We start from the raw sequence: 72,089 nt of genomic DNA, 5'->3' as shown, positions 1-72,089 counted from the left end.
CCCCCCTCAGGCTCTCTCTCTCTGCACCCCCATGCCAACCCCTCCCCCAGTCTCTCTCTCTCCCACCCCCCAATCTCCCTCTCTTCCCCCCCCTCCCAGGCACTCTCTCTCTCCCACCCCCCCAATTTCTCTCTCTTCCCCCTGGTCTCTCCCCCTCCAACCCGTCTCTCTCCACCCCAGTATCTCTCTCTCTCTCTCTCTCTCTACCCCATTCTCTCTCTCTCTCTCTCTCCCCCAGTCTCTCTCTATCCCCCCAGTCTCTCTCTCCCCCCAGTCTCTCTCTCTCTCTCCTCCCCCCCCAGTCACTCTCCATCCAGTCTCTCTCCCTTCCCCCCCCAGTCTCTCTCTCTCCCCTCCCACCCCCCCACACTCCCCATCCAGTCTCTCTCTCTCTTTCTCTCCCTCCACAGTCTCCCCCCCCCACGCCAGTCTCTTTCTCTCTCTCTCTCTCTTCCCCCTCCCCCCGTCTCCCCCCCCCACCCCCCCCCCCTCAGGCTCTCTCTCTCTCTCTCTCTCCCCCAGTCTCTCTCTATCCTCCCAGTCTCTCTTCCCCCAGTGTCTCTCTCCCCCTAGTCTCTCTCTCTCTCCTCCCGCCCAGTCCCTCTCTCCCTCCAGTCTCTCTCTCTCTCCACCCCCCCCAATCATTCCCCATCCAGTCTCTCTCTCTCTTCCCCCCACCCCCAGTCTCTCTCTCTCCTCCCCGCCCCCCAGTCACTCCCCATCCAGACTCTATTTCTCTCTCTCTTCCCCCTCCCCCCGTCTCTCTTCCCACCATCCCCTCAGGCTCTCTCTCTCTTTCTCTCTATCTCCCCCAGGCTCTCTCTCACTCTCCCTTCCACACCCCTCTCGGCCCCCTCAGCCTCGAGTTGACTATAGGCTGAATATAATCATGACAGTAATATTCTATTATTTTTTAATATCCAGTTAGGGAATGCAGGTAAAACCCAAAATGCTACTGTGGTAAAAATATATCAAAGCTAATATAAGGTCTTATGTACACAATTGACAGGCATAAAAAGGCCAACTGGTCCATCAAGCCTACCCCAGACCTCATGACGGTTGCTGCATCGTGACGAGACACTTCCTACCTCTCTTCTCCTCTGCAGCCATGTAATCTCCCAGGACCTTATCCAAGATCCTGTGTCAGTGTGGCCAGTTCCTGAAGCATGGGCAGCTGACTTCAAACTAAAAGCTAAGCCAAGAGGGCCCATTCACAACAGTTGCTGAAAGTCTGCTTTCATGGTTCTGAAAAAGAATGCGTAGGATTTGTTGAAATACAGAGCATATTACACCTGTATACAATAAGCCAGTTTCAATACTTGTAATTACTCAGTCTGCAACTCCATTATTAACTATTAATTGACTGTCCTTGACTTTTTTAATTAATTAAAACAGTTTTTCATCAGGCACAATGGGGCTTAAATTCAACATTGGTGTGCCTGTTTTATGGGTGTAAAACAGGTACAATGATAACCAATTTCACAGTGAGGCCCAACTCCACGTGCATTTTTGCCACTGACAACTTGGTCAGCGCCTCTTTTCAGGTGGCCCTGGTGGCTGCCTAAATTGAGCAAACGTCTCATTTCAATATTGAAATCAGGCTCCTGCGCCCATTTCCGTCCCGGATTCCTAAAGTCGGCTCGACCAATCAGTGCTTGCGCTGCACAAGCTCCAATTACTATCTCGAGGTCCTGAGCAGCCTAACCAGTGCTTCTTCAAGTGCTCAGAAAAAAGACCTCACTATTTGAGAAATTTAATTTTCTGTGGAGTTGGATGGATTAAGAATGCTTCTCTCACCTCCACAAAATGAATGTGAGCTGTTGCCCCCCTCCCCCACCACGCTCACCCCACCCCCGAACCTCCCGAACATCTCCTGCACCACCCCCCCGTCCACAGTGACTTGTGGACTTTGCTGCCAGCCAAAATGACATAGTATTTACAGCACAGAAACATTGGGCCCAATAGGTCTATGCTGGTGTTTATGCTGCACACCTTATTTCATCTAATCCCTTTTTACGCTCTGACCGGCAAGCTGTGTCGGGAAGCCCAACTGGTGCACACAGCTCGCTGGAATTAAGATGATCAGGACAAATTTGCCCTGTGACCTCTTTGTTCTGGGTGCCATAACTGCACAATGCCAGAATGGTACCCGGTTTCAACCCCCATGGTTATTTAGTGTGGTAAAATTAAGGAGATCGATTGATTAAAGAACAAGAGCATGTTCCTGATTCACCATGTACAGTATAACTAGCCATTCATTATTGCTGCTGCTTAATATACTTTCTAGATTTTGATGGTTTATTAAATAAAAGCTATTTTTGAGTATTCCATACAGTCCTGGTTCTGATACAGTCAGTGTCCTTGATCAGGCCAACATCCCCAGCATCGAAGCACTGACCACACTCGACCAGCTCCGTTGGGCAGGCCACATCGTCTGCATGCCCGACACGAGACTCCCAAAGCAAGCGCTCTATTCGGAACTCTTACAAGGCAAGCGAGCCCCAGGTGGGCAAAGGAAACGTTTCAAGGACACTCTCAAAGCCTTCTTGATAAAATGCAACATCCCCACTGGCACCTGGGCAAAGGCCGCCCGTCCTAAGTGGAGGAAGAGCATCTGGGAGGGCGCTGAGCACTTCGAGTCTCCTCGCCGAGAGCATGCAGAAATCAAGCGAAGGCAGCGGAAGGAGTGTGCGGCAAACCAGTCCCACCCACCCTTTCCCTCAACCACTGTCTGCCCCACCTGTGACAGAGATTGTAATTCCTGTACTGGACTGTACAGCCACCTGAGAACTCACTTTTAGAGTGGAAGCAAGTCTTCCTCGATTTCGAGGGACTGCCTATGATGATGATGGTGGTGGTGGTTCTGACCATTGTAATCCTTTGCTGGGAAGAAAGGGTGCAGTTGCTAACTTGTAAATAAACAACAGACATATTTCTGGACGCTTCTTGATTTCTGAATTGCATTTCAAAGTTTACTACCTTTCTTTGAAAAATTAGCAACTTAGCGTTTCCCAGTTCACAGCGTGCTAGCAGATTGTGACTAATTCCGAGAAACTGCAAGTCACATCAGGCCTATGGGTGCCCCACTGAGTTGCACATGTTGAGTGCTTAGGGCCTGAATAATGTCCTTGTGTTGTGTGGAGCTAAGTGCTTTTATATTAAGTGAGACACAAGCAAGTCCAGTCAGCTGCAAGCCAAAGGTAAAGACATCGGGATTTGCTAAGACTGGCTGCCAGGAAGCATCGTTTTCAGCATGAGACTATCACTTGGGGAGCCCCGCAGTGCTCGCACAATATGAACACATCATTAACATGCTGCAAGTTATAATGACACAGCAACCAGGAAAGATCTTTCTTGACAATAAGAACATAAGAACATAAGAATTAGGAACAGGAGTAGGCCATCTAGCCCCTCGAGCCTGCTCCGCCATTCAACAAGATCATGGATGATCTGGCCGTGGACTCAGCTCCACTTACCCGCCCGCTCCCCGTAACCCTTAATTCCCTTATTGGTTAAAAATCTATCTATCTGTGACTTGAATACATTCAATGAGCTAGCCTCAGCTGCTTCCTTGGGCAGAGAATTCCACAGATTCACAACCCTCTGGGAGAAGAAATTCCTTCTCAACTCGGTTTTAAATGGGCTCCCCCATATTTTGAGGCTGTGCCCCCTAGTTCTAGTCTCCCCGACCAGTGGAAACAACCTATCTGCCTCTATCTTGTCGATCCCTTTCATTATTTTAAATGTTTCTATAAGATCACCCCTCATCCTTCTGAACTCCAACGAGTAAAGACCCAGTCTACTCAATCTATCATCATAAGGTAACCCCCTCATCTCCGCAATCAGCCTAGTGAATCGTCTCTGTACCCCCTCCAAAGTTAGTATATCTTTCCTTAAGTAAGGTGACCAAAACTGCACGCAGTTCTCCAGGTGCGGCCTCACCAATACCCTATACAGTTGCAGAAGGACCTCCCTGCTTTTGTACTCCATCCCTCTTGCATTGAAGGCCAACATTGCATTCATCTTCCTGATTACCTGTTGCACCTGCAAACTAACTTTTTTTTGGGGATTCATGCACAAGGACTCAAAAGAGTTTCATTTTTCTCTCAAAAGAGTTTCATGCACAAGGACCGCGCGGAGGGGTTTCCTGTACGGGCTGCTCCTGCACACCCTCAACTTTGCCATCCTCGCCGGCCGTCCGGACACGCCATGGCGTACCATCTTGCCGTCCGGAGGAGGCGGGGGACCCCGATGGAGGGCACTCTACGCAGGGGTCCTCCCACTATTCATCGGGGACTTGGCCTGGAGGGTGGTGCACGGAGCAGTGCCGTGCAACAAAATTTTAAGCCGGTTCACGGACTCCCAGGCCGCCTGCAATTTCTGCGGTCTGGAAGAGTCCGTTTTTTATGGAATGCACAAGGTTGCAGCCCCTGTTTTATTATTTGAAGGGGCTGCTCCTGAAATTCTGGCTGCACTTCAGTCCCACTCTCCTGATCTTTGGGCACCCTGTGCGGAGGGGAGCGGGTAGGTCCGAAGGCCTCCTCGTAGGACTGCTCCTGGGCACGGCCAAGGGTGCCATCAGCCGGTCCAGGCAGCGGGCGGTCGAGGGGGTCGTTCAACCTGACTGCCTGCCTCTCTTCCGCTCTTACATCCGGTCCAGGGTGTCCTTGGAGATGGAGCACGCGGTGTCTACCGGTACGCTCGCGGCCTTCCGCGAGAGGTGGGCACCGGAGGGACTGGAGTGCATCATCACGCCCGGCAACCAAATTTTAATTTGATTTTACGTTTTTAAGTTTAATTTGTTTTAATTGCCGGTGCTTTTAGTGTCCCCCTTCCATTTTATAGGGGGCACTGGGGAAAATTGTGATTTTAGTGCCCAAAAAAAAAAACAAAAAAAGAAAAACACAAAAAAAAAAAAATGGGGGGAAAAAAAAAGGGCCTTGTAAATGTCTGGAGTGTCACCCAGGTCGGGTGGCACCGTTTAATGTTTTATGTTTTTGCAGGTGAACTCCAAAAAGAGTTTCATGCACAAGGACCCCAGGTCCCTCTGCACAGCAGCATGTTGTAATTTCTCCCCATTCAAATAATATTCCCTTTTACTGTTTTTTTTCCCCAAGGTGGATGACCTCACACTTTCCAACATTGTATTCCATCTACCAAACCTTAGCCCATTCGCTTAACCTATCTAAATCTCTTTGCAGCCTCTCTGTGTTCTCTACACAACCCGCTTTCCCATTAATCTTTGTGTCATCTGCAAATTGTGTTACACTACACTCTGTCCCCTCTTCTAGAATGGAAAGGAGCATCGTCACTAGTTTTTTCTACCACCGCAACTTTTTGAACAGCAAAACTAATAATTGTCATGTGTCCCAAGATGTAGGGGGATATTGGGCTGCATTTTCTGACATGGTACCATATGATTTCAGGTAGTTTTGGGGCAGGAAGGTGCGCAAAATGGGATGGGCTTGCATAACATTGCATCTCAGCTTATCGGAGGTCTGATAATGATTTTTGTCGGGAGGTGATGGTGGTGACAGGATGTGCCTACCCAAATATGGGCAGACATATTAAAATTCAATGCCAATGATTATTGACGTCAAGCGTTGGATTTCTTGATGTTTATGTCTGTTCCACCAAACAATGAGGTATATCCAGGGTTGCTAGGCATCAGCTGATTGGCGGAAGTCAATCTTTAAGATGCTTTGATTTTGTTGTTTCACTGCCGATCGCAGTACGTTTTGTTCTTGTCTTTCCGGACAACTTCTGCTTCGATGTCCACATTTCTGCCTTCTGTTTGAGTTTTTCTTCATATCTACTGATATACTTGCCGAACAAAATCAATCAATCTCAGTCTTGCAAATCCAACGTCCACAGCTTTTGGGGGGGAAGAGAGTTCTAAATTTCCACTACACTTTGGGTGAAAAAGTAATGTCTGATTTCACCCCTAACTGCCCTAACTCAGATTTTAAGATTATATATGGCTAAAAATTTGGGTGCGCCCCATTTGGGCGAGTCGAGGTGCGAGACTTTGCGCCAGGGCAGAAGTCCTGCCTCTCACGAGAAATTGGGGTTACCGCCCCCTAAAGGAAGTGGAGTGCTAAATCATTTCCTTTCTGGGGTGGTAGCGGGTGTGGGGGGGAGACGCCGCGGGAGCGAGTTGCACTGCTCAGTAGCGCTACACAACTGGGCTGCGTAGCACTGTCGCATCGGAGGGTCTTTTCCCTGAGTTAAAGGGAAGGGCTCAAGTTGCATAGTTTGGGCCACCAGAGAGCGCGGGTGTCATGCCAACAGCCCGAACAGTGGGCATTTTTTTACCACCAGCTGCACACCTCCCCTTTAACTTTTTCCCCGCTAGCGGCCGGCCGCCTGTTACGCATCCCCTGAAGCTGTCGCTGCCATTGTCTGCCACAGCTTCAGGGGCGATACCCAATTTAGCGTCCGGGGCGCTAATGGGGCACTGCGCATGGTAATGACGTCAGCATCGCTGGGCGCAGCAGAGCGGGGCATTACGTGTTAACACCGCCACTAAACTCCCGCCAAATTTAGCAGAAATCGTTAGAGGCGCCATGTCCAGTCGCAAAGTCGTTTGCGCCCCATTAACGCCCCCCAGGGCGCTAACGGGTGCCACAAAATGACCCCAATTTCTCCCCCTGTGTCTCCTTGTTCTGGATTCCTCCACCAGAGGAAATAGTTTCTCTGCATCTATCCTATCGAATCCCTTCACCATTTTAAACACTTTGATTAGATTACCCTTCAACCTTCTAAACTCAAGGGGGATTATAAGTCAAGTTTACAAACTAAGCTAAGTTTTATTCTGAGGATTTATCGTGTAAAGCCCTTTTCTGGTGTCAATGTGCCAAGGTTGTCTGTGATAATTTGAAACCAGAATATATACCCTGCAGCAATATGACCACACATCGTAAATTTGAAAGAACTGTAAGGTTGTGTAAGTGCTTTGCATGGGGCAGATCAAAGTGTAATAGAATGTGAAAATCACATGTCATAGCATAGTTTAACTTAACCCCCACTGTCCATTCCCATAACATGCATATTTGTAATAAAGCAAACAGTGGTTTACTGCAACTTAATATATATCTCAACAGTGTCTATTATCAGCATAATTCCATTTATCCCTCATTTTAGTTTTTTTAAGGTTTCCCTGTTCCACATGCCATTGCCCAGTAAAAGAGTGGAGGGCATGAATCAAGCTCCAAAGCCACTGCCAATGTGTAAGCAACAACGATCATCACAATACAACTCAGCCTCAGAATTCACTGCTCTCCCTGTGGCGAGGTACCGAGGGGTTGATTTTAACCCAGAGCGGATCGGGGGTGGGGTGAGCCCAAGTGCTCCAGTCTGTAGCCAGGCTTGAACATCCAGAGGTCGCAAGTCACGAGCTCCTCACGGGTCCCCTTAATGAGCAACAACAGCCTTCTGTCAGCTTTGCTGAATCTATTGGGGGAACACCTCTTTGGAGTAGTAGAGTTAGTAAACATTACTTTGAAGAAAGGATCTTTGCATGGACACTTGGTTGAGAAATAAATTCAAGGCAATTACTGTGTTTGGTATTAAATTAATCACCGTTATCATATCTTAGGGCTGCAGTGACTTTTCATAGCAGCTTCTCGGTCTACACTGTCAGCATGACATACATATCAAAGTTGGTTGAATGTTCTTCAATTCCTCAGGACAGCTTGCCTGGTGAAGTGTAGCCTCCTGATTCAGTGCTTCTCAGTCATCTCCAAGAAAATGACTCTTAGCCTATAGACCCTGTGATCTGGGTAAGGCCTTCCATGATCAGCACTCCTCACCAACAGTCCTCTCTAACAGGCCCACCTGCTGCTGCCTCTGGTTCTTGAGGCTGCTGAGCCTCTTTGTTCAACAGTTCTTCCATCCAAAGCAATAAAGCACAAATGACACCCATGATAAGCCGTGAAAGCCTAATCAGGGTGAATAAGGCCCCAAAACCCAGAAACAGGCAATATCCAAGATCAAAAATCCCTTGAAAATCCCACTCGGCACAACAGCACACAGATCCCAGCTGAGTGCTCCTTTAAATAGTGCTTCCAGTTAGTTAGTGCTTGAAGCCAATCTCATGGGGCTTCAGTCACACCCACTTAAAATGGCATCAGGGCCCTAAATACATCATGGGCCACTTAAATTAAGTTAGAAGTTAAAAAGGAAGGCTAGCGCCATTATGGGAATGGTGCGGTAAGTCAATTTTATGATTTGAGTTAGTGCCCTCCCGCAGCCCACTGACCTGTTCCAACCAATGGGGACGGCTGGGTTAAAATGTCCTCCTTAATCTCTGCTTTTTAGAATGATCCAACTGAAATCAGAAATGGGAATTATGACGGTCAGCCCGTTCACCATCACTGCAACATTCTGCACCATTGAGCTACCAGATTTTCGCCATAATTTTCATGTCAATGGTCAGTCATTGGATGAGCTCAAAAGAAATGATTGGTATTATCTGGACAGGATTTATGTCAATGGCACATACCTACTGAATCTGGATGACTATCCACTGTGCCTATGCAAGCTGAAGCACTGATAACGGCTGACAACAAAGATTCAATTTTTAGTCATGTTCGATGCAAGGTCACAGGAAAGTAACAGTTGTGAACTGTCTATAACCCCATAATTTCTGAAGGAGCTTTGTACTTTTGTTACTCTTTTTTCCAGTTTATTCAGATCGAGTTTTAAATGAAATTAATTTATTCTCTTTCTAACATTTTCCTGATGTGGTGGCAATACTGTGAAAATCAGTAACTGTGTTAATACTGCACAATTGAATTAGAGAAATTACAACATAGTAATTAAGAAAATGGAGGATGCATACCAGGGACCTCTTGGCTTATCAAAGAACTGACAATGTTGCAAGTGAGTTGTGATGTCTCCGGCATGTTTTTCTGTTTATAAACAAAAAGAAGTGAAAATGATAGCTTTACAGTGTTACAAAAACTGAATAAGTAATGAAAGTCATATGTGTTTGCTGTGGATGAATGTGACGAAGGATGCAGTCATTCCTGATGGATGAGCATATTGTGTAGTGTTACTGGGCCATACAGATTGATCCCTGGGATGAGAGGGTTGTCCTATGAGGAGAGATTGAGTAGATTGCGCCTACACTCTCTGGAGTTTAGAAGAATGAGAGGTAATCTTATTAAAACATATAAGAGTCTGAGGGGGATTGACAGGGTAAATGCTAAGAGGTTGTTTCTCCTGGCTGGAGAGTCTGGAGCTTAGTCTCAGGATGAGGGGTCGGCCATTTAAGACAGAGATGAGGAGGAATTTCTTCACTCAGAGGGTTGTGAATCTTTGGAATTCTCTGCCCCAAAGGGTTGTGGCTGCTGAGTCTCTGAGTATATTCAAGGCTCTGATAGATTTTTGGACTCTAGAGGAATCAAGGGATATGGAGATTGGATGGGAAAATGGAGTTGACCTTATTAAATGGCGGAGCAGGCTCGAAATGCTTAATGCTTATGTTCTTATGAAGCTGCCAGGTTCAGTATCTTACCTATACCAATAGGGACACCATCATTTCCTTCGACAGTTTTGGAAAGAGAAAAACAGTCTTGGCTTCTGCCCCTTAATGCTGATCATTGATCCCTGTTGTATCTGAGCTCTGTGAACATGGGGTTGAGATCTAGTGTTATGCCCATTACCCAATAGCCCATCATAGCTCACTATCCAGCCTCACACAAACAAATAATGGGCACTTTGAAGATGACTAGTATTTGTGAATCTGGTTTGCAGCAAGGAGTCAATATCCAAAGCAGAGTAGGGGAGGGGTGAAAATTTAAAGGGGTAATAAATATTTTATGTAGTGACTGGCATTGTAGTCACATTGTGATAGTAATCTGTGTAAATTATTTTTAAACTTCATTGTTGAAATTGCTTGTCCTCGAGATGATGGTTATCTCTGATGTGCTGTGAACTGCAGATGGTATTGATGGGTAATTTGGAAACAAAAACATGAATGTTTTGAATGTTTTTCAAAGCAAATTCTTTTTGGGAAAATGACATGTTGGTCCCAAAATTACTGGGGGTCCAGTCAGCCAGCATGATTGGTTTGGAGCAGAACCGTCATTTGCTGTTTCCTGGGGAATGAGCTCGTTTGCATGGCCAAGAGGGGCACATCTTGCCTGCAAGGCCATATCAATGATGCCACCACAAACTGCCAACCAGAGTGTTGGAGTGGTGCCTTGCTCTGTTGATGGTGGAGAGGAGTTCTGGTGACGACCTGAGCAAAATTGCCTCTTCCCATCTTCTGCTCCCAATGCAGCAAACGGGCCTTAAGTTCAATTCCTTGGCCCCAGATTAGGGATTAAGGATTCACACTAGCTCTCACTGGGCTTATGCTCAGCTGAGGCCTACAGGGAGCAGAAAGGGCAGATTTCCTGGGGTAACTCAGGTACTACCCTAAACATTAAGGTAGTACTTGAGTTACCCTAGGAAATCTGCCCTTTGATATGGGGGGGGGGGGGGGGCAGGGGTGTGGTGGTTGGGAGCGGGGAGGCAAACAGATGATCTGCCTACAGCTCCCCCTACTGGAATATATAGAGCTGGTACAGTTCAGGCGGGATCCTGACATAATTGGGTTTCAATCCAAATTCCTGCTCCCTGGATGGAAAAACAGCTTTCTAACCTTTCGTGCTGCAGAAATTTTGGTGCCCTTGAATTTTAAAAAAATATATCTTTTTAGATTTTTAAGTGGAAAGCTCTTTGCATAAAGGTTTTCTATTATTTTGGGGTTCAGCCTCATACTCGGCATGACTTTATGAATAATCCAACTATTGCTGATTATTTATTTTTCTTTAAAAGCACTCGGAATTAACCTGGAAACAGGAGCTAATACAAAAGCAAAATACTGTGGAGGCTGGAATCTGAAATAAAAACAGAAATATATATATTTTTAAATCAATGGTAAACCTGGTGAAAACGAGTTTTTTTAACAGGTAAAATTATGCAATTTGTTGTGTAACTGTAGAATCATCTAGTTTGTTCCACAGTTGAGTAATTTCCAGCCAATAGGGCAATGCTCTCAATATGAAAATGCACAACTATTTAGTGGCTAGAACCATGAGCCAAGATTTTGTAATTATTTTTGCTCAATCAGAAAATGGGATGGGGAGATATGTTGGTCTGTATCTTGGAGCACAGGAACAGAAACAAGCCATTCTTCCCCTTGAGCCTGTTCTGCCATTCACTTAGATCGTGGCTGATCTGTACCTCAATTTTGAATTTCCTCCATCTTCTGCGGTAATTTCCAATGGCTGCCGGAAGCAGCCACCCAGTTTTGGACACTTCCATGCAGATGCAGTAGAAATAATGGCTGCCTCATTTTCCATAATTTCCACCTCATTTGTGTCTTCCCTCTTCTTGCCCAAATTAATCTGGTTTCTGGGATTATTGGAGAAGGCAGCAGAGCAATTAAAGAGCCCAGTAGCAGAAGTTTATAGTTAATTTCTGGCTTGTTTTTTTTAGATTTAATTTGGGTTTTTTCTCTGTCCAAGTAATTTGCCATCTGCTTTTGCGCTATTTGCTGTGGAACGCTGGTTCCCTCTCACTAATTCAAACAGGGCAAAGTGGAAATAGAGGAGTAATGGATGGATCCCCAAGCTGCTCAGGCTTACACTGGAGGTGCACAGCACCCATGTCAAAATACAAACACAGGCACACTTACCTTGTCCAAGGCCAAATGCCTTTGAAGGCTTCACTTTACAAAGGAGACCGTGACATGGGTGTTCCTATTGAACTATAGCCCACATCCTCCCAAGCACCTCATAGCCAGTGGTCATCAAATTAATCTTTATGCAAAAGGGTCAAACCAGCTTGGCACTGGGGCTATTACTAACAGTAGCCAATCAGCTGCTTTAGCAGAATCCCACCAGATCTGTGACATTGGCCTATCCTATTGAATAACTATTGGCCCGTTTCAAATAACTCTGCAAATCACATAGTATATGTTCATTTGAATGAGGCTTAACTTCTCCCTCAAATTTTCGAGACCAAACTCCACAACAATGTGAGTGGACATATTCAAATTGAAGGGTAATGATAGGATGTCGTCATATGGCATATTTCCCATTATTAGCACCATAGTAACGCTGGATGCAAGAGATACCAGTATGATGCTATGGCTGGCAAGAAGGGATTTAAAATTTAATAAGTTCCTCCAAAGGAATGTAATCAGTCACAGGGAAGCCACAAAACTTTCAATTTTGCAAGTTATGGTCTCTCCTCTTCATCTGCCCCAGAGGCAGCCTTGCCCACCAATGCAGCAGGTGCCAAGGCCCACTACAGTGATGGTTTTTCTCTCTCCTTCCCTTGAGGTGTTCTCTCCAATGCAGGAAGGTAGAATTCCCATTACACACCTGCTCACATGAATATGCTGGCCCCAGGAAAATGGCGGGGGTAACCTTCGGGCATTGGGACAGATGAAGGTTCTACTCCAACCCAGCTCTGGTGGGATTCTATCAAAGCAGAAAATGTCACTTCAGATCCTGTGACTAAATCAGAGGAATTGTTATATTGCTAAGACTAGACAAAATGCTTTCGTTTGCCACACAGTCCTATCTTATTTTCTTGTGCAAATCTTGTTAAATGTGATACAATTGTATTGTTAGGCCCTCTGTCTCCATGGGCATGTTTCTCCACTTGTTCCATTCAGGAGCCTGATTCAGAGTCAATTGCTGGCATATTTGTAGGTTTGTATGCTGAACACAAATGAATAGTTAAACATCATTACCACTTCAGGAAGAAGCTAAGTCAATGAATGATTGCTTACTAATCGTTTAAGATAATGCCCAAGATATGTAATGGGGGACCATCTGATTACAATAGATGTTATGGTGTTGTAATTAATCTTAAAAGTAGCTCATTCAAGACATAATTGCAACTTGCTTTTATTCTGACTACACATTCTCTGCTTTCAGTATAAAATGACTCTTGGAAGCTAAGCATTTTTCAAGCTATAATGAGGTGCACATTGTGGCAAATGTTTCATAATATGCCAAGAAAGGAAATAAGAAACATCAGCATTTAATGTGTAGGGGCCTTATAACAGTGCTGACATTGTTATTAGCTTTCGAATGAGAATCGGGTAGTAACTAATAAAAATGTAATGAACAATACTGTTTTTCAGTACTTAAACATAAACTGCTGTCATCACAGTTAATATTTGTGAAGGGTGACTGTTTTCTTGAACAACTGCAGGTGGAACACTGGAAATAGATGCCCACAGAAAGCAAGCCAAGCAGCACTCTGTACTGTAGCATTAAACAAGTATGGAGAATGGGACAGAAAATCCTCAGCCCCACTGTGCCAGCAAAAGAGCATTGAATACCCGTGATCTCTGCTCCTGACCCAGCCCCAATGAGTATTAGGATCAGGAGAGATCACCTCATTAACATCGCGGCGAATACCCATGCTGCTATAGGCATATCGAGGGTGAATTAGGCTCAATTATTCCCTTTTGCAAGGCAAATTAGCAGATTTATTCTCGTATCAAGTATAGTTTGCTCCCACACCAAAAAAATGATGAGTTCGCAGGTGTTTCAATGAAGGACCTGACATTCCGGGTCGCTAACTATCTATCGAAGGGTGGAAGATGCCTATGCGTGGATTTTTTAACGTGTGGTGGCCGTTACATACCAGCCACCACATGGGCTTAACAGAGGGAGGTTTTGTTTCAGTGGCAAGGGTTAACCAAGACGACTGGAGACCAGCTCTGCTGCACGGACCTAGTGCGCACACATATCGCAGTGTGGGCTGGCCCGTGCTGCCCCTGGGCCCTCGCCTCTTCTGGGCCCCAAACTCACGCCTCCCCTGGGCCCCGATCACGTTGCTCTGCAATCTCTCGCCGCTCCTTCGCCCGGACCTTGCCGCTCCTCTGCTGCTTGCCGCCTCTCCTGCTGTACCTGCCCACGCTCCAATCAGCGACCTTGATTTTGGTGATGTCCAATCAAGTCACCCTTCTCCAAGTCGTCGCCCTCCTGCATAAGCTCGCGCTGCTCCCATAAGTGGCCTCCATGCTGCTCCCGGGCAGTCGCATCTCCGCTCCTTTTATGGCCCCGATCTGTGGCTGGTAGTTTCTCGCAGGTTGGGGCCTCCATGCTGTTCCCGGAATGCCGCACCTCTGCTCCACTCCGCCTAGTTTGGTCCCACTGTCACTGTTCCAATGGGAGAGAAAATTAGACGAAAATGTCATCTTTCAATTATTGCTAGACAGTCGATAATGTATTGAGTGAAAATTGATCGACAGAAGATGCTGCTCCTATAACACAGTTAAATTGCACTTGATTTGGTTGTGTTAAATGAAATTCTAAGATAGTGTTGTATATTTTCATGTTAATAAAGGTTACTATCAATAATTTCACTGATTATATCAGACTAAGGCTACACTTACTGGAGGGAACAATAACTTCCAAAAGATCATCAGTTATTTAATAGAATCATAGAAATTACAATACAGAGCGAGCAACAAGCCATCACACCTGTGCTGAAGCAAAATCTTTAACTGGGCTAGCTATTCTAATGCCATTGCCTTTCCCTTTTCCGTATACTTTTATATTTAAATACCTATCAAGTTTCATTTAAAATTATGTTATTTTCTGAATGCATGCTTCTGGAGGGAACCTCACCTATCTGGAGGGCACCTCACCTATCTGGAGGGAGCCTCACCTATCTGGAGGAAGCCTCACTATCGGGAGGGAACCTCACCTATCGGGAGCATATATGAAATCAAATGCACACTCCCCTTCATTTTCTGTCCCTTAATTTAATTTATTTTATTGTATTTATTTGTGTTAGTGCCTTTATTGTATTTATTTGTGTTAGTGCCATCCCATTTCCTAATGGCCTTGTGGTAATGGGCAAGAGTAAAAGCTGCATTGTGCAGCATGACTGCTTTTAACAAATAATGCGTGAAACTGTGACAATTTACTATTCTCAATTTGCAGAGTTTAATATGCACACAAGTTGTGTTCCCCCTTAAAGTTAAATTCATTGCTATGATACTTTTTTCTACCCAGGTTGGACGCTCTATACAAATCCAAATTATTCAACAATTCCTCGGATACAAATAACATACTGAAGCTTGAATTTTACTTTTATTTTAATCTTTGACATTTTTTGTGAATAATGCAGATTAAGGCTAATCTCCAAAAGCAGTCACTGCTGCACTGATGTGATACTCCTTTTCTCACAATAGCTAAAATTATGGCATCTAAATGATATTGCTAATTTGGTGCAAAATACGGACAACTTGGGCTCCAAGCTCAAAGCCCATTGACAACTACATTGAGATCAAGCTGCCAGTTTAAACAACAATAATGTAAATTAAACATTTACATTTGCTACACAATGTCTTTATATTTTCAAATTAAATTAACATTACTTGAGATGAAAGAACATTGCACACAAACGATAAAAATTTTTACCTGAAGTATATCCAGTGTACCTATAGCAATGTAAAGAACTCATCAAAGCAGTCATTTGCTATACTGATAACGGTGCTGTTGAAAATACAAATTGCTCAGTTGAATCATTGTATTAACTTACACAGATTAGACATAAATACATTAAATAATATCAGATATTTTATAGATGTGTTATTCAGGAATCAGATGGGCTACAAGAGTGGAGTAAGTCACAAAAGCACAACATATTCTGGGTAATCCAGCTTGCTAAGATTGGTGTTGCCTATGAGTTTGAGATTTGTGTGATATGTATTCAGAACATTTACATTGCAACATACTAATACTGATCACAACATTTATACATCTGACAAATATCCTGTATTTTATTGTTGATTTTACTAATGTCACACAGTTTTTTTGACTACCAGTCAAGCGCTTATTTGAAGTTCCGCGATACAATTGCAATTTACTGATTTCACTCATCTTACAGCTTCTTACTAACTGCCTGTCTCAACCTGTGATTTCTCATCATTGCTAATAATTGATTTCACTCATCTGTGGATCTTGGAACCAGCAGGATGAATTGCTTATATTAACAGGAATCCGGGGAATTAAAATTGATTAGTGAATGTTTGAAAGAGAAGCTGAAGGACTAGAGTCACCCCGTCAGTAAGAAACTGCAAGATAAAGCCAATCTGCATATGGCTGTTACTGGAAAAAATTGTACAACAGGAACATGATTCTAAGTAACAAATAGCAGAAATTTGATCAGTGAATCACTGTTCAGGAAAAGCTGGAAGATGAGCAGAGCCAATGTGGTATGATTAGAAGGAAAGTATATCGCATCAAATCAGCAGTGTGAAATAACAGGATGAGAATGAGTAGCCTGAAATTGCTTGCAAGAATCAGGCAGAATGACAGACTGCAGGGTGAAGCTGATGTGTGAATCTAGCAGGAAGTGACAACAGGAACAGAAATATACTCCTGCTTAATTAGACAAGACACACGTAAAAAAGGGTCACCAAGAAGTACAGTAATGGTTTTGGAATAAGGAGATATACTTCTTACAAAAATGTAATTAATAACCAGATGGCACTGTTGTGTATCTGTAAAGCATGCACTTCCATGTTCCGCCACCAGGGAGCTCTTCCCCTGAAGTCCCAAGAGATCCCAGCATCCCTTGGGAGCACTGTATATAAGCCGGCCCCAAAGGCCTGTTCTTCACTCTGGAGTGTCTTATTAAAGACTGAGGTCACTGTTACTTTAACCTCCCTGTGTGCAGCCTCATCTGTGTTAGGAATACAATAACTGGTGACGAGAATACGAATCCACGCAAAGATGCAGCAAACTGTGGGCATCCTGGAGAAGTTCTCGGAGGGTGAGGACTGGGAAGCCTATGTCGAACGGCTAGACCAGTACTTTGTAGCCAACGAGCTGGACGGAGAAGGAAGTGCTGCAAAAAGGAGAGCGGTCCTCCTCACAGTCTCCGACCTACAGCCTCATGAAGAATCTTCTGGCTCCGGTGAAACCCACAGATAAGTCGTATGAGGAGCTGTGTTCGGGAGCATCTTAAGCCCATGGAGAGCATGCTGATGGCGAGGTATTGGTTCTACATGTGCCAGCGATCTGAAGGTCAGGAAGTGGCGAGCTACGTCGCCAAGCTAAGGTGACTTGCAGGACAATTCGAGTTTGATGGCTACCTGGAGCAAATGCTCAGAGACTTTTTTGTACTAGGCATTGGCCACGAGACTAGCCTACGAAAACTTTTGCCTGTAGAGACACCGACCCTCAGTAAGGCCATTGCGATAGCACAGGCGTTTATGTCCACCAGTGATAACACCAAACAAATCTCTCAGCACACAAGTGCTAGCAATGTTCATAAAGTAACTGGAACTGTGTTTGTGAGCAGAAATGTGCAGGGCAGAACCCACGAGTCTGCAACTGCCAGCAGGCCTCAGGTGACCCAGATGACTCAGAGTCCCCAACAAAGGATGAATGCAAGTTAATTCACACGTTGTTGGAGTTGTGGAGGCTTTTATTCAGCCTATTCATGCCGCTTTAAAGGGTATGTTTGCAAGAGCTGTGGAACAATGGGACACCTCCAACGACCTTGCAAACGAGCTGCAAGCTCTGCAAAACCTGTGAACCACCACGTGGCAGAGGAAGATCGGTCCATGGTGGATCAAAGCAATTTCGAACCTCAGAGAGAGGAGGCAGATGCTGAAGTACATGGGATGCACACATTTTCGACGAAATGTCCACCTATAATGCTAAACGTAAAATTGAATGGCTTACCTGTAGCCATGGAACTGGACACTGGCACTAGCCAATCCATCATGAGTAAAAAGATGTTTGAGACACGGTGGTGCAACAAGGCATCCAGATCAGCCCTGAGCCCCATTCACATGAAACTGAGAACGTAAACCAAAGAACTTATCACTGTCTTGGGCAGCGCCATGGTCAAGGTCACCTACGAGGGCACGGTGCACAAACTGCCACTCTGCATTGTCCCGGGCGATGGCCCCACACTGCATGGAAGGAGCTGGCTGGGCAAAATCCGCTGGAACTGGGATGACATCTGAGTGCTATCACATGTCGATAAGGCCTCATGTACCCTGGTTCTGAACAAATTTCCTTCCCTTTTTGAGCCAGGCATTGGAAACTTATCCGGGGCGAAGGTGCGGATCCACTTGGTCCCAGAGGCACGATCCATTCACCACAAGGCATGAGCAGTACCTCACATGATGAGGGAGAGAGTGGAAATCGAGCTGGACAGGCAGCAACAAGAGGGTATCATCTCCCCGCTGGAAATCAGCGAGTGGGCCAGCCCGATTGTTCCAGTACTCAAAAGTGATGGCACGGTTAGGATTTGCGGCGATTATAAAGTAACTATTCGTCGTTTCTCGCTACAGGACCAATACCCGCTACCTAAGGCAGATGACCTATTTGCAACACTGGCAAGAGGCAAGACGTTCACCAAGCTTGACCTGACTTCGGCCTACATATTGTAGGAGCTGGAGGAGTCTTCAAAGGGTCTCACCTGTATCAACACACACAAGGGACTGTTCATCTACAACAGATGCCCGTTTCGAATTCAGTCGGCTGCAGCGATCTTCCAGAGAAAAATGGAGAGTCTACGCAAGTCAGTACCACACATGGTGGTCTTTCAGGACGACATATTGGTCACGGGTCGGGACACCGCCGAGCACCTACAAAACCTGGAGGAGGTCCTCCAGCAACTGGATCACATAGGGCTGTGGCTGAAGAGGTTGAAATGCGTCTTCATGGTAACAGAAATGGAGTTTTTAGCAAGAAAGATCGCGGCGGATGGCATTTGGCCGACAGACGCCAAGACAGAGGCTATCAGGAAAGCGCCCAGGCCACAGAACGTCACGGTGCTGCGGTCATTCCTGGGACTCCTCAACTATTATGGTGACTTCCTACCGGGGTTAAGCACCCTCTTACTGCCTCTACATGTGTTATTGCGCAAAGGTGAAAACTGGGTATGGGGAAAAAAAACAAGCAATTGCTTTTGAGAAAGCCAGAAACATTTTATGTTCCAACAAGCTGCTTGTATTGTGTGACCCGTGTAAAAGACTTGTGCTAGCATGTGACGCGTTGTCATACAGAGTCGGGTGTGTATTACAACAAGCTAACGTTGCGGGGAAGTTGCAACCTGTCGCCTATGCTTCCAGGAGCTTGTCTAAGGCCGAGAGGGCCTACAGCATGATTGAGAAAGAGGCATTAGCTTGTGTGTTCGGGGTAAATAAAATGCATCAGTACATGTTTGGCCACAAATTTGAGCTGGAAACCAATCACAAGCCCCTCACTTCCCTGTTCGCTGAAAACAAGGAGATAAATACTAATGCCTCAGCCCGCATACAAAGGTGTGCACTCGCGCTATCAGTGTATAACTATACCATCTGCCACAGGCCAGGCACCGAGAACTGTGCGGATGCTTTCAGTCGGCTACCATTGCCCACCATGGGGGTGGAAATGGCGCAGCCTACAAACTTGTTGATGGTGGCGCAGTCCGCAGACTTGTTGATGGTCATGGAAGCGTTTGTAAATGATAAATCACCTGTCACGGCCCGCCAGATTAGGACTTGGACCAGCCAAGATCCTCTGCTGTCCCTAGTAAAAAACTGTGTACTGCATGGGAGCTGGGCCAGCATCCCCGTTGAAGTGCAAGAGCCAATCAAGCTGTTCCAGCGGCGAAAGGACGAGCTGTCCATTCAGGCAGACTGCCTCTTGTGGGGTCACCGCTTAGTGCTACCCAAAAAAGGGCAGGGAGACGTTCATCTCGGATCTCCACAGCACACACCCGGGTATAGTAATGATGAAAGTGATAGCCAGATCCCACGTGTGGTGGCCCGGTATTGACTCTGACTTAGAGTCCTGTGTATGGCAATGCAGTGTATGTGCTCAGTTGAGCAACGTGCCCAGAGAGGCACCACTAAGTTTGTGGTCCTGGCCCTCCAGACCATGGTCGAGGATCCATGTCGACTATGAGGGCCTGTTACTCGTAAAATGTTCCTGGTGGTGGTGGATGCTTTTTCAAAATGGATTGAATGTGTAATAATGTCGGGAAGCACCGCCACCGCCACCATTGAAAGCTCGAGGGCCATGTTTGCCACCCACAGCCTGCCTGACATACTGGTCAGTGACAACGGGCCATGTTTCACCTGTGCCGAATTTAAAGAATTCATGACTTGCAATGGGATCAAACATGTCACTTTGGCCCCGTTTAAACCAGCCTCCAATGGGCAGGCAGAGCGGGCAGTACAAACCATCAAACAGAGCCTTAAACGAGTCACAGAAGGCTCACTCCAAACCCGCCTGTCCCGAGTATTGCTCAGCTAACGCATGAGACCCCACTCGCTCACAGGGGTGCCCCCGGCTGAGCTACTCATGAAAAGGACACTTAAAACCAGACTCTCGCTGGTTCACCCCAACTTGCATGATCAGGTAGAGAGCAGGCGGCAGCAACAAAATGTAAACGATGATCGCGTCACTGTGTCACGGGACATTGATCTGCATGACCCTGTGTATGTGTTAAACTATGGACATGGTCTCAAGTGGATCGCGGGCAGGGTAATAGCTAAAGAAGGGAATACGGTGTTTGTAGTCAAACTAGACAATGGACAAATTTGCAGAAAGCACCTGGACCAAACGGGGCTGCGGTTCACAGACTGCCCTGAATAACACACAGCAGACACCACCTTTTTCGAGCCCACAACACACACCCAAAGGCTCAACGACACCACGTCGGACCAGGAAATCAAACCCACCACGCCCAACAGCCCAGCAAGGCCAGGCTCACCTAGCAGCCCTGCAGGGCCAACAACATGCCTGCCCAGCAAGGGCACAGCCAACACACCAGAACAGACATTTGAATCGAGGCGGTCCACCAGGGAAAGAAAGGCTCCCGACCGCCTCACCTTATAATTAGTTTTCACTTTGACTTTGGGGAGGGGGGGGTGGGTGGGAGTGATGTTGTGTATCTGTAAAGCATGCACTCCCATGTTCCGCCACCATGGAGCTCATCCCCTGATGTCCCAAGGGATTCCAGCATCCCTTGGGAGCACTGTATATAAGCCGGCCCCTAAGGCCTGTTCCTCACTTTGGAGTGTCTTAATAAAGACTGAGGTCACTCTTACTTTAACCTCCCTGGGCGCAGCCTCATCTCTGTTAGGAACACAATAGGTACAAGAAATAAAAAATATATATTTATATATAATACAATATAATACAATATAATACAATATGACGTCTTTTCGCACTTCACAACCATGAAATATTTATGAAGTGTAGTCACTGTTATAATGTAGAGAAATGCAGCAGCCAATTTGTTCACAGCAAGGTCGAACAAACAACAATGTGATAAATGACGAGGTAATCTGCATTAGTGTGATGTTAGTTGAGGGATAAAGGCTGGCTATATCAAAGGGGTTAGAAACACCAGCCTGGAAATTCCTGGGGACCTATTCCACCACTGTAAGTGCAACAGAGTGGAACTTATGCCGTCAAAATTGGAGAAGCCATCAGAAATTCTGTGGTCAGCTAATAAGGGCAGAACTTCTGTAATTAAAGACCTTTTGTTGTTTGTTCCTAGGATGTGGGCATCGCTGGCAAGGCCAGCGTTTATTGCCCATCCCTAACTGCTCTTGAGAGCTGCCTTATTGACCCGCTGCAGTCCTTGTTTTTTTTTTTTTTTTTTTTAAATTCATGTCCAATCGTTATCCAATCGTTACAATTCTTTGTCAAACGCCAGAGGTCACCCTGCACCAGTCAAGGATCACTCTGCGCCAATGCTCTTAGCCAAAAGGCCTAGAGCCACTGCACCGTTCCTGGAAGTACTGCAATACCAGGTTCGTGCCATGGAGGTGGATGGGTCAGGTCCCCCACACACCTCCGTGGAGGTGGATGGGTCACCAATCCCACCCACCTCCTGTTTACAAAAATGTAAGCATATACCTTCCTGACCAGGGAGAAACCACCCGGAAGTCATGGTGGCTGGTCAGGTTAGTTATGCAGATCTTAGCCAAAAGGCCGAGTCCTTGTTGTGACGGTACTCCCACAGTGCTGTTAGGGTGGGAGTTCCCGGATTTTGACCAGCGATGATGACGGAATGACAATACGTTTCCAAGTTAGGATGGTGTGTGACTTGGAGGGGAACGTGGAGGTGGTGGTGTTTCCCATGGAGTTAAAGGGCTGAGCCGATTCTGAGAAGAGGGACCGACATAGTAGCTAAAGAAGGATAAAGGTGAGCTTCTTGTTGGAGTACCAAGAAATAGGCATCACATGTAACGGCATAGGACATGTGGAAGGAGATGGAATTAGCTGTGAGTCCATAATTCCAGGGACTCCCTTGCAGTGGTGAAAATAGTTTAATGACTTCATAGGTCAGCAAAGTGTTTTTAGATGAATAACAGTGGAGTCAACTAAATCACAGAGATGCATAATGGTATTCCATAATCATAATTGTCAAGGATTACCCCTTAAGGTATCACGTGGCACCTTCTAAAAATAGTTCGATGTATTCTTGTATCTCTTCGCCACTGCTTTGCTTGTAACACATCCACATAGTAACTGACAAAGATAGAATTATGCTCAAGCACATCAAAGTTAACAGTATTGTTTTTCCCTCAGAGATTGCAAGCCACAAGATAGTGGAGAACTTTGCTGAAGAACATGACTTCGCAGTCCCTTCTTCCTCTGGCAGCTACTAATCCACCTTGTCATTCACCATCTCCCTTGAACACAACAGCTCAGAGACACCCACTTGAGGGGATACAGATAGTGTATACAAGGAATTGAGATGTGACGAGACACAAAGCACAATCAAGCCAAAGGTTTCAGACGCGGAAGAGGGGCCTGATGTAATTGAGCAAAAGCAGAAAATCAGACGGTAGAGCAAATAGATGATGATCTCAAGAATTTTACCACAAAGAGAATGATGCTAGCAAAACATCAGACACATATGGAGGTTCTGAGTGGCCTCTCCCAAGATGTGAGTGACAAATGGCTGGGATAGTGGTGGAGTGCTGTGTGCCAATATCTGAGAGGGGGTCAACTCATTGCAGGACAGCCTGGAGAAAGTGGCAACTGTTGGAGCATCTGCAAAACTTCATGAGAGATCCAGGCAAGTCAGGTAACTCAATATGCAGGCATTCAACTACTTCAATGGAAAATCAAATCAGACGGGGTGTAAAATGAATGTCTGACCTGGACCCACCTTGTTCCCACTGGACGAATTAGGTTACAAATCAGGATTGAGGTTTTTGTAAATAGTTACAATAAATCAGTGATGTAAAGACTGCTTGGTGTTTGTTTCTTGCATGACAATGGTGACTAGGTCACATACTAACATAAGAACATAAGAATTAAGAGCAGGAGTAGGCCATTTAGCCCTTCGAGCCTGCTCCGCCATTCAATACGAGCATGGCTGATCTGATCAGCTCCACTTCCGTGCCCACTCCACATAACCCTTTATTCCCTTTCCGCCTTAAATGTATTCAATGACCCAGCCTCCTCTGCTCTCTGGGGCAGAGAATTCCACAGATTTATGACCCTCTGAGAGAAGAAATTCCTCCTCATCTCAGTTTTAAATGGGCGGCCCCTTATTCTAAAACTATGCCCCCTAGTTCTATGTTCTCCCATGAGTGGAAACATCTACCTTGTCGAGCTCTCTCATTATCTTATATGTCTCAATAAGATCACCTCTCATTCTTCTGAACTCGAATGAGTACAGGCCCAACCTGCTCAACCTTTCTTCATAAGTCAACCCCTTCATCTCAGGAATCAACCAAGTGAACCTTCTCTGAACTGCCTCCAATGCAAGTATATCCTTCCTTAAATAAGGAGACCAAAACTGTACGCAGTACTCTAGGTGTGGCCTCACCAATACCCTGCAGTTGTAGCAGGACTTCTCTGCTTTTATACTCCATCCCCCTTGCAATAAAGGCCAACATTCCATTTGCCTTCCTGATTACTTGCTGTATCTGCATACTAACTTCTTGTGTTTTATGCACAAGGACCCCCAGGTCCCTTTGTACTGCAGCAATTTGTAATTTTTCTCCATTTAAATAATAATTAGCTTTTTTATTTTTTCTGCCAAAGTGGATAACCTCACATTTTCCCACATTATACTCCATCTGCCAAATTTCTGCCACTCACTTAGCCTGTCTATATCCCTGTGCAGATCTTTTGTGTCCTCCTCACAACTTGCTTTCCCACCCATCTTTGTATCATCAGCGAACTTGGCTACATTACACTCGGCCCCTTCATCCAAATCATTAATATAGATTGTAAATAATTGAGGCCGCAGCACCGATCCCTGTGGTACCCCACCAGTTACGGTTTGCCAACTGGAAAATGACCCATTTATCCTGACTCTCTGTTTTCTGTTAGTTAGCCAATCCTCTATCCATGTTAACAAGTTACTCCCAACCCCGTGAACTTTCATCTTGTGCAGTAGCCTTTTATGTGGCACCTTATCGAATGCCTTCTGGAAATCCAAATATACCACATCCACTGGTTCCTCCTTATCCACCCTGCTCATTACATCCTCAAAGAACTCCATGTACTGATGTTATGGCTCAGGATTCAGATGCAATGAGGAGCAAGGATTTTACATCAATCATAGAGAAACAAATGACAGGAGACAGATCTTTGAGCAGCTGAGACTTCCAAATAATAACACTCCATTCTTCTGTGACAGTGAATGTGTCTGTCTCTCAGGTGTCCAGCAGTTATTGCCACTACACCTGCTTCTACTTATACATGGTATGGATCTACAGCATCATACAGTGACAATGTCAGGTTCTGTGGCATCCTTTGTCCATCTACTATCAGTCATTTCATAAGAATATAAGAAATAGGAGCAGGAGTAGGGCATTCCTGCTCCTGTTCCGCCACTCAATAAGATCATCTACCTCAACTCCACTTTCTTGCACTATCCCCATATTCCTTGAATTCCCTTAATATCCAAAAATCTATTGATCTCTGCCTTGAATAGACTCAAAGACTGAGCTTCCACAGCCCTCTGGAGTAGATAATTCTAAAGATTCACCACCCTCTGAGTGTAGAAATTTCTCCTCATCTCAGTCCTAAATGGCTGACCCCTTATTCTGAGACTGTGACCCCTGGTTCTAGACTCCCCAGCCCGAGGAAACATCCTCCCTGCCAAGCCCTGTAAGAATTTTGTATGTTTCAATGAGATCACCTCTCATTCTTCTAAACTCTAGAGAGTTTCCTGATTGCAAACTTATGAGGCACACTACATTCTACCACAATTTATAAGATAGATTTGTGGTTTTTGATGGTATTCTTTGAGGATCCCAATGGCTTGCTCAGTTCTTATCCTCATCTTCATATGTGCTTCATTGTAAGGCTCCTCTGCAGCACTGATGGTCCTACAAAGAGGTATCATGAGCCATGGGAGTAGCAAGTATCCTTTGTCACCCAACAGCCTCTGCTATTGAAATGGATTGGAGACGTTGGATTGATGAAATATAAAAATATCATGACAAATACCAGCATAGTGCAAGAGGCTGTATCAGTCATCACAATTTAAGCTACACATTTATGGATTGGAAGCCTTTGGGGAAGCCTTATGGAAGGTACATAGGACTTTGGTGGTTTATATTAGTGCAATGCTACATGGTTGCAAATAATCCTGGGGTATGTGGCAATTCGGAGAAATTTGACGGCCCTCTTAGTCATCTCTATAACTCTATAAATTGAACTGACCTGGCAAAGCCAGCATTGGTGACATGACTTAAAAGAAGTGTGCACAGCAAATTGGCTGATCTTGCAAAAGTCTCCTGTGTCTCCATGGAAAGAGCCTGTGCCATAAAAGTTTACAGTTATGGTCACTTTCCCTGGCATACTGAAAGCTGCACGTGCTATGGAACTTAATTACAGATCTGTCTGCAGCAACAAACTGAACTTCTCCAGAGCTTGGTGACAAATTTAAAGGCACTTTGTCTAAATGCACGTAGCATTTGTAACAAAATAGATGAGTTGACGCCACAAATTGAGACAAATGGGTATGATCTGATAGCCATTACAGAGACATGGTTGCAAGGTGACCAGGACTGGGAATTAAATATTCCGGGGTACTTGACAATCCGGAAGGACAGACAGAAAGGAAAAGGAGGTGCGGTAGCTCTATTGATAAAAGATGGAATCACTGCAGTAGTGAGAAACAATATTGGCTCAAGTGATCAGGATGTTGAAACAGTTTGGATGGAGATAACGAATAGTAAGGGGAAAAAGTCAGTGGTGGGCGTAGTCTATAGGTACCCTAACAGTAGCAACTCTGTTGGTTGGAGCATAAACCAGGAACTAGTGGGGGCTTGTAAAAAGGGAACAGTAATAATCATTTTAACCTCCATATTGATTGGACAAATCAAATTGGTCAGGGTAGCCTTGAGGAAGAGTTCATAAAGTGCATAAGGGACGGGTTCCGTGAGCAATTTGTAACGGAACCAACCAGGAGCCAGGCTATCTTAGATCTGGTCCTGTGTAATGAGATTGTTTATTAATCCTATCTCCTAGTAAAGGATCCCTTTGGAATAAGTGATCTTGGCATAATTGAATTTCAAATTCAGATGGAGGTTGAGAAAGTTGGATCTCTAACCAGTGTACTAAGCTTAAATAAAGGAGACTGTGAAGGTATGAGGGCAGAGTTGGGTAAAGTGGACTGGGAAATAGATTCATCATCATCATAGGCAGTCCCTCGGAATTGAGGAAGACTTGCTTCCACTCTTAGAATGAATCCTTAGGTGGCTGAACAGTCCAATACGAGAACCACAGTCCCTGCCACAGGTGGGACAGACAGTCATTGAGGGTAAGGGAGGGTGGGACAGGTTTGCCGCATGTTCTTTCTGCTGCCTGCGCTTGTTTTCTGCGTGCACTCAGCGATGAGATTCGAGGGGCTCAGCGCCCTCCCGGATGCACTTCCTCCACTTAGGGCTGTCTTTTGCCAGGGACTCCCAGGTGTCCGTGGGGATGTTGCACTTTATCAGGGAAGCTTTGAGGGTATCCTTATAACATTTCCTCTATCCACCTTTGGGAGTGCTTGCTTTGGGAGTCTCGTGTCTAGCATGCGGACAACGTAGCCTGCCCAGCGGAGCTGATCAAGTGTGGTCAGTGCTTCAATGCTGGGGGTGTTGGCCTCGTCGAGGACGCTAATGTTGGTGCGTCTGGCCTCCCAAGGATTTGTAGGATCTTGCGGAGGCATCGTTGGTGGTATTTCTCCAGCGACGTGAGGTGTCTACTGTACATGGTCCATGCCTCTGAGCCATACAGGAGGGCGGGTATTACTACAGCCCTGTAGACCATGAGCTTGTTGGTAGATTTGAGGGCCTGGTCTTCGAACACTTTCCCTCAGGCTGCACTGGCACACCGGAGAGGATGTTGAATCTCCTCATCAATGTCTGCTTTTGTTGATAAGAGGCTCCCGAGATATGGGAAATGGTCCATGTTGTCCAGGGCCGCGCCGTGGATCTTGATTACTGAGGGGCAGTGCTGTGCGGCGAGGACAGGCTGATGGAGGACCTTTGTCTTACAGATGTTTAGCGTAAGGCCCATGCTTTTGTATGGCTCAGTAAATACCTCAACTATGTCCTGGAGTTCAGCCTCTGACTTTGCGCAGACACATGCGTCATCCGTGTACTGTAGCTCGACGACAGAGGTTGGGGTGGTCTTGGACCTGGCCTGGAGACAGCGAAGGTTGAACAGCTTCCCACTGGTTCTGTAGTTTAGTTCCACTCCAGCGGGGAGCTTGTTGACTGCGAGGTGGAGCATGGCAGCGAGGAAGATTGTGAAGATTGAGAAAAGTTCATCAACATCCTCCACCTGCTCCACGACGACATGCAGGCCGTGATCCTTACTAACGGATCCTTTACAGACCCAATCCACTTCCGGACCAGGGTCAAACAGGGCTGCGTCATCGCCCCAACCCTCCTCTGAAAATAGATTAAAGAGTAGGACGGTTGATGAACAGTGATGTACATTTAAGGAGATATTTCGCAACTCTCAAGAAAAATATATTCCAGTGAGGAGGAAAGGATGTAAGAGAAAAGATAGCCATTCGTGGCTAACTAAAGAAATAAAGGATTGTATCCAATTAAAAACAAGGGCATACAATGTGGCCAAAACTAGTGGAAGGACAGAAGATTGGGAAGGTTTTAAAAGCCAGCTGAGGATGCCTAAAAAAATGATTAAGAAAGGGAAGATAGACTATAAAAGTAAACCAGCACGAAATATAAAACCTGATAGCAAGTGTTTCTATAGGTATATAAAAAGGAAAAGAGTGGCTAAAGTAAATGTTGGTCCCTTAGAGGACGAGACGGTGAATTAGTGATGGGGAACATGGAGATGGCAGAAACTCTGAACAAATACTTTGTATCAGTCTTTAAGGTAGAGGGCACTAACAATATCTCAGCAGTGGATAGTCAAGGGGCTGTAGATGGAGAGGAACTTAACACGATCACAATTACTAAGGAGGTGGTACTCAGTAAGATAATGGGACTAAAGGCAGATAAATCCCCTGGACCTGATGGCTTGCATCCTAGGGTCTTAAGAGAAGTAATGTCAGGGATAGTGGATGCATTGGTTGTGATTTACCAAAATTCCCTGGATTCTGGGGAGGTCCCAGCAGATTGGAAAACTGCAAATGTAATGCCGCTATTTAAAAAAGGAGGCAGACAAAAAGCAGGAAACTATAGACCAGTTAGCCTAACATCTGTGGTTGGGAAAATGTTGGAGTCCATTATAAAAGAAGCAGTAGCAGGACATTTGGAAAAGCAAAATTCAGTCAGGCAGAGTCAGCATGGATTTATGAAGGGGAAGTCATGTTTGACAAATTTGCTGGAATTCTTTGAGGATGTAACAAATCGAGTGGATAAAGGAGAACCAATGGATGTGATGTATTTGGACTTCCAGAAGGCATTTGACAAGGTGCCTCATAAAAGGTTACTGCACAAGATAAAATTCACGAGGTTGGGGGTAATATATTAGCATGGATAGAGGATTGGCTAACTAACAGAAAACAGAGAGCCAGGATAAATGGTTCATTCTCGTGTTGGCAATCAGTAAATGGTGGTGTGCCGCAGGGATCAGTGCTGGGACCCCAACTATTTACAATCTATATTAATGACTTGGAAGAAGGGACTGAGTGTAACGTAGCTAAGTTTGCTGATGATAAAAAGATGGGAGGAAAAGCAATGTGTGAGGAGGACACAAAAAATCTACAAAAGGACATAGACAGGCTAAGTGAATGGGCAAAAATTTTGCAGATGGAGTATAATGTTGGAAAGTGTGAGGTCATGCACTTTGGCAGAAAAAAAATCAAAGAGCAAGTTATTATTTAAATGGAGAAAAATTGCAAAGTGCTGCAGTAGAGCAGGACCTGGGGGTATTTGTGCATGAAACACAAAAGGTTAATATGCAGATACAGCAAATGATCAGGAAGGCCAATGGAATCTTGGCCTTTATTGCGAAGGGGATGGAGTATAAAAGCAGGGAAGTCTTGCTACAGTTATACAGGATATTGGTGAGGCCACTCCTAGAATACTGCGAAATTTTTTGGTTTCCATATTTAGGAAAGGATATACTTGCTTTGGAAGCAGTTCAGAGAAAGTTCACTAGGTTGATTCCGGGGATGAGGGGATTGACCTATGAGGAAAGGTTGAGTAAGTTGGGCCTCTACTCATTGAAATTCAGAAGAATGAGAGGTGATCTTATCGAAACGTATAAGATTATGAGGGGGCTTGACAAGGTGGATGCAGAGAGGATGTTTCCACTGATGTGGGGGGGATTGGAACTAGAGGGCATGATCTTAGAATAAGGGGCTGCCCATTTAATACTGAGATGAGGAGAAATTTCTTCTCTCAGAAGGTTGTAAATCTGTGGAATTCGCTGCCTCCGAGAGCTGTGGAAACTGGGACATTGAATAAATTTAAGGCAGAAATAGACAGTTTCTTAAATGATAAGGGAATAAGGGGTTATGGGGAGCGGGCAGGGAAGTAGAGCTGAGTCCATGATCGGATCAACCATGATCTTATTGAATAGCGGAGCAGGCTCGAGGGGCCATAAGGCCTACTCCTGCTCCTATTTCTTATGAAGTGCAGCCTCCTGAGACAGAGCTCCTGGGGCTGGTCTCTGAAAGGGCACTTGAATCTATAGATCCCCCTGGATAGGTAGTTCTGATGAAGGGTCATCGACCCAAAACATTAACTCTGCTTCCTCACTCCACAGATGCTGCCTGACCCACTGAGATTTCCAGCATTTTCTGTTTTTATTCCAGATTCCAGCATCCGCAGTATTTTGCTTTTGTATTAGTACTGGGATGGCCTGGTTCGCCTCTGATGCCTCCCTTACAGCTTCTCTTCCTCTAGCATGAATATCAGGTGCAGTGGCATTCCCATTGGGAAATTCCCAATCCCATTGGCCAATTCCTCAGCCAGCATCTCTTCAGAGTGACAGCAGCGTCAAAGTGTAAACATTGTTATTTTATTATGGAGATTATTTACTCATGTCCAAGTATAAATAATACACATTCAAAATAAAGCGTTTGGCTGAGATTGTGGGAGCAGCAGAGAGCTGATGCTCTGGGGGATGAACGGGTCCTGACATTTTACCCAGGTCGATGGCAGAATAATTTGAAGACTGCTACAATGCAATCTCAATCCCGTGCCCAATATCAAGCCTTTCGTTGCTCAACCTTCGAACAGAACGCTACAAACCCGTGGGAGGTAGAATTGTTGTTGGCATTGTAAATTGCTTAACTACAAAGTCTTGTTTACACAAAATCGAAAATCATTGGTTGGGGGGCGGCGGGTGGTTAACGTTACTAGAAGTGGATTTAGAAAAGCATTTCCCTTTAAGTGAATGGTTTGTGTTTTTGGCTTCGTCACTCTGGAGGGTTGGAGTTCAGTGAAGGTGTGGTTCTGTGTTAGAGAGACTCCAGCCTCCCATCATATGAAAGCTCCTTCCTCAGTCCCTGAACACACCGACACAGATCCTCCGGCAGCGCCCAGACCATTCACTCAATGGTATCTCATTCGTTAAAAAAGGTAAGATAATACGCACAATTATAAATCGTAGCCCCAAATCGTATTCTAATTTTGCAATTCTAATTTGCGATTAAGTCTAATTTGCGATGAATCATAATTTGCGATGAATTGTAATGTTGGTATATTGCATTGTTTCCTGAAGGCAGAGTATTGAGACAGGTATGTGCATTTGAAAAATTGTGAAGAAAATAAATGATCTTTTGTGAGTGCGCGGAGGCGCTCGCTCGGTTTTCTGGCTTTCCATTCATAGTGCTGCAGTGAGTGTCTCGCCTTACTGGATTGACGGAAACCCGCGATATTGTTGCCGGCGGAATCTATCCATTTATTTTAGTTGCCCGTGGATCAGCTCGTAGCACGGCGGATGGTCGGTACCGTGATGATGGTGGTGTATGTTTGGGTTTGTATGCAAATTTCAAGAAGCGGTTCTGTCTGCTCAGCTCTGCGTCTCCTCCTCTCCCCTGAACGGCACACACACAGACATAGATATAGACATACACACAAATACATAGACATAAACACAGACATGGACACGCATACTAATACACACACACAGACATAGACACACACACACAGACATGGACACGCATACTAATACACACAGACATAGACACATAGATATAGACACACACAGACATGGACACGCATACTAATACACACACAGATACACACACAGACATGGACATAGACACAGACAGGCACATACATAGACACATACACATACATAGACACACAGACAGACATGGACAGAGACACACACAAATACATAAGACACACAGAGACATAGATACACTCAAATGCATAGACATACACACATATAGAGATAGGCACACACAAATACATAGGCACACACAAATAAATACATACACAGAGACACGGGCATGCATACAAATACACATACAAACGTAGACACAAAGACACAGACACAGACATAAACGCATACAAATACAAAGCAGACACACATACAAACACAATCTCATGCCCAACACACACGCACACAGCACAGACATTTTTCGCTATTCTTGATCATATCAGCACGTTATTTGTCCTTGCAGTCTGCGGTGCATTTGATCTGCGACAATCTCTTCAGCAAATTACCACCCAAGGTCATTGCATGTCTCCTCCCCCTCCCCTCGCCCCTTTCAGATGGTTTGACCCACACCTGTCAAGTTTGAATGGTAATCTCTTCAGATTATTTCTGAAATGATTTCACGTTGACTTCCTAGTGCTTTATATTCGATGATCACAGGCGGTATTACTGTCAATGACGCGGTCCGATTATCTTTCTGTGGACAGGCACGGGATTTAAAGGATTGGCATACCCCCACCACCCCCTGTCAAGGACGAAGGTCTCAGACAGATTTTAGTTGTCTGTGTGTGTGTATATATACACGAGGTCGGTTTGTGCAGAGGCAGCCTGCTGCCTGGCTGGGTGCAGGACGCAGTGTTCATGGACCAGCCGCGCCTTTGAGCTTCCCGTGAGACAGACTGCAAGGCAGCACTCAATGTCGCTCTTGTAACTGGCTTACTGAATACAATGATTGATTCCTGAATGTCTGAACGGTGCAAAGGGAGTCACCGAGCATCTTGCTCTGACACGTGCTGTAATGATTAGAGAATGTGTGCGTTTTGCAACACATTTCATTTTAATGATACAGGCTAGCCTACTGCCCAGGCAATGATTTGCCAGTCAGCCCATATAATGCGGTAGCGGGCTGCCTGGCTTTAAATAGGATTGCAATGTCAGGGTTATTGATTTGGTGGGGACAGCTTGAGGGATAGTGGCGTGACATCTGTTTGATCTCTCTTTGGAGATGCAGCAGATGTTAAAAAAAAGGTTTCATCTGAAATAATGGCATCACATTTCTTGATGTTATGAACATTGATTTCTGGTTAAATAAGCGACAGGCTGAAAACAGTAAACTGTAATTTTCCACTTTAAAGCTGCAAACCACCTCCTCCAATGGTCAGCGTCCCGTCCCGTTTAGTTCTAAAATATTAACCTTGAATGTTGTGATACTCGGTTCAACTGGTTTGGTGTGTCAGCAAGTTTTCAGACGTGAGAAGCGGCGTCCCAATTTATCATTGTGAGACTACCGCAAATCATTGAGATTTAAATAATTTACCTAATAGGAAAGAGGATTTGATAGTCGTATGGTAGTTATTGACCATTTTGAAGTTGCACATTACTAATACATGTAATATGCCCAGTTCATCTTAATAACACTGGTGCAGTTAAGTTTACAAAGACGAGTGAATTTATTCAAGACATTAGTTGCTTGCTTGCCATAAATAATCACCACCATTAAGAATCCTGCCAAACATATTGACACAACCCTTTGCTTCGAACACAGATTTGCAAATAATTTTAGGAATTTGAAACCATACAGATAATAAATATGGTTAAATGACTGCTGCAGATCAATTAACCCTCCCCAGTATGTATATCCTGACCTTAACATGCCAGAATTCATCAAATCTTTGCATAAATTATACATTATTTGGAAATGAACTCTACCTAAAAATAAAGTCAGTTGTTTCGGCCTAATGTTGCTGGAGATTTTGGTGCCTATCATGGGGAACGTTCCAGAACCATTACAAATAATTCCAATATTCTGGTGTTGTTTCTGCCTCACAAAGTTCTATTTTATTGACATTTCTGATGGGTGAGGGTGGGTTTCTGTGCATTTGTACCCAAATCATATCCCTGCTCTTTATAAATTGATTCATGCTATTGTTAGATGAATTAGTGAAGGAGCCTTTCCTCCAGGTGAACTGTTTGAAGGATGTTACCATTTGTATTCAGATTGTACAAAAGTGCTGGATCACCATTCATAGAATTATACAGCACAGGAGGAGGCTGACCTGACCATCGTATTCCGGCTTTTTGAAAGAGCTATCCAATTAGTCCCACTCCCCTGCTGGTTCACCATAGTCTTGCAAATTTCTCCTTTTCAAGTGTATATCCAATTCCCTTTTGAAATTTGTGATTGAATTTGCTTCCAACAGCTTTTCAGGCAGTGCATTCCAGATCATAACAACTCGCTGCATTAAAACAAATTCTCATAACTTCTCCCCCGGATTTTCTGCCAATTATCTTAAATCTGCATTCTTTGGTTATTGAAGCTACTGCCAGCAGAAACTGTTTCTACACATCTACTCCGACCAAAACCCCTCAAAGTTTTGAACACCTCTATCAAATCTCCCCTTAACCTTCTCTGCTTTAAGGAAAACAATCCTAACTTCTCGATGTAACTGAAGTCCCTCATTCCTGGTAGCATTCTGGTAAATCTCTTCTGTATCCGCCCTAAGGCCTCTTGTTAGCTGACGCGGAGTGGTATCTGCATAGTTTACTCCTATTTTCCTGGCTGAAGGCCATGACGATCATGGGGAGTTAGTTAGGTATCACAAATAAGGGAAATATATATGCAGGAGGGCAATTACAACAATAACAACTCATTTATATAGTGCCTTAAACATATTTATATGTCCCAATACGTTTACGATAAAGAAGGAATTGCACATAGGTCACCCAGCTTTGGCGACAGTAGCAGGACACCAATTCAGTTTTCTGTAGTTATATTCAAGAAGTTGATAGCAAGCTCTGATAAATGTCAACATCCATTTTTAACCACAATTTAGAGAAAAGTTAACAAAATGGAAAAAATATACTTTTGGTTGGTATTTTCCATGTGAAGCCGATGCAAAGGACATAATACTGAATTATTATTTTTTATTCCAAAACGCACAGCATCTATTACCAATAGTTTGATTGTCTTCAACACAAGAAGTAACTCTTTTTAATATTCATGGAACAGTACCTGACAGCTTCGCTGCCAGAATCAGTAGGGCGCACTTCTTCTTCGAAGGCCATTCATTGTATCTGAAAGTGTCTTTGAAGGTGTGGAGGCGGCTTAGACCTTCATTTTGTTGGTGACCAAAATAGCTTCACTTACCCCATGATGATATTTATACATAGAAATAATTGACATGTGTCAAATTTTCTGTGAGTTTCTGACTTTTGTACTCCCAAGTGAAAGATTGGTTATTGCAAACGAATGAGTGGATTAAGGTACATACTAACAGCACCGGAAGTCCCAAATATATTATTAAATTAATATGTTTTATGGGAAATATGTGAAGAAGTAGAAGTTTAAGCCTCAGAGGTTGCTTAAAATATCTTGTGTTTTTGTTGAGGAAAAATACTTGTGTCTTAAGAATACAGAAGCTAGTTGGGATAATAGACTAAGGTATTAGTTTCCATTGTTGACTCTTGCCGTAGCTGAACTAGAAGGGAGGTAAGCAATGGAAGGTCGTCGATCTGACTAGATCCATAAGTGATTTGATTTTGAAACTTTTAATGCACTTTGGAGTTGCTGCAAAACAATTTCCACAACAACTCTGAAGTTACAGTATAAATCTTTAATTATGGCCTGGCCTGATTCTGGAGACAAGTGCTATGAGAATCCCTGGAGAAAGCAGTCTCACACCACTTGGGGTTGATGTCACATATAGTATAGCTCTAGAACAGTGTCAAAGCTGGTTTTCAAAGTGATCAGGAGTCTGTTGAATTTCCTGGATACTTTTGAAACTCACCTGGATAGATTTGGAAAGTGTGCACTCCCACCTGTCCTCTCATTTAAATGTTAACTGCTGGAAGAGGGGGGCCTAGAGTTTACTCCTGTGCAGGGGAATTGCAGTATGCACAGACTAGTCATCATCATAGGTGGTCTCTCGAACGAGGATGACTTGCTTCCACGAGAGTTCACAGATATTTCAATGAAGGACCCGATGTTCCAGTCCTGAACTCCATATGCTGCAGAAGTTAGTTGTTTAAACTTGAGTTTGAGGTGCATTTATGGAAATACATGGTTTAAAAATAATTTAAGTATTGTTATTAGTTGCAAATATTTGTCTAGATTTATAATCTCATCACATAACCACTTTCTGTACAAACTTCTAAATAAACAAATATTTTGTTCAGATTGGATACCAAAATACCACTAGTGCTTCAAAAGCAAATGCTTTGAATACTAAAATAATGTTTTTGCACCATAATGAAATGTAGGGGCAAAGGAACAGGATTAGGGCATTCAGCATATTGAGCCTAACCTACCATTTTGTTAGGTTTGGGAGCTCTTTGAGGGTGAGAAATTGTGTGTCTATGCGCCATCCATTGGGGGTGTTAACGGGGCACAAATGGGTGCAGCTCTGACATTGACTCCGCCGTATTCGGCGGGACTTTTGCAGCATGACAACAGTGTTGCACTCCGATGTCTTGCGCCTGGAGATCATGATGTCATCGCCATGTGCATCGTTCTGGTAGCACCCCGGACCCGAAATTGACTTCCGCCGCCTGCAGCAGCGCCGAGTGAAAGCACCGACAGCTGCAGGAGGCTTGCATCGGGCGACGGCCACTACAGGGGCTTTGGTTAAAGGCGAGGTGGCCGAGGTAAGTAAACAAAAAGCGTAGCTTTCTTACTGTCGTTTTTTGCACAGGTTCCTGCCCGCGATCATTTAGCCCGGCACTCCGGCAGAGTGCAGGGCCGACTCCGCGGGATCGCCGCTGCCTTGGTGGTCCAGGTAGGTGCCTTTTATATTGCAGAGCCCGAAGTGATGGCCCTTCCCTTTAAGGGAGGGAAGGAGCCTTTGAACGTGGCAGCGCTGCACGGCCCAGTGAGCATGCCTGCTGAAGTCTCCGCCCCCCCCCGCCCGATGCCGTTGCACTCCGAGAAGGTGGTGGAGCACTTGATTTAGTGCTCCACTTCTTTCTGGGAGTGCAAACAGCGGATTTTAAAAAAGTTTGAAATTGTTTGCGCCTGGCGCAATTCTCCGAAAATGCAATTCCCCAACCTTTCTCCGTATACTTTAATACCCTTCCCAAGTAAGTATCTATTTCCCTTTTAGCAATGTCAATTGAACCTCCATTGATGGCCTTCTAGGGCTGTGCATTCTATAAACAATTTATTTTAGTTTATTCAATAGTATCATTTTTACAGAAAAATTGTACCGCATTTTTAATGATCACAGCTCTTCAATATGCACATTTAGTGTTGACTGTCTAACATTAGTTCCAACAGAAAATAAATTAAGAAATCAGACATGAATTCAAATGAGAATATCTACCCATCAAATTCATCTGAATTCAATCCCAAATACCTTCTTATAATTTTCAATACGCTAATTATGCTTCAGTGGAACTGAGTTCACCCAGTAGTTACACAGATGAGGGAGCATTCGATGGAATGCAAAACTTCCTGCCTCTGTACAGTGTGACTCTTTTAAACCAGCTTGTTTGGGCTTAATTTAAAAAAAATACTTTATCCGTCACTCCTGGCAAACTGGCTAGATAGGTAAAGAATGCCAGTTTCTTGTGCAATATTGGGCAGGTACAGCTCAAAAATGAAAAACTGTTTTCCGTTTATCAGGAGCACGAGGCACAACATTAACTGACTGTCAATGAAGTGTAAAGCTTTTCTATCAGCAAAATTAATTATTTTACTGCCACAGTAAAGATTTTTGCTCTGCAGGAAAATTTACCTCTGTTTCAAAACCATTTGCATTACTTTGGGGAGATTGGGGTGGAAATTCTATCATGCCTCTGTTGTGGCATTAATTCGGGTGGAGCAGTAAATTTTGCGCCGGCAAATGGATTGCGTCTGCCGCCACAAAATCTATCAGCTGGGCCCTGAGTTTGGAGCGGAGCCCTAAAGGAGGCGTTGCAGACCTCTTTTAGGGCCCTAGGCCGGCTGAGCAAGTGAAAATCCCGAGTTAAACAGCCGGCCTTGGAGTTCCCTAAGGGAGGCCTCGGGGAGGGGGTGGGGGGAGGGGAAACCTGAAGAAAACCCACCAAAAACATTCCCAATAAATAACTCACGCCACCACATATAAATCGCAAAAAAAAACAATCACACTTATATCACTTACCTCACTGCTTCTGCTGCAGCTTGGAATGCCAGCTTTCACAGGCGTTCCCAGCAGGGGGCGCTACGCAGCACTACGGGTCGGTCATGATCCAAATATCGAGCCCGTCTCGCAACCAGGGGCATTGCACAACGGCTCGCCACATCCAGGCGGTAATGCTCCGTGCCCCACCGAAACCGACACCAAATGTCCTGGCAGGGCGCTGGAAACTGGCCGCCTGCCCGCAAGCGCTTACTGCCGTCATTGCCGCCCCTCCGGGGTGCTAACAGGGGCGGCAGAAGACCAAAAATCCAGCCCTTAGTCCGTATCTGGTTACTTTTACAACAAAGGACAGAAGTGTCTTGGCAAAAGAAGCCTCCATTATTCTACCTCGTGAAAGTTTCTTCGACTTAATGGATTTACTATTATAATCTCATTCTTCAAATGTCATATGTTGCTTACTTGTGTTCTGCATTTCTTGCACAGAACTTGAAACCGCAAGTTCCTGGCAGAGAACAGTTCTAAGAAGGTAATTTATGAATTCTGCAAGACTGTTATGCTTGACCTTTGTACTTGTTGGCTCAGAATTGTGTTACTCCTGCAATGTTGGATATACGGCTATTTTATGCCCTTTATTTCTTACCAATTACTTTCGGTGACTACAAACAACAACTTGCTCTGAGGTTTGTCATCTCTCGGCTCTTAATGCAAGAATTGCTGAGACGACAACAGTTATATTGCCCAATATTATATATTATATATTCTTTCACCACACAGTCTTTTAGTGCAAGTAAAGCAGATGTGATGTTCTATGATTGGGGATAGCTCCAACAAAGCTGTTTTAATCTAAGTAATTCAAAAGTTGTATTGATCAGCTGCTTTCCCCAAGGAACCACACTCATTATGCACAAACAGAACAGGAACAGATTACCAATGAAATATTTACTATTTTTTAGACTGCACTTTTCCATTTCGGGATTTTGTCCACCTTCATTGCATCAAGAATCAACTGCTCAACTACCCCCTGGCTGGCCTTGCCTTTTTGATGATTCACAAACTCCAACTAATCCAGACATCTTGGTGGCTAATGTCCTCTTACTGATATTACACCCATCCCCATCAAACTCACCTGGCTCACTAAACCCCAGTATATTAATTTCAAGGACCTTGGCCTGATCTTCAAATCCCTCCATGAACTTACACCTCTCAAGCTGAGTAATACCCCCACCAATTATGTGTCCCAGCGTGCACCTTTCACTCCTCCGACTCCTTTGCCCCACTCTGCCATTTGGGACAGACCCTTCAGTCATTACACCCTTTCCCTCTGGAACTCTCTCCAACCCCCGTGCCCTCAAATGGTCCTTTAAACTTTTTGACCATGCTTTTGGTCCATCGCCTTCATTTCTCCTTCCCCTGCATGATGTCCTTTTTCTTCTGATTAAGCAGCTGAAACATTATGCGAGGTGTGGTGTGTTACACAAATGCAAGCTGTGGCTTTGCAACCGACCTTCAAGAATAATATGAAGAACAAAAGTTGTCTTTGAAATGTTTGATCAACTGCTGCTTCTAATATTTGTTGTTCTGGTGACCAAAATGTAACTGTTTTCCTCCAGCAGATTTTGAAGTACAGAGTACTCTTTCAGACTCACTAAGAATCCACCTCGGGCCGTCAGTAACTGTTTGTCAGTTGGGCTCCTCCCTCACCTGCTTGACATCGAGTTACATTTGACTGAAAGTATTGCTGCTAGACTTTTGTAGAGTGGTACAGAATCTGTGAACTAGTGTTTCCAATGCCTAAAAACAGCAAAGTTGCGAAGAGGGAACTGGACGAGGATGTCACAGAGTCTGTCAAGGATCTTCTTTCCAATGAGGACATGAATGACGATCAGTTTAAGAAGAGTGCGTTATATGTCGATGATTCCCAGACTGACAAAGATGTGGACATTGAAGAAGGATCTGATACTGAAGATGAAAGGCCTGCCTGGAATAGCAAACTTCAGTACATTCTGGCACAGGTTGGATTCTCTGTTGGTTTAGGCAATGTATGGAGATTCCCATACTTATGTCAAAAAAATGGTGGAGGTAAGTGTACAACCACCAATATAGTCAATCTTAGAGCTGCTAAACACATTGGGCAATAAAATTGTGCTCTCCTTAATGGAGAGAAGATTTAGTTTATATAAAATAATTCTTTGTAGTTTTCAAAACCTTGTGATTACTGTGACCACTGGGCGCTGTGTTTGAAATTTAGAAAACTTGCTGCTTTATCTTATAATTAAGCATAATTAGTTTTAGGATTAACATCTGCATTCCAATCTCAATTTTATGTGCAGCGATGTCTAATAATTTAATTGGACCTGGAGTTTTTGTGATCACAACTATGCCTAAGAAGTGTATCATGAACCTCACTTATCCTATAGTGACACGGACATTTCATAATGACTCCATTCTCTGCTTTGAACTATAAGGCTTGCTTGCACATTTATGAAATGTTATGTACACAGTTAAAGAAAAGCAGACGAATTAATGTATGTCAGTTTGAAGAGGTGTGTTTTAAGTTCAATGGTTCTTAAACACATCTATCTACGTGAAAGAAAAGTATGAAAATCTGATCTTAATTTATGTCACAAAATTGATGAATCAAAATTTAATGTGTTTCTCAAAAATATGTTACAAATCATCGAGACTTTATACTAAGTGAAATATCGGCTAAGATAGAGTTGCGCAAAGATTTGATATGAGACGGTGATGGCAGGTTGTAAAACCATGTTGTCTCTTCTTCAGGTGCCTACCTTGTGCCGTATTTGATTTTGCTGCTCATTATTGGGATCCCACTGTTTTTCCTGGAGCTTGCAGTCGGTCAACGAATCAGACGAGGCAGTATTGGTGTGTGGAATTACATCAGCCCAAGACTGGGAGGAATCGGATTTTCAAGCTGCGTTGTACGTTGAATTTTTTTTTACATGATGTTTGGTTTTGTCTATGCAAGTTCACAATGCCTGAGGAAATACTTTGATCTTTTCCCCCATTTCTTCTGTAAAAGGACAGAAAAAGTCATTTCTTCCTGATCCAATCATATGAGCATTCTTCCACAAATGAAAGGAATGATTCATGCCACGATGATTTATGTCATACCATCATATATTGGAGTACTCAGCAGTACGGAGAAGTCAGGCACTGCATCGTTCTTGTATTGTCTCGCACCTTTGAGTTCTTTAGAAGGAACAAAAATATCCAGGGTTGCTTACAGTGATTAGAAAATTACAGATCAGCCACAACTATAATTGAAACTAACTGTACGTATAAATTATAAGCTCTGATTTTGTGCCGAGCTCTTTGTGCAAAAATTGGTCAAAAGTGCACGGAGGTGATTGCTTTCAGTCAAGTGGAGGTCAGGCTGTTTGAGCAATCAGTATAAAATCTCAGTACAGCTTTGGGCTTCCGTCAGCAGCTATCCTAATAGGAAATGCAGTGTTCACTCACTGCAACTCCTGTTGCTGCGATGAAGTAGCAGCTGGAAGTAAGACTGTTTAGAGGAAACTGAGTTTTACCGTCTTGCACCTCAAGAAATCAAACCTAACCAGCGACAAGAACTAATACACCAATGCAAATGTACAAATAGAAAATCAGGGGCCATGACTCCTCAACCAGTACTCTCTACAAGTTCTGTCCCATATTAAGAATGCTTGACGGGTGAATCAGCCTCATTGGGGGAATTATAACCCCAAAAAACAGGTAGGTTGGGGTCTGGTGGGATGTTAAAGTGTTAAAAATCTTAATCCCGACACCAACCCACCTCCTTCCGGTTTTAACGGAGGTGGGATGGGGAGCGGGCAGCCAACCCGTTCCTAGGCGGCGGGTTAGCACTTTAAATATTATAATGAGGCCGCGTGCCTCAGTTTGAAGCTCCATTTTAAATTTAAATGTGGGCAGCTGGGTTTCCTGGGCCATGGGGAACCCACAGCTAAAGGAAGGCCTTTCCACTTACCTGCTGGGCTCAGCGTTTTTGCCGGGCGAACACTCTCTGTTCCCCACCCTGCGATCAAACCCCCACCCATCACCGCCCCTTACAACGAGCCCCCCCCCGACCTCTGACCTAGTCCCCCCCCCCCCTCCCCATGTGATCGAACCTACTCCCTAGGCCTACCCGCCCAACAGCTGGCTGGTTGCAGGCGGGAAACAAAGAAAAAGAATTGAAACGAGGCCCTGCCGTTAAACGGGAAACCCGTTCTCCCGGGTTCCAGCCCTGTAGCGCCCTATCTGCCCCCGAGTAAAAATTCCGCACACTATGTCTGTTTGGCCAAAGACCACTAGTTATTTCAAGTGCTGCTACTCTCTCAAAGTTAGTATTAAAAATATCGCTCTCCGTTTTGCTAATTTGATTTTTGGGGGGAGAAAAACCTTGGAGCAAAAACCAGAGCACACGTTTTAACTCTGTTATATGAAACGGTGCCTATTGTGAGCATGCTTCATAACAACTTCTTTCAGTGAAAGCTTTAAGCACAGTGTTGTATATAGAGCAGAGTCTACTTAATCGTAACTGGTAACCATGGTAACTGCAGCAGCACTTCACCATTCCTCTCTGCAGAACCTTCTCAGCTTATTTATCTAATTCTTCCTTTTCTTCCCCCGGATGGGAAGAGCCAGAACTCCACCTTCCCACTCTTTAGTTGGTCAGGATTGTTACATAATGATATCAAAAACGAACTTGAGTTCGACATTCATCACTGACTTTATTTACATACTTTGCAGCACCATTATGAGAATTATCACTGACTGTACCAAAGGTGACACATGGGAAATGTTAGGAACAAAAGGCACAGCACAATAACTCTCAAGCTTTCTTGTTAAGCTTTCTATTTATAGCTGTATCTCTTCTAGTTACCCGTCATTGGTTGATTTTTCCCATGTGACTCAGTTGAACCCCGGTCCCCCGAGCTACCATCATGCATCTTCAAGATTCAGGTTGCACTGTTTTCAACAGCTCCATTTACCCGAGGCATTTGAAGATCAGGCCGTTGATTTGAAACCTTGCTTTCTCTCCTCCCTGTTCGTAACTCCCCCTGGGAATTGATGCCATCTCTCTGCTTCCAATCTGCCCCACCTAAAGGCCAGTGGTTGACTCCTCTCCCTGCTGCCATTCCAAGGAAGGGCAGATTGACACATTCTGAGCTGTGGACTGGGAGCCAGCACTAACTTCTTCAAGGCATTGCAGCATTTTTATTAAACTTCTAAAAGCATCTTAAGAGCTTTAAAGAACTTCAAGCAGGTATCCAGGTCATATCCGGGAACATGGCCATAGGGCCTTTCTGTGAACAGGGACAGGTTGCCACAAAATGTTTTCTTGGCACTGAGTTGAAAGCTTAGAGCTTATATACTGTATTTGCTGACTGTATGCACTTGTACTATATTTCACCATCATAGGCAGTCCCTCGGAATCGAGGAAGACTTGCTTCCACTCTTAAAATGAGTCCTTAGATATCTGAACAGTCCAATACAAGAACCACAGTCCCTGTCACAAGTGGGACAGATAGTCGTTGAGGGTAAGGGAGGGTGGGACTGATTTGCCGCATGCTCCTTCCGTTGTCTGCGCCTGGTTTCTGCATGCTCTCGGCGATGAGACTCGAGGTGCTTAGTGCCCTCCCGGATGCACTTCCTCCACTTAGGGCGGTCTTTGGCCAGGGACTCCCAGTTGTCGGTGGGGATGTTGCACTTTATTTGCTGGCATGAAGTCACCATACATCTCCCATTGCTCCCAGACCCTGGAAACCCACCAGTACTCTCATCCCCTGTGACATGTGACATCCCTGTCAATGCTCCTATTCCCACTTCTGGGAATTTCACTCCCAATTTTACTAGACCCCGGGATCCCCTTCTTATGCCAATTACAATGTTCCTAGACACCAATACCATCCTCTCAACACAGCCACACCTTAGCATCACCATCCCACTACTTCGAGATTCCCATTTTACAACTCCCATACATTCAGACCCTCACTCTTACTGCTCACAGACCCAAGTACCCCCTCTCCGAAATACTCCCAAAACTCAACAACCCTTTGATCCTCTCATGCTCCCAGGAGCCCCAGACTCCAGAACCTATCTATAATCTGGAATACTTTACCATCTTCCTATATATCCTGGGTTTAAAAAAATTAAGGCATAAAATAGTTAAATGAACATACAATGATCAAGACCCACTAATTTACAATTTCATGAACATATGGATATATCCATTCAAACCAGAAAATACCACCAAATTTCCTATAACAGAGTGCAATAAAAATGCAGTTTGACTGATTCAATCGCCATAAATCAGTGATCAGGATACATTTTACATTCAGTGGTGTTAAATTGCGTACTCTCTGAATCTCAGCAGTACCTTGGGAAATACACGTCCCATGGTATTGGCGGTTACATTATTTTAAAGGACAGGAGCATTATACTGTGCAACATACAGTATTTTTCCATTGCTGAAGTGCATCTGTGGGTAACTTAGGGGGGGAATTTTAACCCCCAAGGGTGGGTGCAAGGTAAAACATTTTTAAATTCTCAAACCCTACCCCAATCCTCCCACTTCTGGTTTTAATGGAGGCGTGTTGGAGCGTGGGTCACTGAAATCTTTTCAGGAGGCTGTATGCCTCTATTTTCCACTGGTGGTGGAGACTAGAACTGGAGGGCACGATCTTAGAATAAGGGGCCGCCCATTTAAAACTAAGATGAGGAGAAATTTCTTCTTTCAAAGGGTTGTGAATCTGTGGAATTCGCTGCCTCAGAGAGCTGTGGAAGCTGGGATATTGAATAAATTTAAGACATAAATAGACACTTTCTTAAACGATAAGGGAATAAGGGGTTATGGAGAGCGGGCGGGGAAGTGGACCTGAGTCCATGATCGGATCAGCCATGATCTTATTAAATGGCAGAGCAGGCTCGAGGGGCCGTTTGGCCTACTCCTGCTCCTATTTCTTATGTTCTTATGTTCTTATTTTATTTGGATTGTAAGTTTGAACACGGAGGCCAGGAATCCTGGGCCACAGGAAATCCGACAGATAAAAGGAGGCGAGAAGCGCTGGAACCATGAGGCAAGTGTCTTTTGGGTCAAGATGAGCAAGAGTGCTTCCCCCAGGCCCAACAAGCTTACCTCCATGACCGGCCGATCCCCAAGCGATATCTGATTCGACCCCCAATGTCCGAGCCCCACACGAGGCATGATTTGCCCCCCCACCCTTGCTACGTTGTCTGGTCTGGCCCAACACCCCAGCGATGTCGGGCGAACATGTCATTCGCACCCCGGCAGCTTTCCCGCCCAACAGGCAGCCAGCCTCCGAATCTGGCCAACATTAAGGTGGGAGGGCTATTGAACAATTTTAAATGACGTCCTGCGGTTAATTTCTGCCGGACGGCCGGGAAACTCACACTTCCAAGTTTCTCTTCCAAAAATCCAACCGGCCCCCACTCTCCTCCCAGCCTCGAGAAAATATCGAGGGCCTTTGAGGCAAAAAGATGTCATTGCTGTACCTTCTTGGTCAATTAGAAACTGAGAGACATCTTTAGGCCAATTACAAGCTAGATTGGTTTTAGTTTTTCTATACTTTTTAAACTGCGACTCCTGAAATCAATTAGAAAATATTTTCCATTGGTGGGGAAGATGCTCTGTACTTTACAATAATTGGCTTTATTTTTCAAGTGTGAAACAAAACTTTGTATCTGTAACAACGTAACACAGGAAGTGAGATGAATGTGTCCCAAAACCTTTAGAAATACATGAGATGCATATAAATGCATGTACCAGGATGCACGTTCCTGTTGAAGCTGCATTGCTACTTCAGCCTCTCAGTTGCCCGTCATGTACACAATGCAGAGCACCAACTTCCTCCCACTTTGACACAACCCAGCTTTACTTTCACACTCCCACTGATTTATTCAATGGTCTCCCGTTTCATTAAAATGCTGCATATTAAAAAGGGGCAGCTATGCAAAAAAAAATGCAGAGTGCTTATTGTTTTTCTGCACTTAAATACATGGAGCTCAGATCAGACTGGAATAAAATTGCTGCCCTTTTTTTATTCGTGACTAATAATTAAAAGCGTGGAATAGACTACTAATGTGATTTCTTTTAATCCATTGAAAGTCACATTGTAGATAACAAACCCGACGGTTTGATGGTCATGACTTTAATGACAAACTCGACAGGCACAGGAAATTTATTCGATATAGAAAATTGGAAAACTGTAGAATGCTTTAATTTTATGCATTCATCTCAAATCTCTCCTTTAACAGGCGTCAACTCTGCAGTAAAAGGAATTTGATATGTCTACATTGAGTATTTGGATAATAATATTGCACAGCATAATTTGCAGATTATAATTGTTCTAAATGATATGGAAAATTTACAAAACATTAATAAGAAAAAAATCGGCGGGGTATCTTATATTGAACAGAATGAAAGGATTGTAAAATACATCTTGGTGTTTTGATTGTAGGTGTGCTTCTTTGTCGCTCTGTACTACAATGTCATTATTGGCTGGAGCTTCTTTTACTTGTCCAAGTCCTTTCAGCATCCACTGCCTTGGGATCAGTGTCCCTTGGAGAAAAATGGTACCAAGACCTGTGAGTATACAACAGCAGTGCCCCGTCGTTATGCGAGATGCCATTGTGTGTTAAGTGATGCAAACAATGTGATCTTTCTCTTTGTTTCAGTCGTTGTGCCTGAATGTGTAAAAAGCTCTGCCACTACCTATTTCTGGTACAGAGAAGCGCTGGATATATCTAACTCCATCTCCGAGAGTGGCGGTCTGAACTGGAAGATGACTATCTGCCTGTTCATAGCCTGGCTTATGGTGTGTCTTGCCATGATCAAAGGCATTCAGTCTTCAGGAAAGGTTAGTGTTTTTCTTGACTCTGCCAGAATTAATCACTGTATTAAGATTTCCATCTTTAATTTGATTATAATATACCTATTTCCCAGTGAGGCAAAATATTTTTCTCTTCACATCTGTAACTATGAACGGTAACATTTATATACTGTGAGGTGGAAATTACAGTCCTGAACATTTTGAGGCCTGCTCCCAGTGTGCAGTCTCGCTCAACGGAAGCAGAAATTGGGGGATTAAACATGGGGATCAGTTTACTTGATTCACAGCATTCCCAATCTTCTGGCCATTAATTTTAATATATGCTTTAGCCCTGAAATTGTGAGAATCCCATCGTCTGGATACAGAAACTCACAATTTCAGGACTAAGGTCTACAAATTTCTTCAATTAACATGAAGAATTGTCAACCTGGTTAGATTTTTTAATTTGGGGACAAGAATGCTTCCATATTTCTTAACAGGTAATTAATCTATACATAATATATTTCAAAATCAGCACTTTCACTTCAAACTGATGTGCTCTTTACTGGATCTAGCCAAGCCAAAAAAAGGCCTGAACTGCTCCTCTTGCTACGTTCCTGTGCTGGGCTCGGCTTAAGTTTGGTATTCAAAAACTATAGGGTAGATTTCACAAATTCATGCACCAGTGAATTTATGGTATGTCCTTGATTTGAATGCGAGCTGAATCATATGAGGGATCACTTGATCAGAACACTTCGGTAGCCATCGAACAATTGGTAGAGAGACTAAAAGGGTGCAGCTATTGAAACATTAACATTTGCTCCGTTCCAATTACATCCCCTTTGCAGCCTCTTGCCACCACATGCTCGCTAGTTCACAGAGCCATTACACTGAGAATGAGGATAAATGTTACACGTAAATTTCATTGTTCCAGACTTCTCCAACAGAAATTGGTGTTTGTTACATGTTTTGTTTACTTAGAATAGCTCAGCCTCAGTTTTGGGTCTTCGGGTCAAGATATAATACTGAAACATCTCTGGCTTGTTCAGCTCTATTCTTTTCTTCCATCTTCTCCCACCTGCAAGCAGTTTTTCTCTATCTATCTCCCACAACATGGTATCTCCTCTCTTTTTGACCCCCCCCCCCTCAAAATAGTGCATTCTTCTTCTCTCTACATACCAGCACTGTTTGTTTAATCCCCGATCAAGTCCCCAAGAAAGTGGGGCCAATTTGTGTCTCACTTCCCCGCCCTTTACAACTGTAAATGGAATCAGGTGGGAGAATAATTAAAATATTCAAGCAGGAGTTAACCGATGTTGTCAGGAACCCCAATGCCAGTTTTGTGTCAATCAGCACTGCAGCGTTACTTTCTTAACCTGCCGACAGACCATGGGCGGTACAGGTCAGGAGGAGGCCATTAAAGCACCATTTAAACGGACCCTTAGATGCAGTCAGGAAAAGCTGGAAGCAGGTCTGGTATGTGTTTTCTTCAATCTCTTGAGAGTTCTGAGCCTTAAAGGCTTTCAAAAGTCCATCTCCTTGCTGGTGTGTGTGCTCATAAAACTTCTCCGCTACTGAACTCTGTCACTCTATTTAACTCCCACTATTTCGGTTAAGGTCCAGCTGTATGCCAATGTTGGGCATTTGTCCTGCCAGATTTTCCACCTTCACTATAAGCAGCTCACTGATAGCTCACCGTTTCTATTTAAATGTGGCTATAACAACCAAGATCAATCGGGTCTCCTACAAACGATATGAGGCAAACGGAGGAGATGCCCTGCCCCTTATCTGCCCTCCACACCAAAATCGCCACTGTATCTTTAGCTCTCTCGCCCTCTCCCGTCCACCCTCAATTGGATCTATACCTTTCCCTTCCCTCTACACTATGGGGCAAATTTTCATCTTTATCATCATCATAGTCATCATAGGTAGTCCCTCGAAATCGAGGAAGACTTGCTTCCACTCCAATAGTGAGTTCTCATGTGACTGTACAGTCCAATACGGGAATTACAATCTCTGTCGCAGGTGGGACAGACAGTTGTTGAAGGAAAGGGTGGGTGGGGAGTCTGGTTTGCCGCACGCTCCTTCCTCTGCCTGTGCTTGATTTCTGCATGCTCTCGGCGACGAGACTCGAGGTGCTCAGCGCCCTCCCGGATGCTCATCCTCCACTTTGGACGATCTTTGGCCAGGAATTCCCAGGTGTCGGTGGGGATGTTGCACTTTATTAAGGAGGCTTTAGGGGGTGTCCTTGAAATGTTTCCTCTGCCCACCTGGGGCTCGCTTGCCGTGTATGAGTTCTGAGTAGAGCACTTGCTTAGGGAGTCTCATATCGGGCATGCGGACGATGTGGCCCGCCCAACGGAGCTGGCCAAGTGTGGTCAGCGCTTCGATGCCTGAGCGAGAACACTGATGTTGGTGCGTCTATCCTCCCAGGGGATTTGCAGGCAATCACGGAATGCAAATCAAGACAGGTTTTATAGAGGTTCTGTCCCACCAGGTGATCACCCAGATGGTGAGGATGCAAATTTATCCCCATATGTTTGTCTCTCTGACCACCAGGTGGCAGCATGACTGAAATTAAGTCAGCAGCTTATTCACTGGAGACAGAATCGCTGTGCACGCATGTCCAAGGGAGTCTGTGCTACATGAAAAAGGAAGTGTATTTTTTATTGGTTTGAGCCCCAGCTATGCAATAGTTCATAGGAAATGTAGTCTTTCCCGTGAACACGCATTTTGGCGGTTTACGTTGGGGTCTCTGAATGTGGAACACTCGGTGATTGTGTGGAGATCGTTAGGTATGGGGGAGAAGGCTGTACTCGAAGTTCAGGAAGTTATAAGGACAGAGGAATTGGAGCTGAGTTAATGGGTATGTTAATGATTTATGTGTATATTTTATGTTTATCTTTTACTTGAGGGGGGAGCGGGAGTAGAGGAACTGTCATGTCGGCTGTTTCAAATATTTTTTCCCTCGAATGTGGTTGGCTAGGGAATGTGAAATTAGGAAGAATTGTTTCATGCAATATGATTGATAAATACAGGGTACCAAAAAATAAGAATATACAGACACTTGGCCAACAGGAAGAAGCAAATTGACAGGGAGACATGACAGTCCTCACATAGATGACAGCCTGAACATACATGACAAACACAAGAAATTGTAATCTAAACATATCAGGATAAGCAGGTGGCCTGTGAAGAGATTTTTTTTTTCAGTATCATTCCCAGGGTATATTACCAGAACAAATAAACAAGTCAATGATCTGTATTTGTAAAATTAGCAGAAATGTACATTGCTACTGCCTTCATCTTCAACAGTGGGATTGATAGGGCTATTAGGCAGCAATCTTATCGGCAAAAGAAAAGTTGTTTGTAATGTGTAAAATTAAAATCTGTGCTGTTGAAATCATGTTTCCCAAGGACACATGTTTGTATGGAAGTTCTTTGCCTGTTATTTATTAAACTGTTTATTTTAAACAGGTTAAACTGGTAAAAAAAGAAAGACATTTCACGACCTCAGGACACCCCAAAGCGCTTTACAGCCAATGAAGTTCAGTCACTGTCGTAATGTAGGAAACGTGACAGCCAATTTGCACACAGCAAGCTCCCACAAACAAATAATCTGTCTTTGTGATGTTGATTGTGGGATCAATATTGACCAGAACACTGGGGATAGCACCCCTGCTGTTCTTCGAAATAGTGCCATGGGATCTTTTACGTACACCTGAGAGAGCAGACAAGGCCTTGGTTTAACACCTCATCCGAAAGACAGCAATGAGAGGGGATTTCATTGAAACGTATAAAATTCTGACGGGGTTGGATAGACTGGATGCGGGGAGGATGTTTCCCCTGGCTAGAACAAGGGGTCACTGTCTCAGGATACGGGGTAGGAAATTTCGGACTGAGATGAGGAGAAATTTCTTCACTCAGAGGGTGGTGAACCTGTGGAATTCTCTACCACAGAAGGCTGTGGCGGCCAAGTCACTGAATATATTTAAGAAGGAGATAGATAGATTTCTAGATAAAAAAGACATCAAGGGGTATGGGGAAAAAGCAGGAATGTGGTGTTGAGATAGAGAATCAGCCATGATCATATTGAATGGTGGTGCATGACTTGAAGGGCCGAATGGCCTGCTCTCTATGTTTTTATGTAATCTGACAGGCAGCACTCCCTCAGTATTGCACTGCAGTGTCAGCCTAGATTTTTGTGCTCAAGTCTCTGGAGTGGGACTGTGAACCCACAACTTTCTGACTCAGAGGTGAGCGTGCTGCCCACTGAACCACAGCTATCCCTTGGTAGCAATGTTCCCTGCAGGCTGCACTATGTTTTACATGACCTGTTTATTTCAGTGCAGATGGTGCCTTTAGATTTCTGCGTATGCGCGATATTTTCAATGTAAGAGCTTGCGAGCGGCCCGCGTGGGACCCTGCAGATTATTACGTTTGGAGAGAGCACTGCTTGGTAGGCAGAGGAATTTTATAAAATCACATTAACACGTTTGGTTCCTTCCTCTCTTCTATTAAGTAACTTGGATAACACCAGACTCTCTCAGCAGACAAAGGCTAAATATTTATTCACCTAGAAGGTCCCCATTTTCCATTCTAAGGAGTTAGCTTCCGACATTGCCAGCTTTATTTCCCCTGGAAAAATAGGTCCTGATCGTAGCCATTGGTTGCCGTGAGAAGCCAGGAAGCTCCTCAGCCATCCGTCTGTGAAAGCACTCACAGTGATGCAGGCTAGATTTAAATGAGATTGGCTCAAAAGTGCGGTTGTGAGATCGCTGGCTACTCAGAACTCAGAATTTTAATGATGCCGTCTGCCCAGTGAATCTCATTTAATCCTACAGCATTACTTCATCTGCACAGAGGAGTTTATGACTTGAGCAATTAAAAGGACACTTCTTAATTAATAATTAAAAAAATAATAATTTCTTTGCATCCTGCCTTTTGCTGCCTCCATGTCAGTTGTCCAATCTCATTTCAAACACAAATTAAGGGGGAAATGGAACAACAACCTACAGCATGGCATTTCTTCACCCTTTTGTGCACAGCTCTTACAATTTCTGGCACTTCCTTTCACGTGGGCTCCTCTTTTGTCCTTCGGGTTCTGCTTTCATTAACCTCTAGCTGAAAGTTTATTTCAATACACAGCGGAAACCCATGAGTAGTTGGTGGCTGTGCATTTACTGCTGTGTTAAACATGTATCAGGTGATTTAAAACCATGTGATCACCAGCACAGCTCCCTGTAACGCCGACATTCTGAATATAACGAGTGTGTTTCCTTATTTACATCTCCCCAATGTCACTTCATCATGTGTTATGCATTAGTGTGTACTATTTGTTTACCCACACAGTGTTAGTTAACCCTTACTCCGCTCCCTGAGGGAGATGCACTATTTTGACACAGCGCCCCACATCGTGCACATATTTTAAAATTATTACGTGGATGCAGATAAGCGCTATTCAGCCTCGGTATTCCAGCCATAAGCATAGAAGTGTATTGGTCAGAAGAAAATTCAAGTAACATTCTGATTTCCAGATCCTAAAATTGATGGCACAGTGGAGCCTCCCCTTCCTTATTTTCTGCCAGAATTTTTACAGCACAGCCCCTTGCTCAGGATATCTCCTCACTCCACAGTCCTCCAGCCCCAATCTCCTCCTGTTTAGCAGAAGTCAACCCAAGAAAGATTACATTCAAAGGTTGTTATTTATATTTTTCTTCATTGCCATCCCAATGATTTTGCTGTACCATACAAGCAAGACTAAGCTTTGGGACCTTTCGATGACCTATTATCCCCCTCTGGAGAGTCGCTCCACTGTTGCTGCCTTGGCAGATAACGATGGTTCCACTGTATTTTTAACTGTTATCGGCACCAGGCAATTCTATAGTGGGAAAGAAAATCAGTAACTTAATTTATGGAGCTACAAAAAAATATTGTATATCATTTTCAAATGACATGTTTGGATTTATATGGTGTTTTATAACATCACAATGACTTGGAGAGCTGCAGTAGCCACTCTCTGTTAGCAATGTCCAATGGCTATCAATGCGGTGAATGAGTAATTCATCCATTTTTGGTGGCATCGAAAGGATTGTTATAAGAACATAAGAACTAGGAGCAGGAGTAGGCCATATGGCCCCTCGAGCCTGCTCCGTCATTTAATACGATCATGGCTGATCCGATCATGGACTCAGGTCCACTTCCCTGCCCGCTCCCCATAACCCCTTATTCCCTTATCGTATAAGAAACTGTCTATCTCTGTCTTAAATTTATTCAATGTCCCAGCTTCCATATCTCTCTGAGTCAGCGAATTCCACAGATTTACAATCCTCTGAGAGAAGAAATGTCTCCTCATCCCAGTTTTAAATGGGCGGCCCCTTACTCTAAGATTATGCCCCCTAGTTCTAGTCTCCCCCATCAGTGGAAACAGCCTCTCTACATCCACCCTGTCAAGCCCCCTCATAATCTTATATGTTTCAATAAGATCACCTCTCATTCTTCAGAATTCCAATGAGTAGAGGCCGAACCTACTCATAAGAAAAACCCCTTATCTCCGGAATCAACGTAGTGAAGCTTCTCTGAACTGCCTCCAAAGCAAGTATATCCTTTCGTAAATATGGAAACCAAAACTGCACGCAGTATTCCAGGTGTGTCCTCACCAATACCCTGTATAACTGTAACAAGACTTCCCTGCTTTTAGATTCCATCCCCTCCATTATACTCCATCGTTGGGCCAGACTCCACAAGTACTCCCTATATCTGTTCAAACTAGCATTTGTGCAGAATCATTTCTGGAAAGTGGTTTGCTTGCTCCCATACCCTGTGTAGCTATCCTTCCTTATTTTGAGATTGAAAATCATGGAAAGAAAATATTCACAGGAAAAACACCCAAGATATTCCAAGAGCATTGTATTTATTTTAAAAGAGCCCCTTGGGAGGGCACAGGCCCTCTGTTAAAGGATGAAATGACCTTATAGCCTCCTTCGTCTGAGTGTACTGCATGGAAGGTCCACCATGCACTCATGGTCAATAGGCCGAACTATTCAGATCTTCCCATTCAACAAAAGTAGTAAAATAGGTTGGTTTAATCTACACTGAACTGGCTCCAATATCTTGAGGCTGAGATATTTCTGGATATTCCAGTCATTTCATCAGAAAAGTTCAAAGGCAATTTTTGGGCTTAGGTCATCAAAAACAAGTGGAGCCTATTTTCTGGGTAAGGAATGCTGTAAGAGAGCATGCTGTTCCCCAAAATAAATAACCGATATAATACCCTTGGTCTATTCTTGTGTTATGTTTAGTCAATGTAAAGCTGTGACAGTGATCCAATATAAATGTTGTTTTAAAAGAACCTGCGGCATTTAAAAACCACTAGAAAAAATAAAGTGTTGATAGGATTTATTTTTTTAAGACGACTCAGTGGAGGCTTAAAGGTCAACCTCACCACCATTAGAAAAACAATGGAAGAAACTTATCTATTGAGTAACTGGGCGTTCAGAGAGGTAGCTCCCAGGTTTGACCTCCCAGTCTGTGCTCAGCTGGCCGTTCTCAGGCTGGGGGTATAGGGGAGCTACAGTTAGACTCAGTGCCCTGGGTTGGGGAGAGGCAAAATAGGCAGTTTTTCCACTCTTTATTGCTTTCAAGCAAACTCTGATAGAAGTCTGACAGTGCCCACAATGGTCTCCAAAACCTGGACATTTGTTCATTGATTCTCCAAGCTGACTCCATCCTATCTACAAGTTAACTTCATCCCACCACAGGACCTCTCATTTTAGGCTCTCTCCTCTCTGTTTACAACCAGGATAAGAACATAAGAACATAAGAAATAGGAGCAGGAGTAGGCCATATGGCCCCTCGAGCCTGCTCCGCCATTAAATACGATCATGGCTGATCCGATTATGGACTCAGGTCCACTTCCCTGCCTGCTCCCCATAACCCCTTATTCCCTTATTGGTTAAGAAACTGTCTATCTCTGTCTTAAGTCTACTCAATGACCCAGCTTCCACAGCTCTCCTATATGCCTGGAGTATCGTGTACAGTTTTGGTCTCCTAACTTGAGGAAGGACATTTTTGCTATTGAGGGAGTGCAGCGAAGGTTAACCAGACTGATTCCCGGGATGGCGGGACTGACATATCAAGAAAGACTGAATCAACTAGGCTTGTATTCACTGGAGTTCAGAAGAACGAGAGGGGATCTCATAGAAACGTTTAAAATTCTGACGGGTTTAGACAGGTTAGATGTAGGAAGAATGTTCCCAATGTTGGGGAAGTCCAGAACCAGGGGTCAAAGTCTAAGGATAAGGGGTAAGCCATTTAGGACCGAGATGAGGAGAAACTTCTTCACCCAGAGAGTGGTGAACCTGTGGAATTCTCTACCACAGAAAGTTGTTGAGGCCAATTCACTAAATATATTCAAAAAGGAGTTAGATATAGTCCTTCCTACTAGGGGGATCAAGGGGTATGGCGAGAAAGCAGGAATGGGGTACTGAGGTTGCATGTTCAGCCATGAACTCATTGAATGGCGGTGCAGGCTCGAAGGGCCGAATGGCCTACTCCTGCACCTATTTTCTATGTTTCTATGTTTCTATGTCTCTCCTACTCTTTGCCATGCCTATGCAACCTGAATCTGCTCGCTGTCTATTCACGTGAGCATTTTGGCTGCTGCTCTGGAATGAGACCATTACTTCTATCTCCTTTTTTTTCATTACAACTGGTTTAACCATCCATCATCAGATCTTGCTGGATCACATCAGCCACTATCGGGGCCCTTGCTGTGCTCTGCCAAAACTGCTTACTACTCCAGGATCATCCTGGACTGCGAAGATAGCCTTAGTCCTTTTCTCCACTACCAACAATCTCCTAAAACCCCTTTTACCTTCCCTGTCCACCCACAACTCCAACAAGTGCGAGGAGCTCCTGGAATCCTTCATCGCCAGCATTGAGGCCATCTCTTCAGCTGCTTCTACCACTTACTGTCTTCCTGTTGCCCACCAAGCCACACCTCTGCCAACATTTTCCCTGCCCTAGCCCTGAAACCATATTCTCTCTTATCTCCCCTCATGCAACTTGAGCCCATAATCTAGGCTGACACCTCTGTGCAGCCCTGTGGGAATACCAGAACATCTCCAGCAATGACTTCTCATCCCACCCCCGGACCATTGCCTCTGAAGTCCCCCAAGGATCTATCTTTAGCCTCCTCTTTTTCTACAAGCTGCCTCATGGTGACAGCATCCAAAAACATGGGGTCAGGTTCCACATGTATGTTGACAATACCTAGCACCACCTGTCTCCATTCCTCCACTGCCTGTGTTGTCACACTGCTAGTCCGACATGTATTCCCGCAATTTCTTCCAGTTAAACAACAGGAAGTCAGAAGCCATCTTTCTCACCTTGTCCCCTTCCACAAACTCTATATTCTCTCCACTGATTCCATTACCCTTCCCAGCTACTGTCTCAGGTTGAACCAGCTATTCCCAACCACAGCATCCTATTTGACCCAGAACTGTGCTTCCGAACCCACATCGAAACTACCTCCACCTCCGTAAAGTTGCCCATCTCGGTTCCTGGCTCAGATGATCTGCTGCCAAAATCCTCATCCACACCTTTGTCACCTCCAGACTTAATAGTTCCAAAGGTCTCCTGGCCAGCCTCTCACCCTTCTAAATACTTAGCTCATCCAAACTCTGCTGCTTCCCGTATCCTATCCCGCAATGAAACTCACCCATCAGCCAATGCTCGCTGACCTATACTGGCTCGCAGTCCCCCAATGCCTCAAATTAAAAAATATATTTTCTTCATGGCCTGGCCCCTCCCTAACTCTGTAATTTTCTCCAGCCTTTCAACCTTCTGAGAACTTTACGGTTCCCCAATTCTGGCCTACTGTGCATCTCAAAATCTCTTTGCCTCACCATTGCGAGCTGTGCCTTCAGCTATCTAGGCCCCCATCCCTGGGACTTCCTCTGTAACCTCCCTCTCCTTTAAGACCCTCCTTAAAACTCATCTCTTTTTTATTTGTTCCTGGGATGTGGTCGTCGCTGGCAAGGCCGGCATTTATTGCCCATCCCTAATTGCCCTTGAGAAGATGGTGGTGAGCCGCCTTCTTGAACCGCGCAGTCCGTGTGGTGAAGGTGCTCCCACAGTGCTGTTAGGGAGGGAGTTCCATGATTTTGACCCAGTGACGATGAAGGAACGGCCGATATATTTCCAAGTCAGTATGGTGTAACGTGGAGGTGATGGTGTTCCCATGTGCTTGCTGCCCTTGTCCTTCGAGGTGGTAGAGGTGGCGGGTTTGGGAGATGCTGCTGAAGAAGCCTTGGCGAGTTGCTGCAGTGCATCTTGTAGATGGTACACACTGCAGCCACGGTGCGCCGGTGGTGGGGGGAGTGAATGTTTAAGGAATTATTTGGTCACCCCCCCTAACATCTCTCTTTTTGTCAATTTCTGTCTATTTACACCTCTGTAAACAGCCTTGGGACATTTGTCTGTATTAAAAGGACTAAATAAATGCAAGTTGTTTTTGTGTGAATGTTGAGTGAGAAAACAATCTGGCACCAGTGTGCTGACCCCCCCCACCACCGAGAAAAATTTGTTGGTGAAGCTCACTGTGAAGAATAGCCGTTCAGGTGACAGGCCAAAGAGTGACTAACATCTGTGGAACTGTACGCCAGTAAGCAAGCCAATGTCTTCAGCAGGTTGATGGCACGGAGAAAATTATTGAGGGTTTAAAAAAAAGGAACGTTTAACTGCAGATCCTCTTGTACATACAGTGCATTGCTAATCTAGACAAAGTGGTTGTTATCTGGATATTTCCTACGGTCGAGCTGTATTCAAATCTAGGATTGCTCATACTATACAGAAAATCCCAGCAGGACTGATACCTCTGTATCACTCATGTAGCAAAGTTTCAATCATGCAGACTTCGTTGAAATGCAGTTATCAAATTGTTAGCGTTCGCACATCTTTTAGATCTGAAAAAATATGATGTTTTTTGCTGAAATGATTTATCTCAATGCAATTTTTTTTCAGGTGATGTATTTTAGTTCTCTGTTTCCCTATGTTGTACTTATCTGCTTTCTGGTTCGAGGTCTTCTTCTGAAAGGTTCCTTAGACGGCATCCGCTACATGTTTACCCCCAAGGTATGTTCCGCTCAGTTTTATTGTTAACAGAGAAATGCTGCTTACTGACTTCAAGCTTGTATTTAGAGTCACAACTATTAATGTACACATTAAGTACAATGGGAATAAACTGCCAAGCACTGCCCAGCTTTTAGGCCCAGTCAGTATAATTTCAGTGACGTGCTCTCGAAAGCCTGCAGTACTGCTGTCAGTGACATCTGGTGGTGGGATTTTAGATTAACATCCCTGATTGTAAGACTGCATGCCACCTAGTGGTACAGTGAATGAATGACTTTCATCATCATCATCATCGTAGGCAGTCCCTCGGAATCGAGGAAGACTTGCTTCCACTCCTGAAGTGAGTTCTTTGGTGGCTGAACAGTCCAATACGAGAACCACAGTCCCTGTCACAGGAGGGATGGATACTCGTTGAGGGTAAGGGTGGGTGGGACTGGTTTGCCACATGCTCTTTCCGCTGCCTGTGCTTGATTTCTGCATGCTCTCAGCGATGAGACTCGAGGTGCTCAGCGCCCTCCCGGATGCACTTCCTCCACTTAGGGCGGTCTTTGGCCAGGGACTCCCAGGTGTCAGTGGGAATGTCGCACTTTATCAGGGAGGCTTTGAGGGTTTTAGGACAATGAACGCAAACCAGCTTATCATGTCACTAGAATAAATCTAGTCAGATCAAACTGTGCACTCAATCTTACATAAAAATAATGAAAGGATTTCAAGTCTTTTACACTCAGAGAGTTGTTAACCTGTGGAATTCCCTACCGCAGAAAGTTGTTGATGCCAGTTCATTGGATATATTCAAGAGAGAGTTAGTTATGGCCCTTGCGGCTAAAGGGATCAAGGGGTATGGAGAGAAAGCAGGAACAGGGTATTGAAGGAATGATCAGCCATGATCTTATTGAATGGTGGTGCAGGCTCGAAGGGCCGTATGGCCTACTCCTGCACCTATTTGCTATGTTTCTATGTTTCTTCAAAATGGAATTTTATTCTAATAACTAGCAGAAAATCACAAACAAGTCTTGGCGTGCTCAGAAAGGTGTATGCTCTGTGGTTAATGTACCTGTCAACATAAATATATGGTTGGCGTAGATCACAGTTTCAACAGGTGCCTGTTATATTCTGGAGAGGCTTAAAAATCTACATCAGCGAGAGACGATATAAAGGTTTCCATACTGTGATGGAGAAGCGTGAATGGTTAAAGCAGTTACAAGAGGCAGGGCTCTCGTGTACATAAATATAAGATAATCATTAATAAATCCAATTAAGAATTCAGGAGAAGCTTCTTTACCCAGAGAGTGGTTAGAATGTAGAACTTGCTACCACATGGAATAGTTGAGGTAAATAGCATAGATGCCTTTATTGGGAAGCTAGCGGTAGAAAGGAACAGAAAGTTATGCTGTTAAGGTTAGATGAAGTAAAGTGGGAGGAGGCTCGTGTGGAGCATAAACACCAGCTTGGATCAGTTGGACCGATTGGCCTATTTCTGTGCTGTAAATTATATTTAATGTAATTCTATACCAGCATTACCATTTATATTGTACTGTAATTATTTACATTTACAAAATTTGTCACAAGTCCAACCTAATTAAACAGAGTGAAAGATTGTCTAATTTGCAAATAAGCACTTATTGCAAATATTGAAGGGAGCGCCGTGTTTCACTTTGCTGTGGTGTCCATTCCTACTACAGCAGTTTGAATATAGCTGATACAAATGGTACATTTGTCTGTCTGCGTAACAAATAAGTAGCGAGTGGGATGGGGGGGAGATTTGTAAGGAAAAGGAGATAATGGCCCTGAAAATTGCGGTCGGAGGCTTCCCGCAGGCTGGTGCCTCTGACCACAAAAATATTTACGAATGTACCTGGTGATTCCAGAGGAACGAACACTTGCTCCACGAGGCCTCCAGGTGCAGCCCAGTGCAGAGGCACACGTATTCCAGGAATATATGTGAATCCTGGGATCGCATGGGTCAGACCAACCAATGAAAATGGCGTATCCCCATTCACAGCAATGGTGAGTTCCGTTTGTATGGAGATCGCCATTTCTATGAATAAGGATACTCCCAAAAACACAAACATTTTAAATAAATAAGAAAAACACTTCACATGTTTAAAATTAATTGAAATTGAATTTAATTAAATGTCTTAGACAAAAAAATACTTTTTTGTATTTTTATAATATGTTTTAATCGGGATAAAAATAAACTTACCTTAAAGGACAGGGTTTTTAATATAAAAATTATTGTTAATATTTTATTTTCTATCTTTGAAAACTCTTATGTGGTAAAAGCAGGCCTTATAGCTGTTTTCACCAGGCGTAAGAGTTTGAAGGACATTCGCTGGGCAGGAGTTGGGCAAATAGCCCAAATCTCCGCTCGGGGAGGCGTAGGAACTGTCAAATTTTGACAGATCGCAGGTGCCGGATTCAAGCTTTGCGCGCCTAAACCCGGAGCTTGCAGGGCTTCTTTGGGCACGTGTGGACATTGTGCGCAATTTCAGAGCCAATGAGTACAAGTTCAGGTGGAAGCTTCTGTGATAATCAGCAGCTGTGTTTAAATCATTATTGGCCTTTAACTCTGTGAAATGAGTGCAGACTGTCCATTGGCAATGGCCATGCCAAGGCTGAAAGGCAAGGCAAGGCCGCCAACGCACGTTGCGATAGTAAATATCAGGAGAGGTCTACTGCGCTTCTTTAAAATACATGGCTGTACTGCAAGTGCGATATTTCTATTTCGGCCTTTTATCTCCAGACCCATTTACCAGTTTTGATTCCAGCACATTTTGTAGAGTGGGAATGACTGAGCTTGCACAGCGCACTAATCTCAGACTCTTTTCAAATCTCACACAGCTGGAGATCATGTTGGACCCTCAGGTCTGGAGAGGGGCTGCAACCCAAGTGTTTTTTGCTCTCGGGCTGGGATTCGGCGGTGTGATTGCTTTCTCCAGCTACAACAAGCGAGACAACAACTGCCATTTCGATGCTGTCCTTGTGTCCTTAATCAATTTCTTCACATCTGTCCTAGCAACACTTGTGGTGTTCGCTGTCTTGGGCTTCAAAGCAAATATTATAAATGAAAAATGCATTGCTAGGTGGGTACCGATTCCCTATTCTATGCCGATGCCTCTGTTTTGCCCATGTTCGCGCGTTGTTACTCACACTGATTTGGCCCTATGTGTTACATTGCAGAAATGCAGACAAGATCCTGGAAATGCTAAAAGTGGGCGTGGTCAGTCACGATCTCATCCCTCACCATGTTAATCTCTCAGATGTTTCAGCAACAGATTACCATCAGATGTACAACATTATAAAGGAAGTGAAGGAAGAAGAGTTTCTGAAGTTAGGCCTGGATTCATGCCAACTAGAGGATGAACTTAACCAGGTCAGTCTATAATAAAACAGATTACTAAAGAATCGAGTCCTGAAATCCCTCCAATTTCCCTGGGCAAAGATCACACTATCTGGGCAGGGGGAGGAATTTGGGATAGGACCCTGGTGAACATTTCTACCGGAAAAGGGGGCAGGCACAAGAAATGCTCATCCCACTCCTACCGGGTGAATGGAAATGATGGAATAATGACGGAATATCATCCATCCAAAATCTTCATCATTTCCACCCGTCGTGTGCTCAACATTATCTATTCCTGAATAAAGCAGACGTTTGTGGCTGCTGCAGATATTCAAGATGCAAGTGACTGAAGTGCCCTGTATAACTATTCACAATTTAAGCAGTGATTTAAAAAAAAATTATTATGTATAAATTGTGCAGCTTTTGAGGGCATTTTCAACCTTCAATCTCTGGAGCCACCAGAGGAACTTCATTGGCACCCCTCAGGCAGGCTGCAAAATGTCTAATATACCCGTGTACCTAAGATGCCTTTGAAGAATCATGGACATAAACCTACTACGCCACTGCACTGGTTGAGTGTCCCACCATGCTGCCACCATTTTATTCTTAACACGCTCTTTGCTTGCTTTGTGTTTTGTAGGCTGTACAAGGAACTGGGTTAGCTTTTATTGCCTTCACGGAGGCCATGACTCACTTCCCAGCATCCCCCTTCTGGTCAGTGTTGTTCTTCCTGATGTTAGTAAATCTGGGCTTGGGCAGCATGTTTGGTACCATTGAAGGAATTCTCACACCCCTCGTAGACACCTTCAAAGTGCGCAAAGAAATTCTCACCAGTAAGTAGCACTGTCACTAGGTGGCACTTTCAGTATCCTTCCAAAATCAGCTGTAGTTTTAACCTCTGATAAATGTATATTACATGTGTCAGGACAATTCATGCTAGATTAGGTTGAATTTAACAGAATATGAATAGGATTTAGGAAGGCTAGACTTTATCATTGATCTTCACGTATTCAGAGGACATGCTTTCATCTTACCGTGTTTCTTGCAGTATTTTAGTGTCAAATGCCAAGTCACATTTATACAGATTAGTACATTGGGACTAAAACTCCTTTGGTTGATTAGGTTGGTCCACATGGTATCTACCTGATTTGAACCTATGCCAGGAATGGATCTCGCCAACACCTTTCATCTTACTGCAAACATTGAAGTCCATACTCCAAAGTCCATAGCATCTAAAGCAGCCTCCAGCCAGCACAATGTGCTTAATACCACCCCTTGTGTTTGACCCATGCCCTGTGTCTCCGTGCTCTCAGGTACTGAAGCTGAGCCTCTCAGACACCATTCCCTCATGCAGCTACACGCGCTGCCTGCTGATTGCTATCAACAGCGTAGAAAATGATGGCAAATCCAAAAGGTTTTTTTGTCCCCGGTTATATAAAAAAACGTATTATTTGTAAAGTGCCACGACTGAGCTAACAGAAAATTTGCTTACTCAGTATACCTTTTTTGACCCAGTGGCTCGATCTCCCATGGGAATTATATTAAGGCTTCAGCATCCCATTGTTTAGCTTTGACTGGAGGGCAATTTTTCAAATTCAAAATCAGCCAACAAGTGAGCTCTCTGTCCCTGACTTTGTACGTGAAAGAAATAAATAGTGAAACTCTCACAGTGGACAATGTATAAATTTTATTTTCAATGTAGACCCATGAAAGGCTTTGGACAAGGAACACTGGTGCCTTTATTCAACAAACATTGCTTGTAGTAGCATACTGTGTGGAAAAGTCTTACGATTTTCAAATTCTGCCTCCTTTTCATGCTTACTCTGCGAGCAATTACAGAATTACAGTCAGCTTATTTGTAGCTGATTTGCAATGTACTTTGGCCATCTGTCAGGTCTGTAATATATATTTTCCTTTGCTCTAGTTGGCTGTTGTCTCCTAGCTTTCAGCGTTGGCCTGCTCTTTGTGCAGCGTTCTGGAAACTACTTTGTAACCATGTTTGACGATTACTCAGCCACCCTGCCCCTACTGATTGTGGTTATCCTGGAGAATATCGCTGTCGCTTGGGTTTATGGTACAGATAAGTATGTACCAGCAGCCCTATGATTCATATAAATTTACTTCATTTGTTAAAATATGTAACAAAAAAAATGACTGAAAATATATTGGTTCTGTTTATTATAATTTTTCCTAAATTTACATCCCAGTTTTATGGTATAATCCTTTTTTCAGCAGCGTAGGCAGCAGTTGTCCTTTGTGGGCCACAGTAGGTCTTGTAACTCCAAACTGCTCCATCCCATGACCTCATTGAGAACTGGTAACTCCATACTGCTCCATCTAGTGACCTCATTGAGAATTAATAACTCCATACTGCTCCATATCGTGACCTCATTGAGAACCGATAACTCCATACTGCTCCATCTAGTGACCTCATTGAGAACCGATAACTCCATACTGCTCCATCTAGTGACCTCATTGAGAATTAATAACTCAATACTGCTCCATCGAGTGACCTCATTGAGAACCGATAACTCCATACTGCTCCATCTAGAGACCTCATTGAGAATTAATAACTCCATACTGCTCCATCTAGTGACCTCATTGAGAACCGATAACTCCATACTGCTCCATCTAGTGACCTCATTGAGAATTAATAACTCCATACTGCTCCATCTAGTGACCTCATTGAGAACTGGTAACTCCATACTGCTCCATCTAGTGACCTCATTGAGAATTAATAACTCCATACTGCTCCATCTAGTGACATTGAGAACTGATAACTCCATATTGCTCCATCTAGTGACCTCACTGAGAACCAGTAACAGTCACTCTTAGAGGATAACTTGAGTTCACCCGAGTGAAGACTAGTATTTACACTTGGCTCTGAATTCAAGTTCAAGGCTGCATCACTGGAGTGACCTGGTCAAATCCGCTAATATAGACCCATTATAATTTAGCTATTGTTCTCTCCATTCACCCATTCTATGCAAATAGATTTGTCCCATCAATACCACTGGTGATTCCACTTTCTAGACTGCTGTTAGGAGCAGTGTATGAACTGCCTTGGTGACTCACTCTCAGATTTTCTCCACCTTCTCTGAAGGGAAGAACTTTATCTCCACTCAGCACTTTACAAAACAGCCCCTCCCCAATAGAGACCCGCTCACCCTATAGAGAATCATGTCACAAATTAATATGCCACAACAAATTGATACTATAGGGCACTACCTTTAGGAACTATTATTTTATAGACTTCTAAAAGTAAATATACAAATTTTGTGTTTCATTTTCCTAGGTTCATGGAGGACTTGAAGGATATGCTTGGATTCACACCATATCGATATTATTATTACACTTGGAAATACATTTCTCCACTTATTTTGATTGCTCTGCTCGTGGCAAGCATTGTACAGATGTGCTTGAGTCCACCAGGCTACCATGCCTGGATTAGTGAATTGGTGAGTGCTGTTTAAACCCATTAGTAATGTTCTGTTCAACTGTGATTCTGCCTGTGAGACCAGATGATGCTCTAGTTAATTTGTGTGTGCATGTGCGCATTCATGCAGAGATGTTATTTGGGGTTATGAACTTGTATTGCTAATGGTAGGGTACTCCATAGGCAATATATCTGAACCCCAGCCTTGCCCATCATTTAGCCTTCTCTGCTGCAGTGATTCAGAACCTATCACTGCAGGTGGTTGAAAACAGGTACCAGGTTGGCCCTGGACTCTATTGACGGTGGCCAGAGTAGTGCCCTGGTTCAAACTGCTGATCCCCTAGATGAAGAAAATGACAGTCTGGTTTGACATCTGGAAAGGAAATACTTTATTTAAGTACAGAGTTTGAATTCAGAGGGGTTATTTTAGGTGGGAGTGTTGTAGACAGGTCTTAAGATGCCGGTTGTTTTGGCAACATGTTCCCACACTGCACCGTCCTCCTCTATCTTAACGTGCCTAAAATCAGGCATGGGAAGACTACCTGCCCCAGAGGAGTGGGGCCTAATTTACATGAGGAAGTCACATCCTGATGATGTGATCAGGCCACGTACACCAATTTCATTTTTTCATAGGCAGTCCCTCATATCGAGGATGACTTGCTTCCACGCCAAAAAGGGATGAGTTCATAGGTGTTTCAATGAAGGACCTAATATTCCAGGTCCCAAACTACATGTTGAAGGGTGGAAGATGCCTGTGCATGGATTTTTTAACGTATGGTGGTCGTTGCACACCAGCCACCACACGGGCTTGACAGAGCTAAGTTTTGGTCCAGTAGCAAGGGTTAACCAAGACAACTGGAGACCAGCTCTGCTGCACGGACCTAGTGCGCATACATATCGCAGTGTGGGCTGGCCCGTGCTGCCCCTGGGCCCTCGCCTCTTCTGGACACCGAACCCATGCCTCTCCTGGGCCCCGATCACGTCCCTCGCCGCTCCTGCGCCCCAACCTTGCCGCTCCTGCTGTACCTTCCCACGCTTCAATCAGCAACCTAGACCTTGGTGATGTCCAATCCAGTCACCCACTTCACAGCCGTCACTCTCCAGCACGCACTATACCTTGAAGGAGTGTACCAATTTAACCGCGGGCTGACCAAGGGTGGCAGTCTGGAACCTGCCAACAAATGGTAGCAACAGACAGCATCCTACCACAGAACACCCGGGAAAGTTTTTTGGGTTTTTTTTTTGCAGTTCCTTGTGGGCCAAGTGGAGCAGGAGGATTCCTCCTGGCCCCTACACGAATACCATGGGTCCCCCCTACCCTGGGCTTTGCCCTATCCCAGATAGTGAACTTTGCCAATTCCCCCCCCACCACACTTAACCTACTGGGACTATTTCCGTGGGCCGTCAGGGGTAGTGGAAGTCATTCCCACCACTTTCAGGCAGAAGTCAGTGTCGGGGCATGCAAATAAGGCCTGGGAGTTAAAATGGGTGGGGCTGAATGGAACCCCGCCCACTTCAGTACCCGCACCCCCAATTCACCAATCCCTCCTTAAAATCAGAGTTCAATTAATAACATCCAATTATTTGAATAGAGTTTTAGAAAGGTATATTTGTCAGTCATTATTATAAATTAATATTGTTCAAAATAAAGTAGAAATTATCTGAAGACATTTGGGAGGTAATGGTGCTGAGGATATGCGCCACTTTCAAAGCTCTTGGGGAGGAGTTTACTCTCCATGATCGTTGGAGGAGTCAGTCTTGTTAGTTGCATGCTTTAAGACAGCGAGCCGACAAATTTTACAGCTAAAATGGTTTTTGGATGTTTTGGGTCCCTGATTTATCATGGGAAGCCTTCAGGTCTTCTTATTAAAGAATACTTTTGAGCATCATTTGTTTTTATGTCATTGCCACATTAAATTGCACTGAGGCTGCTTGAACGAAGGAGTCAGTCTCAGTTTTAGAAATACTGAAAACTATAAAACAAGATTAAAATGTGTCAGATTTTAGGGGTGAAATTGGTCTTTGCCAGGAGCACAAAACAAGCTCACAGTGAACATAAGAACATAAGAAATAGAAACAGGAGAAGGCCATACGGCCCCTCGAGCCTGCTCCTCCATTTAATACGATCATGGCTGATCCGATCATGGACTCAGGTCCACTTCCCTGCCCGCTCCCCATAACCCCTTATTCCCTTATCGGTTAAGAACTGAATCGGCAGCCCACTTTACACCATGCGCGATTGTGATTTACATTGAAATGCAATGGGTTGCATATTCTCTATGAACTCGTTTTGGGCTATTGGCATAGACCAATTTCATTCTGAGAGAATCAATACTACATAATTAAAAAAAAGAAATCCAGAAATTACCGAACCCATAATAGAAGCAAATGACAGATTATTCACGTGACTCAGTTATAAAAATGTTCTATCCATTTTCCTAGGGTGGTGAAAAGTTTCTGAGTTACCCAGCGTGGGGTTTGGCTGTCTGTATCTGCCTCATGTTAGTGGCAATGCTCCCTGTCCCAGTAGTCTTTATCTTCCGTTATTTCAACCTCATTGACGACGGCTCCAACTCTCTGGCCTCGGTCTCGTACAAGAAAGGACGGATTCTGAAGGAGAACTCCAACCTGGAGGAAGATGACGCCAGTCTCCTGCACAGCAAGGCCCCAAGTGAGATGCCCTCCCCAGTGCCTGGCAACAGCATCTACCGAAAACAAAATGGATCCCCCACTCCAGAATCAGACACAGCTCCAAATGGCCGCTATGGCATTGGCTACTTAATGGCTGACATGCCTGAATCAGACTTGTAGCTTCTGAGCAAGCCTTGCCCGTCTATATGTATGTTGCTATATTGAGCAGAATTGCCACTCAAAAGCACGCGAAGTACTAACGTGGCACATGTATCATGTATATCCTGTAGATAGACTATATTTTTCCATATTAATGATACTGTCTGAAATACTGTTACCTACAAGTCGCTATGAGCAAAACTGAACATTATACTTTTCTGCATCCGACAGATTTTATTCAGTGATCCCTCTAAGAAAAACAAAATGGTTATTTTTCTCAAAGAAAACCTGTTTGTTTCCTTGCCACAAAGTATTCTTTCTCAGCACGCCAGTGGGATTAGCAAATTTGGGAGTTTATCCTGACCTTTATGCAAATTACGCTAATGTTTCAAACGAATTTCATCACTTGAATTAAATATACAAACTGATGTAATCTCAAATTATTTACTAGTTTATCAAACCGCAGTACAGTTTTTGAATTGTAAAAAAAATATTTGAGGCGTTTAGAGGGAACACTTTTTTTCCTGCATCCACTTGCTCTGTAAGGGTTAATTCCACAATCCTTCCCACAGGGAGCATGGATGGGAGTTGAAGCTGCAGCATGGTGCTTCCAATTCTCCGATACACAGGCCCAGGAATTAGTTCACACAGCAACTGTTTTTTGGACACGACTCGGACTACTAAAGCCCCAATATAGCGGCAGGAAGAGTGCGCAGATTTCTGGCCCAATGTGTGCCATCCCGCTATCTTAGGCAAGGACAAACAAGGTGTGTCCTTTACCAGGCGTTAGACCTCTTATTTGCATATGCAAAGGCTCTAACACCTGTTGGAGGTCACCTTTCCAAGATTGGTTTCCTTCGAGTCAACCAGCGTACTGGGGGAACTAGTCCTCGGGATTGTCTGCAGCGAAGAAGGTAAGTAAATTTACCTGAATGCGAAGCCGTGAGGAACAGAGGTGCTCCTCCTAGCCCTACATTAAAAAAGGACCCGATCCTCCTCACTTCACCCCACTCCTCTGCACCCCCCCTCCCCCCACACACAATCACCACTACTCCTGACACCCGCGATCCCCAACATCGTACCTGACCCAGGCTCATCTCCCCGGCCCCATGTTCCCATGCAACGATTCATGAACCACTGATCCTTGGCTCCACCTTACCTGCCACCCTGTCCCCCCTCCCCACATCCCTGACCCGACCCCGCTTACCGCCAGCGCTAGCACCATCCCAGTTCTTCATTACGCTTTGCTGACAAGCTGTTATAATGAGGCCTAAGGCCCAGTCTCTGGAGAGGGCGAATTGCTGGGCCACCCACTCGGCAAGGGCATTTGCAGCTTCCTGTTGGGGAAGTACAGTCATTAAATTTTCCTTAAGAATTCCTGTTTTACTCCATAATTAATAACCTAGCAAAATCATATTCTCAGAACGTACATAAGTCAACCCTGTGCAATACCCCAATTTCTTTCAGCTAGTTTGTTAATTCTGGTTCGGCATGCTCCCATTTATTTTTCTAAAGGTTGGAATTTTCCCCTCGACTGACTGATAACAGCCTCTACCCGTTAACAGTTGTATGTAAAATGGAGATTTTGTGCTTCTCTGCTGTGTGGACCCATTAAGTGGCCGGCATGAGCTACAGATAGCTAGAGGGAGCTGACATTTTAAAACTGGCTGTATATTTTGTGTAAAGTGTTTGCTATTATTAATTTGAAGAGGAAAAGTCCTATTTTTATGAGTCAAAACTGACTCTTATCAAACTGATCAGTACAGTTAATTTGGTGCCTAATTATTTTAGATATTTATTGTGGTTTAGAATATTTAGTGAACAAGCTGTATATTTATATTGCATATTGCAACGTGTACATATGTATATTTGTCTGGATTTGTTTGAACATTTTGATGCAAAAAAAGCTTTTTTTCAGCACTGATAAGGCCTTTGATGAAATTCTTTGTTAATTTTGTTACCCTTGCTAAGTTGGTTTCCTTATAGTAAAGGTACCAGTACTTTTACTGCAGGAGGAAGGTTTAGCTTCTTGAGTTCTTCTAGAGCTCTGCAGCTCTTTGTTATATTTCACGTGAAATTAAACACCCAGTGATAAGGATTGGGACTACATTGGTGCTTTTTATTCTCGTGGTTGTATTTTTTTTTTAAATAGGTATTTGGTTCAAACTTAAATAGTAAATATACTCTTCGACAAAGAGAAGAAAACTTTCTCATTCTCATTGTTTTACATTTTAACAAGTGTATTTGGGTATTTGCTGGGGTATTTGTCCAGGGTATTTGTCCAGGAGTATTTGTCCAGGGGTATTTTCTGGGGTATTTGCCCAGGGGTATTTGCTGGGGTACTTATCCAGGGGTATTTATCCAGGGGTATTTATCCAGGGGTATTTGTCCAGGGGTATTTTCTGGGGTATTTTCCCAGGAGTATTTGGGTTTTTGCTGGGATATTTGCCAAGGGATATTTGTCCAGGGGTATTTGCTGGGATATTTGTCCAGGGGTATTTACATTCACTACCTGGTTTGCAGTTGAGATGACAGGTGCAAGACCTATTCAGTGCCCCTGTAGCATCACCAGGAGAAGCAAGAGACCATTCAGGCAGGTTTTTTTTTGTGGGCGTCGCTGGCAAGGGCATTTATTGCCCATCACTAATTGCCCTTGAGAAGATGGTGGTGAGCTGACTTCTTGAACCGCTGCAGTTTGTGTGGTGAAGGTACTCCCACAGCGCTGTTAGAGAGGGAGTTCCGGGATTTTGACGCAGCGACGCTGAAGGAACGGTGATATATTTTCAAGTCACGATGGTGTGTGATTTGGAGGAGAACTTGGAAGTGATGGTGTTCCCATGCACCTGCTGCCCTCGTCCTTCTAGGTGGTAGAGGTCGCGGGTTTGGGAGGTGCTGTCGAAGAAGCCTTGGCGAGTAGCTGCAGTGCATCTTGTAGATGGTACACACTGCAGCCACGGTGCGCCGGTGGTGAAGGGAGTGAATGTTTCAGGTGGTGGATGGGGTGCCAATCAAGCGGGGTGCTTTGTCCTGGATGATGTCAAGCTGTTTGAGTGTTGTTGGAGCTGCACTCATACAATCAAGTGGAGAGTATTCCATCACACTCCTGACTGTGTCTTGTAGGTGGTGAAAAGGCTTTGGGGAGTTGGGAGGTGAGACACTCGCCACAGAATACCCAGCCTCTGACCTGCTCTTGTAGCCATTATGTGTCTGTTCCAGTTAAGTTTCTGGTCAATGGTGACCCCCAGGATGTTGATGGTGAGGGATTCAGCGATGGTCATGACATTGAATTTCAGGGGGCGGTGGTTAGACTATATCTCTTGTTGGAGATAGTCATTGCCTGGCATTTGTGTGGTGTGTATGTTACTTGCAGCTTATCAGCCCAAGCCTGAATGTTGTCCAGGTCTTGCTGCATGTGGGCACGGACTAATTAATTATCTGAGGAGTTGCAAATGGAACGGAACACTGTGCAATCATCAGCGAACATCCCCACTTCTGACCTTATGATGGAGGATGTTCAGTGATGCAGTAGCTAAAGATGTTTGAGCCTAGGACACTGCCCTGATGAACTCCTGCAATGATGTCTTGGGGCTGAGGTGATTGGCCTCCAACAATCACAGAGTTTTCCCTGATTCCCACTGACCTCAAAATTACTAGGGCTGCTTGATGCCATACTCAGTCAAATGCTGCCTTAATGTCAAGGGTAGTCACTCTGACCTCGCTTTCTCTTACCCTGTGATCGAATGCAAAGGCTTTTCCAGCCTAGTAATTTATAAATTCCTTCTTCTGCTGTCCTTTACTTTTCAATTGCCAAGGTGGAAAGGACATCTTCTGCTGTATTCCCATCATTTGCATGGCTTGTGAGTGTGCCTGACCATATTGGAATGAAATTATACAACCACAAACCCCTCCCCCTTCACTTATGCCAGTAAATGCCAATAGTGGCCGGGGCAAGTGGGGATCTGGCAGAGCAGCTCCTTAAGAATGTTCTATAGAATTGCATGTGAGTTTAGCTTTATTCCTGGTACAACTGCAATGAATGACCGAGGCCCTTATCTCCCAAGCGCTTTCGGATGTTTTCATCTGAGTAACAAAAAAAATTTCAGCTTTCAATCGATGCCTCATCACCGAGAAATTAGTGTCGGCAATATTATTTCATGAATGCTTAACATGTTCATATTAAATTCTCTCATTTTAATGGATGTGTCAACCTGTTTATTAAGTGGTTGTACAGCAGAGAAGAAGGTCATTCGGCCCATCGAGTCTGCACCGGCTCTTTCGACGAACAATCCTGTTAGTCCCACTCACCCACTCTTTTTCCATCTCCCTGCAATTTTTTTCTTCAAGTATTTCTCCAATTCCCTTTCGAAGGCTACAATTGAATCTGTATCCACCGCCCTATCATGCAGGGTATTGCTGTGGATATGCACTAGATGATGACTTCATTGCAGGTTTCCCTTTCTCTCGCATCAAAACTGCTGGCATAAATTGCTCCAATTGAAATGGAGATCTATAATGACTTCGAACAAAAGATTACAGGACAGAAGGAGGCCATTCAGCCCATCATATCTGTACCTCTTTGCTAAACATCATCACATTGTGCACATGTGCAAAAATACACATGTACTTCCAATCACAGAAAAGCAG

The 72,089-nt window shown here is 44.2% G+C and overlaps 1 protein-coding gene across 3 annotated transcripts; it reads left to right on the top strand.

Moving 5' to 3' along the window:
* The first annotated feature begins 30,583 nt into the window (after positions 1-30,583).
* Positions 30,584-69,543, top strand: slc6a15 (solute carrier family 6 member 15). 3 transcript variants are annotated; one of them, XM_070900196.1, is made up of 13 exons: positions 30,585-31,012; positions 38,399-38,441; positions 39,529-39,994; positions 40,697-40,854; positions 46,396-46,522; positions 46,613-46,794; positions 57,772-57,882; positions 60,721-60,962; positions 61,060-61,252; positions 61,860-62,052; positions 63,144-63,303; positions 64,515-64,677; positions 67,098-69,543. In XM_070900196.1, exons 3-13 carry the CDS (start codon positions 39,703-39,705, stop codon positions 67,464-67,466), a joined length of 2,190 nt encoding a protein of 729 aa, XP_070756297.1. In that variant the 5' UTR covers positions 30,585-31,012; positions 38,399-38,441; positions 39,529-39,702; the 3' UTR covers positions 67,467-69,543. The 3 variants fall into 3 exon arrangements, with proteins under 3 accessions (XP_070756295.1, XP_070756296.1, XP_070756297.1); XM_070900194.1 differs by having other exon boundaries at positions 30,584-31,012; positions 46,396-46,794; XM_070900195.1 differs by having other exon boundaries at positions 30,584-31,012; positions 39,526-39,994; positions 46,396-46,794.
* Positions 69,544-72,089: the final 2,546 nt, after the last annotated feature.

The sequence above is a fragment of the Pristiophorus japonicus genome, chromosome 15 (assembly GCF_044704955.1).
Source record: "Pristiophorus japonicus isolate sPriJap1 chromosome 15, sPriJap1.hap1, whole genome shotgun sequence".
NCBI lineage: Eukaryota > Metazoa > Chordata > Chondrichthyes > Pristiophoridae > Pristiophorus > Pristiophorus japonicus.
This window is presented reverse-complemented; position numbering and strand designations above follow the sequence as displayed.

Excerpts from the sequence above, each read along its gene's own strand:
- slc6a15 (XM_070900194.1), top strand. The coding sequence starts at position 39,703 with ATGCCTAAAAACAGCAAAGTTGCGAAGAGGGAACTGGACGAGGATGTC. Across the intron at positions 60,963-61,059 it reads AATGAAAAATGCATTGCTAG|AAATGCAGACAAGATCCTGG; the intron begins GTGGGTACCGAT and ends GTTACATTGCAG. Across the intron at positions 64,678-67,097 it reads ATGCCTGGATTAGTGAATTG|GGTGGTGAAAAGTTTCTGAG; the intron begins GTGAGTGCTGTT and ends CCATTTTCCTAG.